This window comes from Spermophilus citellus, assembly GCF_964194105.1.
Source record: "Spermophilus citellus genome assembly, chromosome: 7".
NCBI lineage: Eukaryota > Metazoa > Chordata > Mammalia > Rodentia > Sciuridae > Spermophilus > Spermophilus citellus.
In genome coordinates, this window is record NC_138188.1 from 51758971 (window position 1) to 51831059 (window position 72089).

The window sequence follows — 72089 nt, forward strand, 5'->3', positions numbered from 1 at the left end:
GTCCGCCTTGCTTCTCCCCAGCTGTCTCTCCTCCCAAGCTCAGTCTCTAAATCTAGATCTCAATTTCTTTCCCCCACCCCGCGCGGCCCCGAGGCGCCACCTCCCCTCCCGCAACCCGCACCCCCTCCCCGGGGGTCCCGAAGGCCGCTGCTGCCGCCGCCGCAGCCGCCACCGCCTCCCGCGGAGCACCATAGAGCAGACTCTTCATCGCGAGAATGAGCTGCCGAATTAAATGAAACAGCTGATAAGATGAGTGACAATTTAAAATCCAAGTGATCCGAGAACACGCACTGAGCCCTGATCCGCTGAATTCAAACTCCTGGTCACCTGCTTCCCGCAGACAAACAGCTATGACTCGGCATTAATTCATCCGGCTGAAACAACTGGTCAGCCCTTCTCATCATACGAAGGTAAATGCCTACCGAGCCTTCATAAGTAGTGGCCACAGGTTTGAAACGGGGCTTGGGAGAGAAGGACACACCCGTTGAATTGGTCGCCCGGCAAAGGGAAACGACGTCATCAGACTGCTTCGGAGGAGATAAATTCGTTGAAACCAGCAGACAGGTGTGTGATCCCAAAGCCTTCCCTCTCCACACATCGGGAAAACCTTAAGGGCCCCTCCCAGCTCTCCCGTAAGGGCCCCTCCCAGCTCTCCCGTGAGTGCTACAGCCAGCCCGAGGGAATCAGAGGTGGTGCGGGTCCCCCGGAGCGGAACTACCGCTCCCACCAGGGCTGACTGCTGAGGTCTCTTGCACCAGCTACGGGGAAGTGGATACCGGAGGGCAATTAAAATCCGCTGAGGATTCTCAGCCCCAAGCTCTACAAACTTAGGGTCTGAGGGAATGGCAAACTGGAAGAGTGTGCCCAGTCGTTCATGAAAACAGGGCTCCCGGGAGCAGCAGACCTGGCGTGTAGCCAGTATTGTGGTGAGTGGCACCCGTGAGAGGGGCCTGGCTAGAGGAAAAGTGGGAAGTGACTAGACACAAGAGGAGGCCCTAGACACTCAGGATTGGAGACTCGCCCAGTCTGGGAGGAGCTGCTGCACAGTGATTGGTTCCCGCGTATTGACAGGAGAAACTTGACCTGGTGGGCACAGTGCCACCTACTGGAAGAGAAGTTAATCAAACTCTAAGACGGAATTTATTAGGTTTTTTTTTTCTTTTTTTTCTTTTTCTTTTCTCTTTTTTTTGATTTGGGTTTTTCTTTCATTTTCACTTTTTTCTTTCTTGTTGTTTTACTAATTTTTTTTTACAAAATATTTTTTTAATTTTTTTTCTACTAATTTTAATTTAAATTTTTTTAATTATTATTATTATTTTATTTTATTTTTTTTAAACTTTTTTCTTTTTTAGTTCCTATTTTTTTCTTCTTTAGTCTTTTCATTTTTCTTATCCCCCCTTTCCTTGAATTCTACTTGCCTACTCTCATTCTCTTTAGAGACTTCTTCCCTTCCCTTCAAATACCTTTCCTCCCAAGCATCAAATTAATTTATAGGAGTAAACAGTAACTCAGCAGTCAAACAGAACAAGAAGTAACATGAGCAGCTTCAAAAAACAAGGAAGAAAAGGAGTACAAACAATGCAGGACAGCCTAAATATTCAGGAGGACCTAGAGTCATCAGAAAAATGGTCATATAAAGAACTAAAGGAACACCTTAGACAGATGGAATGGAACCTTAAAGAGGATACAAGACAGCAAATTCAAGCTGCGAAAGAACACATTGAGAATGAATTTCATAAACAGATAAAAGAAGAAGTTAAGCATCTTTATCAGGAGATAGAGATTATAAAAAATAATCAAACAATAATTCTAGAAATGAAGGAAACGATAAACCAAATTAAAAACTCAATCGAGAGTATCACTAACAGAGTGGAGCAAGTAGAAACCAGAACGTCAGATAATGAAGACAAAATATACCATCTTGAAAAGAGTCTAGCCAGCTCAGAAAGGCTGGTAAAAAATCACGAGAAAAACATCCAAGAGTTATGGGATAACATGAAGAAACCAAACTTACGAGTCATCGGGATAGAAGAAGGTACAGAGATTCAAACCAAGGGAATGAGAAACCTGCTGAATGAAATAATTACAGAAAACTTTCCAGAAATAAAAAAGGAAACAGATATACAAATTGAAGATGCATACAGGACACCGAGCACACAAAATCACAGTAGACCAACGCCAAGACACATTGTTATGAAGATATCCAATATGCAGAACAAAGAGAAAATATTAAAAGCTACAAGAGAAAAGAGGCAGATTACATTTAGGGGTAAACCAATACGGTTAACAACGGATTTTTCATCACAGACACTGAAAGCAAGAAGGTCATGGAACAATGTATTTCAAACACTGAAAGACAATAGATGCCAACCAAGAATTCTGTATCCAGCAAAATTAAGCTTCAGGTATGACAACGAAATAAAAATCTTTCATGATAAACAAAAGTTAAAAGAATTTGCAGCCAGAAAACCCACATTGCAAAGCATTTTGAGCAAAACACTACAAGAAGAAGAAATGAAAAACAATAACCAAAACCATCAGTGGGAAGTGCCTCAGTAAAGACAGAGGGCGAGGGGAAAGACAATCATGGAGAAACAAACTAAAATTTTTTTAAAAAAAGGATAAACAATCAAACATGGATGGAAGTTCAAACCACATATCAATAGTAACTCTGAATGTTAATGGCTTAAACTCTCCAATAAAGCGACATAGGCTGGTATCATGGATTAAAAAAAACAAATCCAACAATATGCTGCCTCCAGGAGACACATCTGATTGGAAAAGACATACACAGGCTGAAGGTGAAAGGATGGGAAAAAATATACCATGCACACGGTCCTCGCAAGCAAGCAGGGGTGGCCATCCTCATGTCGAATAAAATCGACTTCAAGAATAAGTTAATCAAAAGGGATAAAGAAGGTCATTATATACTGTTAAAAGGAACCATTCACCAACAAGATATAACAATTATCAATATTTATGCACCAAATAATGGTGCTGCGACATTCATAAAACAAATTCTCCTCAAATTCAAGAATCAAATAGACCACAACACAATAATTATGGGAGACTTCAATACACCTCTCTCACCATTGGACAGATCCTCCAAACAAAAGTTGAATAAGGAAACTATAGAACTCAATACCACAATCAATAACCTAGACTTAACTGACTTATATAGAATATATCAACCATCATCAAATGGCTATACTTTTTTCTCAGCAGCACATGGATCCTTCTCAAAAATAGACCATATATTATGCCATAGGGCAACCCTCAGTAAATATAAAGGGGTAGAGATAATACCATGCATTTTATCTGATCATAATGGAATGAAACTGGAAATCAATGATAAAAGAAGGAAGGAAAAATCCTACATCACATGGAAAATGAACAATATATTAGTGAATGATCAATGGGTTACAGAAGACATAAAGGAGGAAATCAAAAAATTCTTAGAGATAAATGAAAATACAGACACAACATATCGGAATCTATGGGACACAATGAAAGCAGTTTTAAGAGGAAAATTCATCGCCTGGTGGTCATTCCTCAAAAAAAGAAGAAACCAACAAATAAATGAGTTCACACTCCAACTCAAAGCCCTAGAAAAGGAAGAGCAAAACAACAGCAAATGTAGCAGAAGGCAAGAAATAATTAAAATCAGAGCGGAAATCAATGAAATTGAAACAAAAGAAACTATTGAAAAAATTAACAAAACTAAAAGTTGGTTCTTCGAAAAAATAAATAAGATCGACAGACCTTTAGCCATGCTAACGAAGAGAAGAAGAGAGAGAACTCAAATTACTAACATACGGGATGAAAAAGGCAATATCACAACAGATGCTACAGAAATACAGAAGACAATTAGAAATTATTTTAAAAACCTATATTCCAATAAAATAGAGGATAGTGAAGACATCGATAAATTCCTTAAGTCATATGATTTGCCCAGACTGAGTCAGGAGGATACACACAATTTGAACAGACCAATATCAATGGATGAAATAGAAGAAGCCATCAAAATACTACCAACCAAGAAAAGCCCAGGACCGGATGGGTATACAGCGGAGTTCTACAAAACCTTTAAAGAAGAATTAATACCAATACTTTTCAAGTTATTTCAGGAAATAGAAAAAGAGGGAGCTCTGCCAAATTCATTCTATGAGGCCAACATCACCCTGATCCCGAAACCAGACAAAGACACTTCAAAGAAAGAAAACTACAGACCAATATCTCTAATGAACCTAGATGCAAAAATCCTCAATAAAATTCTGGCGAATCGAATACAAAAACACATCAAAAAAATAGTGCACCATGATCAAGTAGGATTCATCCCTGGGATGCAAGGATGGTTCAATATACGGAAATCAATAAATGTTATTCACCACATCAATAGACTTAAAGATAAGAACCATATGATCATCTCGATAGATGCAGAGAAAGCATTCGACAAAGTACAGCATGCCTTTATGTTCAAAACATTAGAAAAACTAGGGATAACAGGAACTTACCTTGACATTGTAAAAGCTATCTATGCTAAGCCTCAGGCTAGCATCATTCTGAATGGACAAAAGTTGAAGGCATTCCCTCTAAAATCCGGAACAAGACAGGGATGCCCTCTATCTCCACTTCTATTCAATATAGTTCTCGAAACACTGGCCAGAGCAATTAGACAGACGAAAGAAATTAAAGGCATAAAAATTGGAAAAGAAGAACTTAAATTATCACTATTTGCAGATGACATGATTCTATACCTAGCAGACCCAAAAGGGTCTACAAAGAAACTACTAGAACTAATAAATGAATTCAGCAAAGTGGCAGGATATAAAATCAACACGCATAAATCAAAGGCATTTCTGTATATCAGCAACAAAACTTCTGAAATGGAAATGAGGAAAAACACTCCATTCACAATATCCTCAAAAAAAATAAAATACTTGGGAATCAACCTAACAAAAGAGGTGAAAGATTTATACAATGAAAACTACAGAACCCTAAAGAGAGAAGTAGAAGAAGATCTTAGGAGATGGAAAAATATACCCTGTTCATGGATAGGCAGAACTAACATCATCAAAATGGCGATATTACCAAAAGTTCTCTATAGATTTAATGCAATGCCAATCAAAATCCCAACGGCATTTCTTGTAGAAATAGATAAAGCAATCATGAAATTCATATGGAAAAACAAAAGACCCAGAATAGCAAAAGCAATTCTAAGCAGAAAGTGTGAATCAGGCGGTATAGCGATACCAGATTTCAAACTATATTACAGAGCAATAGTGACAAAAACAGCATGGTACTGGTACCAAAACAGGTGGGTGGACCAATGGTACAGAATAGAGGACACAGAGACTAATCCACAAAGTTACAACTATCTTATATTTGATAAAGGGGCTATAAGCATGCAATGGAGGAAGGATAGCATCTTCAACAAATGGTGTTGGGAAAACTGGAAATCCATATGCAACAAAATGAAACTGAATCCCTTTCTCTCGCCATGCACAAAAGTTAACTCAAAATGGATCAAGGAGCTTGATATCAAATCAGAAACTCTGCGTCTGATAGAAGAAAAAGTTGGCTCCGATCTACATATTGTGGGGTCGGGCTCCAAATTCCTTAATAGGACACCCATAGCACAAGAGTTAACAACTAGAATCAACAAATGGGACTTAATTAAACTTAAAAGTTTTTTTCTCAGCAAAAGAAACAATAAGAGAGGTAAATAGGGAGCCTACATCCTGGGAACAAATTTTTACGCCTCACACTTCAGATAGAGCCCTAATATCCAGAGTATACAAAGAACTCAAAAACTTAGACAATAAGATAACAAATAACCCAATCAACAAATGGGCCAAGGACCTGAACAGACACTTCTCAGAGGAGGATATACAATCAATCAACAAGTACATGAAAAAATGCTCTCCATCTCTAGCAGTCAGAGAAATGCAAATCAAAACCACCCTAAGGTACCATCTCACTCCAGTAAGATTGGCAGCCACTATGAAGTCAAACAACAACAAGTGCTGGCGAGGATGTGGAGAAAAGGGTACACTTGTACATTGCTGGTGGGACTGCAAATTGGTGCGGCCAATTTGGAAAGCAGTTTGGAGATTCCTGGGAAAGCTAGGAATGGAACCACCATTTGACCCTGCTATTGCCCTTCTCGGACTATTCCCTGAAGACCTTAAAAGAGCATGGTACAGGGATACTGCCACATCGATGTTCATAGCAGCACAATTCACAATAGCTAGACTGTGGAACCAACCCAGATGCCCTTCAATAGATGAATGGATAAAAAAATGTGGCATCTATACACAATGGAGTACTATGCAGCAATAAAAAATGACAAAATCATAGAATTTTCAGGGAAATGGATGGCACTAGAGCAGATTATGCTTAGTGAAGCTAGCCAATCCCTAAAAAACAAATACCAAATGTCTTCTTTGATATAATGAGAGCAACTATGAACAGAGCAGGGAGGAAGAGTAGGAAGAAAAGATTAACATTAAACAGAGACATGAGATGGGAGGGAAAGGGAGAGAAAAGGGAAATTGCATGGAAATGAAGGGAGACCCTCATTGCTATACAAAATTACATATAAGAGGTTGTGAGGTGAATGGGAAAATAAACAAAGAGAGAAATGAATTACAGTAGATGGGGTAGAGAGAGAAGTTGGGAGGGGAGGGGAGGGGGGATAGTAGGGGATAGGAAAGGTAGCAGAAGACAACAATTACTAATAGGGCATTATGTAAAATTGTGGATGTGTAACCGACGTGATTCTGCAATCTGCATTTGGGGTAAAATTGTGGGTTCATAACCCACTTCAATCTAATGTATGAAATATGATATGTCAAGAGCTTTGTAATGTTGTGAACAACCAATAAAAAAATTTAAAAAAAAAGAAATTAATGGCTTCCCGGTGTTTGAAGACCCATAGTTTGGAGCCCTTATACTCGTAATTTTGCCATAGAAAGTGGTGTGAGCATGATCAATCAACACCCGCAGAGATGGATAACAGAGCATGTTGACAGACCTGGGGAGTCACTCCCCTGTTCCCAGATGCACTTCTCCACTCTACTCGTCCCAGCACTTCTGTGGCCTTGATAATGGAATTTCAAGCCAAAGCAAATTGTATGTAAATTAGGTGGAACCGACCACATTGTTCAAAGGTGGTGCTATGATTTCATAAAGAATAAGTGCTCTTTTATTTTTCAGAGCCCTGTTTGTTTGAGGAGGATATCAACATATTGTGACTCATGAGGGAAATACTGATAGGAAATTGGGTGATGTAGTGGTTTTCTTAGGATGAAAATATCTTTTTTTGTCAGAACCCTTCTGGAGCTTTTGAATTGTGAAATTTTCTCAGTAATTACCGTTAGATATTGTGTTCATGTAAGGTCCGACTGAAAGATTTCTCTTTGAATCTTTAACTCTGAAGAGCTAATGCTTTATTCTCTTAACACTGAAAATAACATGAAAATTTTATAAAACATATTTGAAGAGGTAGCATGAGAGTATTTGTGTGAGTGTGTGTAGAATGCCAAGATCATTTTTTTATGTCATTGTGAGAACTTATTGAAGCACATACACTTCTGTGTGGTCACTTATATTTAACAAATGGGTGTGATTCTATCTGGATTCAGGTCCTTCCATGGTAGGACCTGAGCTACCGTAGTTCAGTACAATGTAGACCAATGTTGGTAGATTTCTCTAGCCTTCCAGTTTTGTATAATCTTAAAGCTTCCCAATTATACTAGTGGAAAGTCAGTGAAAAATGCAAATGGATGAGAGGTTGTCAGGCAGTCATGTACACTGGCTGGAATAATCACGTGGGTGGTCCTGTAATCACTGAGCATACGGAAGCTGACAGGACAATACTTGCCTTCCACCCAAGAGGTACCTGGCCGTGTGCTTCCAATACAGGTGAGATGCCTCCCCCAGCTGGCCTCTCAGTCTCTCCAGACTCCTTGTGGCCTGCTGACTTGAGAAAGCTGGAGTGCTAGTGAAGACTGAGCTAGGTATTCCCTCAATCAGCCTGGTCAACTGGCCTCTCAGCAGGGAGCAAACACTAGCCAGAGCCTCCCACTGAAAGTGGTTTGAGTCTGCCTGCCTTACGTTGTCTGGACGTCATCCGAGAAGTCACCAGGCTGATCTCTCTGCAAAGCCCTGATTAATTGGGGAGCCAGGTGCAGGACCTGCAGAGCTGCATACCTGGCTCATTTTTCAGAGTTCCTGACCTGTTAGTGGAGTGTCTTATGTCTAAAGGGACAAAGGGAAGAAATATCATTGAGGGCCAGAGAAGGTTCTTGCAGTCTGTCCACTTGGCTAGGCTCCCAATTTTTCTACTTCTTTATTTGACTTTTTCCCCCTGAAAGGACCCATATTAGCTTCTTATGGTTACCAGAACAAAGCACTACAACCTGGGTAACTCAAAACAACAGAAATTTATCTCTTTGTTGTTTGGGAGGCTGCATGCCAGGTGTTGCAGGGCCCTGCTTCCTCCAAGCCTCTCTGAGGGGTGCTTCCTTGCCCCTTGCAGCTGCCAGTTCTCCTGGTGTTCTTTGACTGTGTCCTTATGACTTCGACCTCTGTCTCTGTCTTTACCTGGCCCATACGTCTCTGTGTCTATTCAACTTGATCTCTTATGGACAAAAAAGTCAGGCTGGATTAGGACCCTGCAGAACAAACCCATCTTAACTCGGTTATATCTGCAATTAAATATGGCCCCATTCATAGGTACCATGGGCTCAGGGTTCAACACATCTTTATTTGTGGGGGAGAGGGGTTCAATCCATTAAAGGACCAAAGAAGACAAATCACTTCTTCTGACACTATTCATGGCTTCCAGGTCTTTGGGGAAATGGGAGTTGGAATAGTTGTCCTGAGTGAGAGGAAGAGGACGGAGCAGTTGGAGGAGACTGAGGTGGTCATTCCAGGGGTAGGGAGGGTGGCTCCAGGGTCTTTACCGCTTTGTTTTCTAGATTGCTCCACTCATCCAGGTTGGAGCCTGGTGCACAGCAAGTTCTCAGGGTATCTGCTGAAGGAGTCCCACGTGGATTTGAGGCTGGGACCTGACTGTTGCCTTAGGGCCACAGCTGAGGAGTGGAGTTCCCTGTTCCTTACTGTCTGAGCTTGAGTGTCATCATACAAGTTGAAGACAGTTTAGCAGACTCAGAAAGGTGTACTGGATTCGAGACTGTGATACAATGGGAAGAACCGGAGCCTTTTCTCTATGACAACCTCCTCGGGAGAAACCACATCTCTTCCTGCCAGTGTCTGAAAAAGCTCACCCACCTCCGTGCGTCCTGCCTTCCTCAAGGCAGTCATGGCAGGCAGGTGGACAGTGACTGGACAGTGACTTGTTAGGGGGCTGTCACTTCCTTTTAAGAAATTTATCCACCTTAGGAAGAGATTTATCATGAAATGGAGGCAGTGACTCCAGGTGCAGAAGCAGTGTTGCCCTTAGAGGTAAAGGTGTGCATCTTCCCTGCGTCCTGGGGACCAAATGGCTTAAGTCCGTCTTTACAACTTTTGCCACCAGTGACAGAAATTTGACCCGTAGGTTGTCAATATTCATTTCTACCAATATTGTTAAGTTCAGTAACTCAACACCCAATGCTGCAGTGAATAGAACATTTATATTCTTGTACCACATGCGTTTTGGTGCTATTATGTGACCTTCCTTTGAAATGCTTGGATTTCTTTTGGGAGTGAGAGAAGCAGAATCTTTTGGCACTACTCATTCTTGATAATTATTTAATAACTTTTGACTTGCAGAAAAAAATCTATTCAAATTATTCCAGGAGCACAAATGTACTCACTCTATCACTTCTGCATTCTTGCTGTTCCTTTGTCTAGCTTGTTTTCATCCTTTTTAACAGAAATCAAAGTCTTTTTTTGACAATCTGTTTACAAATGATAGCACTTTATTTTCCAGATAGCATTATTAGGAAAATATTACAAATATTTCATATTTTAAAAGGAAATACTAGTTCATTCCACAAAATCGGGAAATTCTCCATAAGATGAAAGATACCATTGATGATAAAATACTCTGCATATAACTGCCAAATAGGTTCAATTATGAGGACCACGCTCTACTATCATAATAGATTTTATTTGGCAGTTGAGAAAAATGCTATTCATCACCCAGAGTGATCGGCTTTTAGAAATTTCAGTTTGGTTTGTTTCTACTGAGGAATGACTTGTGCGTGAAACTCATCCCAGAATAGAGCCTAATGTGCCCTGAATGGCTTGAATGTAAGTGGCTCATTACTGGCTAAGTGATAATTAATTCATTTTCATCATTCATCAGTTCGTTTCAACTTTGGTTAGGCAAATTAACCACCTGAGGTGCACCTGTTTGAATGCATGTGCATATAAACTAACTATAGGAAAAATCTATCCAGTTTCTTCAACACACAAGGACAAGCACAGGGGACTGCGTCGTGGCCAGTGCTTGGTGGACAGTGATTGGAGAAATGAAGAGTGGGTCCCGTCTTCACTATTCCTCATTTTGGGAAAAGCACATATCTCTACCACATATTTTCCTCCTTTACTTTCATGCTGTCAAATGGCTCTGGCATTACAACAGCTTTGCTAGAATAGTCTTCCCATGAGGGTCTGTTGTGTATTTCATGTGGATCTTGTTTTCAAGTATTTCACTTAATGACCAGAAACTTTGCTCCTATAGAAAATCAAACTTCAAAGTTCCAGGCTGTAGCATCTAGGATCCTCTGTGATCTGGTCTCTGGTTCTGCATCTCCAAGGTCAGAACAGAGCAGTCAGTGGTCCTGGACTATTCCAGAAGAATATTAAAAAGAGCCTCAGAATAGCTATTGCAGCTAGATGCAGAGGATGGACCTCTACCCCAAGATGTGTTCAGATGTTAATGGCAAGCATACACCCAAGAGAAAGACTCAGCACTAACTTCCTAAATTACTTGAGAGAGCAGGAAAAGAAGACTGGCCTGGAGGTTTTTTGTTTTGTTTTGTTTTTTAAATACATACTTTAGTTGTAGGTGGACACAATACCTTCATTTTATTTATTTGTCCGTGGTGTTGAGGATCGAACCCAGGGCCTCGCACATGCTAGGTGAGCGCTCTATTGCTGAGCCCCAGCCCCAGCCCTGCCTGGAGTTTTGATGGCAGTTAAGAGATGAGCCCAAAGAAGTGCTCCTTCACGACTTCCCCTTCCTGGTGGCACCAAAGGAAGGACACCCGGGCTTTCTCATCAGCGTGAGCATGGAGAAGGGTGCAGGGGGACAAGGGAATGGTGGAACTTAGAAAGTCCCCATAGTCACATATCATAAATAGCAACAGACATTAATAAAGACATCATGGGAAAAAAATCAGATTTTTATTTTCAGGGAAAAATGGAAGCTCTAGTCTTATATTTTTTAATGGTCTATTTCATGATGCATGGAAGTCATTTCCTTGACAGTTCAAGTCTAACGGTTTTAATTGGCCCTGGGTCACAACTCACCTTCTTCCCTTTCTTTTCTGCTTTTCCTTTCTTGGAACCCACCCTGAGGCCAGTGGATGCCTGGGCTCAGCCCTCCAGCTGTGCATGGCCACGCATTCCCAGCCCTTGTCCTGGAGCCTTCTGTCCTCTTGTTGTGAAGGTGCTGCATCCATTCTTTTTTTTTTTTTTTTTTTGTTTTGGAGAATTTTAATGTTTTTAATTTATCATTGTAAAACTTCAGGACAATTTTATAACATTTTTGTTCATAGCTGTTACATGTAGAGCAATCTGTCTTTTAAGTAGGAGTAAATTACTCTTAAAAAAAAAAAAAAAGAAAAAAGATTCCTAGACAGTTTTCCCTTTATGTCCTGTGCAAAGGCTTGAAAGTTTTTCAGGTTAGAGTCCCATAGAACACCGCTTCCTCTCTGGTAGCACTTGTCTTGTCCAGCTAGTCTCTGAAAGTGCCTGTGGCCTAGAATCCAAGTGAATGACTTTTACATCTTCCATGTTATCTTTCGCATAGGATTTCAGGTCCAAGAGGGCAGGTTCTTTTGTTCTATCTTTCTTTTTATTTTATAACAGAGCCTAGCACAGAGTAGGTGCTTATTAGGTAGTTTTTGGTAAATAAATAATAGAAAAGTATTTGTTAAATTAATGAGAGCTAATTTTAAAAAGGCAATCTGATTTAAACATCATATTTTAAGTTTCTCCTTAATGCAATGCCCAAATAAAAGATGAATGCATATTTTATTGAGAGTTTACCATTTCAACAGGTTGATTGGCAGTTAAACTAATTTAGAGTGGAATCAATCCTGGAACAGGCATACACAAAGGAACATTCTTTGAGGAATATTCTTTGGCTGGAATATTCTTCTGACAAGTGCCTGTTGTATATTTCATGTGGATGTTGTCTTCAAGGGACATTCTTTGTAATGGACAATCTAGCATTTTCAGAAATTAGGAGCAACTAATTAAAACAGGGAGTATCAAATAACCAGCGGATCACTGTGGAGGTACCTGACACATGTAGACCTTTTGCTTTTGCCCTGTTTCTGGTTTTCAGAGCTTTGTGCTAAATCTGTTCTTCTCTTTTCACAGATGCAGCAAAATTAGCAGGTGGTGAAAGGCTGTCTTCATCGGGCTGTGCATCCACTGTCCTTAGCTGAACTTGTGGACGAAGCATTGACTAGAGGTCAGCCTAAGACAGGTCAGCCTAAGAGTGAAGCCAGTTACTCATTCTTGTCAACATATTAGGTGGCTCAGGCTGAGTGAGGGAGGTCTCAAGAGAAAAGATAAACTAAGAAACTTCCAGAGACAAAGTTTTTGCCCCAATTCTCAAGGTCTTGCTCTTTTCCAAGTGAATGTAAATCACACAGTCTGCAAATATCTGCAGTATCTGAACTCAGATATGCACTCCGTAAGTGGAATGTCAAAATTTAGCATCAGAAAGTTTTAGCTAAACCAACTTTTAACTGATGGTTAAAAGAATTTAAAAGGCAGGGGGGGAGCTCCTTGATTTTCTGTTTCTCTGAGTCTGTTCGTATTTAAGAACTTGTTCTCATTCTTGGATTATAGATGCTTCTGGAGAAGGGACCAGGGGAAGAGAAGGATAGGTGATTAGAAGGGGATGATCACTAGCTACGAGAGACCTAATCAGTGGGTCACTGAGCAGCCTGGGGCAGGTCTCCCAACTCTGGAGTCCAGGTTGGCCTGGTGATCTGAAGGGTGGAAAGTGACACACTGGGTGTACGTCAGAGACCAGGCACCAAAGGCCTTAGTGCTTCTACCTGTGCCCTCTGGGGTGCTTCCCTGAAGCTTCCATCTAAGAAGCCAGCCTAGTTGCGAGGCCCCTGCAGGACTGAGACACTCAGCCAACAGCCAGCACCCACCCTCTGACATTGCAGAGAGGCCATCTTGGCCTTGGGGTTCCCCTGAATGCAGCTGAGTGGGCATCTCAAGAAAGACCTCAGAGGAAGCCAGCTAATTCACAGACACACAAGGGATGATAAACTGTGCTGAGAAGCCTAAGGTTTAGATGACTTATTAGGTGGCTACAGGTGACTGATGCACATCTCGATGGTGAGTTTTACGTTTACTTAGCCTATTGCAAGTCTTCACCATTCCTTCCACTTTGTAACTAAACAATACAACAGCATCTGTAATTGTTGTATCTCTGAAGCGTCATTAATTTGTTCATTTGTTTCTCAGTGTGATGACGCTAGAGTATTGTGTCTGTGTTAGGAAGTAGTGAGACCTCAGAGGCAGGCAGGCCCACACATGACAAGAGCTTTCCAAATCAGTCTGGGCTGTGCATGAAAAAATGAAATAATTAAATAGAATTGAATAGAAATCAGCATAGTGCTTATTAAATGTAAGTTACTCAAATGTGCAAAGTTACTGATCCATTTTGTAAGTGTTTCTGTGGCAATAGGCCCTTATTTTAAAGACTGTGAGAGCCACTGGGTTAGTAATGAAGAGTTGTATATGCTACCCTAAAAATGCTTGGTTTTTCACCCATGTCTGAGCTGAACTTAAGATTGTAGGCATGGTCAGATTGTATTAGTGCTATGAGGTGATGATCTATTTGATGGTTTGATGAAGTGATTAGGGAGAGAAGTCTAGGTAGGAACTGGAACAGGCAGAGACACTTTCTTTTAATAAATTTTGCTAGATTGGAGAAAAAGGAGTAGACTTGACAAACATTTAACAATTTAAAGCAGAAAAACTCTCAAGTCAGAGTGGGGGGGAGGGAGGAGAGTTTGAGCAGCGGATGCCAGCAGGTCCTGATGGATTTTACGAGGGAGGTTAAGGTTAAAGGAGGCATCAAGGATGACCTGTAGATGTCTCCTTTTGAGTGGCATGATCATCACTAGGAATAAATAATGTAGAATGAGAACAGCTTTGTTCTAGGGACTCTGTTGATCTGGTTTTGGGAGTGACAATACTGTGCCCCCTGCAGACATTCAGCAGTCAGCCTGTCTGATGGATGGGTGAAGCTGGAGGAGCATGAGCCATCCCTGGCAGGTAGACAGGTGGAGATGCTAGAGACTGTGCAGAGAGAACCAGGCTGCAGGACGGAGCCCTCACGGCCTAACAAAAACCTCTAGTGGCACCGTAAACTCAACCCTCAGTGGTGGTAGAGGAAGAGGCTGGAATTCATGGGATCCCCAAGTCGGAAGAAAGCCTGTTCTCAAGGAGGCTGGACTAAGTAGTGTCAAATGAACAAGAGGTCTACACTTGGGAGGAGCACATGCAGCAGCAGGTGAGCACTGTTTCTCTAGGAATTAACCTGAAGGCCCAGGAGCCTGGTGGAGATGGAGCTCCGTGTAGGGCAGTTGGATCTAGAGCTGAATTCCAGCTCGAGCACTTAGGATATTTGTGAATTTAGGGACTTATTTAACATCTTTGCAAGTCTTAGTTTTTCCATGTGAAATATAGAAGTTGGGGAGTTTCTGTGTGGGTCAAATGCTGTCAGGCCCAGGATCCTGGGAAAACATCTTTCCCCCAGAGTTAGCTCTCCTCAATCTTTGCATATGGCCCAGATACATTAGAGTATCTTTTCAGGGTTTACCAGCATAGGGACCACAGAATTATAGTTATATAATTATAACTATACTTATATATTTGAAACTTAATTTTACTGTTTATAAAAAAGGAAGTTGATTCATAGAAGCAAGTGGATTGATTACATGTTTTATCATGAAAAAATTTCAGACATATTTCAAACATAATCATCTCCCATAATTAATCATCAAGAGTTTGCATACTTGCTGTATTGATTTCTTTTTGCAAACTATTTGAAAGCACACATATTATGCACAACCCAAGATGCATCCCTAAAAATATGGGTGTATTGCTACATAACTAAGATGCATTATCATCCCAAATAACACCCAGTGAATATTCATGTCTCCAATGATAACAGCTTCATGTATACTTAGTACTATTCATGTTTTAAAAATTTTGTAAATAAATTCATTTAAATTAGTGCATAAAGTAACAGTTTATTATTTTCAAATGTATGTATAATTTTAACAGTATTAGAAAAATAGCATCATCCATTAAGGTTCACTTCTGCTTTAAAAATTAGAAGACATTTGTGTGAGTTAATTTTGTTCACATAAAAACTCCTGCCAAAGCTGATGATGACAGCTTAAACTAGGAACATCCATGCTAATGCAAAAATAGCCATTGTTCCCATAAGGGGAGGCTTCAAAATATTATCAGCAGGCTATCTTTTCTTGTACTCTTTGCAAAAATTTCTGTTTCATTTGAATTAAAAGCCATTAACATTGAATTCAGTGATAGCAGAGGGAGCAGGAAGAAAGGAGGAGGAAGATGTGTATATCTTCTCTTTTTAGTGAAGTTACTGGAGGGCATTGGCTTTCTTCATAAATTAGACACACAAATAACAAGGGCTTATTGTTGAAATTGTTTTTATGCAAGTGTAACAAACCACTCAATTCAAAAATGTCTTTATCCTTGAAACTGACCTTATCCTAGTCATGGATTGCTGGCATTAATATTCAAGCTTCCTAATTCTTCTTTGAAAGGCTGTCACTGGAGAATTGCATGTAGAATATATAATGATTTATTTAGTCTCACAGTCCCTTGTATCTATCTGGAAACCAAAGAAGAGAGAAAGAAAATAAGCTGATTCTTCCCTAGTAATGGTGACAATTGCTTATGGATGGATTTTAAATGGTTGATAGTAGAAAATTAAAACTAACAGAGGTATGTGGTATAGTTTAGAAATATTTTGCTATTTGTACCGTCTACCCATATTTGAAGCATCTGTATTTTAAGTGCTTCAAGGTAGGATGCTCAGAGCTTTGAGCTATTTCTATGAAATTAGATTCACCCATCCAACCCCGAAACCTCAGAATTCATTCATTCTCCACAGTGAATTTCAGTGAGTTTATCTCAGGAAACCAGTCACAAACTGGAGAGTGTTGTGAAATAAAAGGATAATAATAATGCAGGACTTGAAGGTCATTTATCCTATAAGTCTAATGAAACAAAGCAAATAACCCCACATCTACATATTTAAATATTTAAAAATTAGTCAAAGGACTGATTTTTAAAAAAAAAACAGGAAGAAAAGAAATTCTTTAACTTTAGAAATTTATCAGTTAAATTCCAACTCATTTGTCCTGAAAGTTCGTGGTAATCTAGGAGGTAGGTGGATCTGTCCTCGGGCGTGGGTGGGACAAGTAAGCTTGGTAAGAAAGGAAGGCCAGACACAATCCCCTGTATCCCAGCATCAATTTGGTGCCTGGGAAATGGGTATGAACTTGGTACCTTAAGCTGTTAACCACAACAGTGTCCACGAGAAGCTAGTGCTACCCCAAGACAGGCCTGTCTCTGAGACAGAGAGAAGATTTGGGCAGGAAAAGGCCAGAAGGCTGATTTGCTTCTCCCTTAGGATGCTCAGGCTCGCCTCAGACCTGTCCAGTCCTGAACTCATCTCTGCATTTGCTCCTCCATAGTTTTTCTCTACCCCAACTGCACAGACGAAGAAGCTGCCACTCTCCCGCCCCCTCAGGCCCCCACCCTGCCCCTACAGCCCATTTCTGGGATGTGAAATGAGCCTGGGTACAGGCTCCACCTTCGAATTGCACCCACAATCCAGCTGTCTCATTATCTGCAGCACCCTCACATGTCCAGGCCCCTCTTCTCTCCTCTGGTTTGTTGCTGTAGGTGCCTAATTCCTGCACGTCTCACCCTGGTCTCTCTGCAGTCTGGTCTTACACAACAGCCATGATGAATGTTCAGTCTGTTCAGTTTTTGTTTTTGTTTTTCAGAAATGGGGATGGAACTGAGGGGGGGCTCTACCTGTGAGCTACATCCTCAGCCATTTTTATTTTGAGACAAGGCCTCGCTAGTTTGCTGAGGCTGCCCTCGAACTTGTGATCCTCCTGCCCCAGCCTCCCGAGTGGCTGGGATTACAGGGTGCACCTCTGCACCCTGCTTGAAATACCCCAAAGGCTCCCCTCCCGCTCTTTCTGGGCAGTGATGCCTGTACTGCAGCCTACGGGAGACACCCAAGTTGGCTGCTGCCCCTCTCCTGCATGCTTCTCCCCACCTACCTCCTGGCTGTTCCCTGAACTGCTCACTGCTTCTCCAGGGTATTCGCACTCGCTGGTCTCTACCTAGAACCACTTTCCCTGACTACACACGTGGCTAGCGCTCTCTCCTTCCATCCTTTGCTCCATCTTACCTACTTAGGGTGCACTCCTGGCCTCCTCATTTCAAATCTACATGGCGGCATTCCTGTCCCTTCCTCAGCTTCTCTGCCTCAGCAGCAGCACTGCCACCAACACCTGAGTATGTTTCACTTATTTATCTGCTTTTCATTATCTGTCTCCTCACTGGAGTATCAGCTCCCCGAGGGAGAGGAAGTTTGGGCAGCTGTGTGTCTTATTGCTCCATCCCTTGTGTGGGAGAGATCCTGGGACACAGGAGGGGGAGAGTAAGTGTGGGAGAAAGGACATGAATGAGCAGGGCACTAAAGAGCTGTTTAGTACAATTCTGTGTTATGTGTGTTGTGAAGACGTGCCACCATGCCATCAGATGACCCCTGGGTGACACAGTCCTTCAGCTCCACCCTCCAGTTCAGTTCATGCCTCCTTCTGAAAGACCTAAGCAACCTCATTCTACTTGGGACCCCATTTTGCTCTGAAACTTAGCCTCTGACCTACTGCAGTCCTAAAGTCAGGAAAATACCACAGAAAAACTCTGTGGAAACAGTTCTCTGAAAAGCCACAGATGGTGATCACGTAAAACAGGCCAAGATATCGAAATATCTGAAATTCCAGATGGCCCCCACCTAGGTGTGGTGACCAATATCTAAACTAGAAGCCCTGCAGCTTGGCACGTACCCCGCTTGTGACATCCTCATGGTTTAAACCAATCAATTTTAAGTGCGTCAACCCCTTGAACTAACCAATAATCCTTTCCAGATACGCTAATCATGTTTTAGAGTTGTTGTTTGATTTTCCTGCAGTATGTGATGATTTGCTAAGAGATGCTATGATATATGTGGGGGTCCCTGCCTTCTCCAAAGAATGTATAAAACTGCTGCAAACCCTGAGCCTCTTAGCGCCACCAGTTGCTGTGTGCTCGTGGAGGACCGAGCTAGCTTGCAATAAACACCTCTTTGTTGCTTACATCGATCTTGGTCTCTGGTGGTCTTTTGGGGGTCCCAAATTCGAGCATAACACTTCCTCTACCTCACACCCACCTTCCCACCCTCACCCCTTTGTGGCTCTCGGGCTTCAGCACCACAGACATGGCGGCCACACACAGGCTGTGCCACCAGCCCCAGAGCTTCGTGAGGTCAAGTCCCTAACATTTCATAAGAACAGGTTGTGTGTGTGTGTGTGTGTGTGTATGTGTGTGTGTGTGTGTATAGAGTATGTATGTATACACACTTTATATGCACCCTATGTTTTTATATATGTTGAATGTACATTTATGTATCATATGTGTCTTATACATACATATACTTTATATATCCATTATATATCTGACATATATATTTATACATATACTAATAGCTCTACTCTGCTGGTGAAATACTGATTGACATAGGTAGCTATTAAGAAACAAATTTGCTGCTGTCATGGTGGCACATATCTATAATCCCAGCAGTTTGGGAGGCACAGGCAGGAGGATTGTGAATTCAAAGCCAGCCTCAGCAAAAGTGAGGCATTAAGCAACTCAGTGAGACCCTGTCTCTAAATAAAATACAAAACAGATCTGGGGATGTGTCTCAGTGGGCGAGTGCCCCTGAGTTGAGTCCCCAGTACACCCCTCCTTCCCCAAAGAAACAAATTTGCTAGGTCATAGGATAGATTAAAAGTCTGATCTTCCTTCCATGAAATGTTAGAAGCATTTCCCCAGGGATCTGTAAAGTGTGGCTTGGTTCCATTTGCTTGTACCTTAGTGACCTTGGGCAGGTATTGGAGTGTGTGTGTGTGTGCTGGGAAGGTGCCTGCAGAGGGAACCAAGGAAGGCAACGGAGAGTAGTATGAGAACAGCTGCCGTCCTCCGCACAGCTGGCCTCAGTTAACAGGACCACTGTGAATCGATTTACATTTTAAATACTCCTTTTGTAATGCCAGAAATCAAAAACATAATTTCAACATGATAAAATCTTATTTTTTTCTTCTGCCATGAAAGGTTATTTGTGAACAAAAGCAATTTTCCTCAATGTGTGCCTTCTTCCTCTTGGCAGATGTTGGACAGATGTTTGTACTATTGACACATGGGGACGTTCAGGGAAAACACCCTCCTAATTACTCAAAGCAGCCAAAAAAAATGTGTTATATAACTCAGTGATGGAATTTTAAGAACATCTTGCGGCTTAAAACACACATATTAAGACCCTGTGATCATCTGCTGTTCCTTTGAGCCATCCGTCTCCTAGGAGTGAACTCCTTAGACCTTTCTGCTCACAGGGGCCAGAAAGAGAATTTAATCTCTTTTAATTTTGAGACAAGGCCTTGCTAATTTGCTGATGCTGCCCTCAAACTTGCGATCCTCCTGCCCCAGCCTCCAGAGTGGCTGGGATTACAGGGTTCTGGAAGATATGGTCTTCTTTAAATTCCCTAATTCTTCTTTAGCATAAGAATTTCTATCAAATCACCCATAAAGACGTCAATAACAAAATATCAAAATTCCCACCAGTTCCTCTTGGGGGAAGTGTGTGGGGAGGGGTGGCTAGAGCAGCAGAGCCTCCCCTGCCTGTAACATCACTGCTGCCAGGACATGCTTCACAGTGGAAGAGTGACGGTAGCTGGCCCTACTCTCAATGGTAGGACTCGACTCTCCTGAGGATGTTGGATCCATCAACGAAGGAGAGCAAATTCTTGTGTGATTTATAATTTGCTTTGCAAGATCTGGATACACCCAGTCTCTCAGTGGAGGGTTAACAGCTATCTCCTCCTTGAAAGCTGAGCCCCTGCAACAAAGCTCAGGGCTCCCTGGGGAGCTCCTCCTCTGTCCTCTGTGGCAGCCAACGCCTGGGCACAGCTGGGGAAGAGCAGGGATTCAAGTGGCTCTGAGGCTCTGTAGTGAGATGCGGATTCAGGTTCCCACTTATATTGCAAAGGGCTTCTATTATGCCCTTGGAATCCGGGAACACACTCCAGCCTCCTCAGTTGGAGACCAGGGCTCATGCAAGCTATGGAACAGCTTTGCAGAACAATTTGCAAAAGGTCTGCCCTGCTCTCATTCCTAGTAAACAGATCTTGGAACAGGTCCTTTTATTTCTTATTAATTCTTTTTCTTTTGAAAACAACATCAAAGCTCACTAAAGTTGAGAAACACCTACTTTTCACAGCAGTTTTGGTCTGTGGTCTGAGATTTTGCCTTCTGTTCTGCTGACATTTCTGCCAGCAGGGCTGCACTCTGCACAGCCTTCCCAAGTGGCCAGAACAGGACCTCACATTGCAACCTCTTTGTCCAGTTCTCTTGAGCAGAAGAGAAGTGCATTTCCCAGCCCGGAGTCTGAGACCACTTCTTCCCAGCTCCATCCCACCAGAGGTGGCATCCTGGGGAGCTGTGAGCAGGCTTAGGAGGAGTCAGATGTCATGCACACTGAACATGCAATTTTTAAGCAGCCCTGGCCCATGCTGGGTCCTAGACACAGTAGCAATCTCAGTGGGCATCTGCTATCAACCAGCTCATTCAATCCACCCTCCTCACAGCACCACAAACACAAACATACCCTGACAAAAAGTTCTGTGCCACCTTCCTATACCTAACTTTCTCCTTTCGGTGTCTCACACTGGAGAGAGACATAGACCCAAGTATGGTCATCGGCAGACCTGGGTCTATGTCTCTCAGTGGTAGACAGCAGGATCTCAGAGCTTGGCTGAGCTGGATCTGGAGGGGCCCTTCACTTATAGATTGTGTCATCTCAGCAAATGGCTTAATCTCTCTGGGTATCAATTTTCTCGTATGCAGAATTGGGATATAAATAATATATTTACCATATAGTGTTGGTGGCAGTGTTGAGTGAGCTAATATACATGCCTGCTTCTATATTAAGTGTTTGCAATTATGTCCTGAAATATTCGAAATGCTTCAGCGTACCAAGGTATTTTTCTTGTTAAAGGGCAATTCTGATTTATTGATTTATAAAAGTTGAATGTATGTTCAGGCTCCTTAACTGTCTGTTCCCTTCTCTCTGTGCAGCACAGAATAAGGCCCTGCTGCCGACTCAGGGCACTTGGGGATCTTTGCCCACAGGAGTGAGGTGTCTCCTGACGCTGTCCCCTCATGTTGCAGTACACGCAGAGCAGCGCTCACTGTGAGCCGACCCTGGGTCCCTGGGTAGAAATGCCCTCCATCCCCTTACAAAGGTAACCTTTGCCTTTAGGAATATGATGATGGTCGATGCCACACGAATCAGCCAAAGGAGGGCCACGGGGAGGAGACATGGGGGACAGAAGGGCGAGGGGGGGGGGGACAGCATCTGTGTTGTCATACCTCGTGGAGAGAGGAGAATTTTAGCTCTTTCTTGTGGCCTTTGGTGTTATACATAAGCACAGTGTGAATTTCTGTCCCCCAATATTGTTTTGCAGTTTCGTGTGTTATCTCATGGCTTCCAGCTCCTGGGGGGCAAGGACTCCTCTCTCTGGTAGCTCTCCTTCATTATGGAGTTGGCAGCGATTTTTTGCCCACTTTTTCTGTGCATTGATCATTCTCATGCCCCGGGATGTCCTCGGAGACATCAGGTTTCAGCCCTACCTTTGCTTAGGCACTCTCATTATCCCTATGTCCCTCACTGTCACCATGAGGAAGCTGCTGCTGTGCTTCTCCTCTTATTGGACTTGTTTCTTGAACCCACATCTTCTCCTTCTAGTGAAGCCAGAATTAGACAGGCAGACAGGCAAGGGGTCAGATCCAGAGAATGGAGGCATTGAAATGTTCATTGCTTCAGAGCCCTTCCTCCACCCTGATCAAGATAACCTGCCCTGCTCCAATCCCATGAGAGGGTAACCTGTCTCAGGAATTGCCCCTCCCTACAGGGAGTTGTTAATTATGCCCCCTTCCTGCCCAGATCACACCAACTGGGCTCCTCTAGCCCATCTGCTTCTCACCTCTTGGCCATCCCACTGAGCATCTCCTGGGCCTAGTCACCTATGCAGGAAGCAGAGAGATAAGGCGAAGAGGGCAGGAGAACAAAGAAGGCCTAGGACATGTAAAAAGGCAAAACACTTGGTACCCCTTGGTTGGTGGGATACCAGGATACCAGCTATGTTCCCCTTCTCCCTCCTGGGAGGAAACTGTGTTACCCCTTTTTAAATAAACCCTGCTTTATATGCTTGCCTCGGTGATTTCTCTAATGTTATGTTTCAACATGTGAGGAAGCAGCACTTGTCACAGGTAACCAGTGATATCAGTGGTATCACTTGGTCACGTGGAGCATGTGGTCAGCCAGACCCAGGAGAGAGGACACAAGAGTCAGTTTTTGAGGCTCCTCATGTGTCCAGAGCCCTTATTACCTGTACTCATACCTATACCTAGGGTCATTTTATTATATCCATTTTATTAATAAGAAAAGTGAGGTCTGAAGAGATTTTAAAAATCTGCCTAACTCACATAGCAACCATGAAATAGAACTGAGAAAGGCATCGGCAAGCTGTGTGAGTGTGTGTGTCTCCGTGTCTCTGACTGTAAGTCTGCCAAATGCAACTCTGCCAACACACAGAAACGTGAAATGCAGACTGGGCTGGCATCATTTATCACTAATTCATTTCATCTTCACAGAGACAAATTTTAGAAAATTAACCTGAGACTGAGTATAAATTCTTCTTTCGCTCATTTAATCTTCCCCCCTTTCTAATTTTGCTGCCAAATTAATTTTTTTACTCTTTTTAAATGCTAATACTAGATTTTGAAAATGTCATTTTCTGTAATTAGGCTATCAGATTGAATATCAAAAGATGGTCATCAATGAAGAGACATAACAGATATAAAAATTAAATGTGACTATATAAACCACATAAATGTTGATTTGGAAACTTAGGATATTTTTTCATGGATATCATACAAACAGAACAGGACCACTGGGATTTATAACTGTTAGCTGAGAAATTAGACAACTTATCTCAGAGTTGCCAACTATATTAGAGAATCTACATCTTCAATCCTTTGTGGAATTATTCGACAAAATTGGGCCTGAAGTCTGGGCCATGACTTAGATGACCTTGGGTGGTTTCCTGCACCCTGACACGTTAAAACGTCCTCGTCTAAACACAGAGCACTAGTAACAGGTGGATGTCTAGTTTCTCTGTAGCTGAGATGGATTGGATGACTGTGCTCCTTTACATCCCCACATTGAAGCCCTAACCTGCACGGTGGCGGTGTTCAGAGGTAAGGCTTTCATGACAGAATTACGTTCAGATGAGGTCATGAGGGTTGGTCTCTCATGATGAAATTGATGTCTTTACATGAAAAGAGAGTCCAGAGTTACTTCTCTCTCATGCTACCATGTAAGGACAGAGAGAAGGTGGCCTTCTGAAAGCCTGGAAAGAGCCAGAATAACCCGACCTTAACCTTGAACTTCCCAGCCTCCCAAGCTGTGAGAAACCAGTGTCTGTTGGTTAAGTCAAACAGGCTATGATATTTTGTTACAGCAGCTTAACTGGACTAAGACAATAACCCATGTGTTACCAAAGTGCACAGGGAACGTCCCGGAGAAAACACTTCCTGCTGGAGTATGCCAAGAGAGGCACACTAGAACCCAGAGCCAACTCCTTTCTGCTCAAGTTCCATGAGTGCCCTCTACGGACAAGGCTGAACACTGTGTCAGCCAGCACAAGAGAAATATTTGCAAGGCCCCATTCTGTTAACACAGAGCCTGCAGGAAGGCTGGATTTGCAGCTGAGCTATAATATATCAACAAACAATGCTGTGTCACAATCAGAAATACCCGTAACAAGGAAATCATGAAATCCCAACAGCTCATCCAGTGTGCCTGGCACCGTGCACCCTGGAGAGACCAAGCATAGTAATCTCTGATAGGGTGACACATGCCATAGGCACAACTTTGGTACCTGGCATCCAAAGGGCAATTTAAAATCTGTCCTCAGAGAACTTTACCTATGGCTGAAGAAGCAAGAGAACCACACGAGGAGCAATCAGCAACAAACAGCACGCACTGTCCGGTTTAAATTGGTTGTACACTTTTTACCAAGAGGCTATCAGATTTTTTTTTTTCCTATTGTTTTTACATTCTTATTGGCCCCAGATTCTCTACAGGCGTTTGATCTACCTCTGTTTAAGCATTTATTCCATTCCATAACACATTAGTGTATTGCCCTACAAGCTTTAAAAACCATAAATAAATACTATTTTAAAATCATATAAAATGGCCCACATGCACAAATTCTGAATTTCTTGTTGCCTGAAGATCACTACTCTATAGCACGCCCAGGAGTTTTCTTTTTGGGTAAATGCTGAGAGCCATAGCCGTCTGAATGATGAATGGCATTTTTGCCAAAACGGAATGGTTGAGAGGTGACACCAGCAAGCCATTGAGATGATAATGGTTATGTTAAGCTGTGTATATTAGACCCCTGCTGTCGGCCTCAGCCTCCTACTTTGGAGTTCTCGCGGGGATTCCCGGAGAGTTCCCATTGGTTGGGGAAGTGCCGAAGGCGGGATTTCCGGTTGGTGTGTGGTGTGTCTGGAGAGAAGACCTCGTTTGTGGCATTCCCGGAGTGTGGAGAATAAAGGAGTTCCTGTTTTGAACCTACAAGGCTGTGTGGCGGCTCTGTTATTTTGTGCCCAGCCAGACTGCGGCAGGTAAATGAATATTCTTTTTTTCCATCACAGTAACCTCTTACTGGCTACAGATTTGACTTGTGTTTCTCCTCCTTCCTCTTAAGAAATCCATCCTGATAAGGAAGAGAACATGGTGGCTGAGGCCCTCTCTGCCATCTGCTCCTTTGTGGGCTTGGCCAGTGTTAGGGTTGTGTCTGGACCCTCCCCCAGAGTCCCATGTGTTGAAGGCTTGGTCCCTGGCTTGGGGCTCTTGGGAGGTGGGTAACACTTTTAAGAGATGGGGCTTGTGGGAGGTCTTGGGTTGTTGCAGGCAAGCCCTTGAAGGGAACTATGGGACGCCAGTTTCTTCCTTTTTCTCTCTTTTCCTGCCATGAGGACCAAGGCTTTGATCTACCACAGGCTCCCGCCAGGCTGTGATGCCACTAGACCAAGCACTGGCACTAACTGGTCATAGACTGAGGCTGCCAAAAATATGAGCAAATAAGCCTCTTTCTTCCCAAGGTGAGCACCCAGCATTGACTACAGTTGTAGAAAACCGGTTGGAACTCCCTGAGTACCTGTCCTAGGTTCTTCAATTTCTTCACCTGGGAAAGGAGATGAAAAAGACACCTGCTACCTGCCGCAGTCTGTCTGGGCACAAATCACGAGCCACTCAAGCAGGAACAAACTTGATTTCCAAACTCCACCAGCACACTCCCTGGGAACTCTCCCAAATGCCACCCACGCGGCTCCTCCAGGAACACACCACACACCAACCAGAACTCCCACCACCGGAACTTCACCAACCAATGGGGACTCTTCAGGAATCCCTGCGAGAGAGAGCTCAACCCGAACTCAACGGGAACTCTGCGAGAACTCAAAAGTCATCATCTTAATGGCTCGCTGGGGTCACCTCTCAACCACTACTTTTGGCAAAAATGCCATGCATCATCCCGACTCGGCTGTGGCCCTCAACATCTACCAAATTCTGTGAGGGTTCAACATTACATAGCCTAGGTGCACACCTGTGTGTGTCTGTAGCCTCAGCATGTCATTGGCCCTGGAGACACCAGGCCTTGCTCACAAGGTCAGCTGGGAAGGGAAAGCACAGAAACCCATGTTTGTTTTCTAGATGGTGACATCCATGGTTTGGTAATAAAGCAAGGGCACATGTGATGTGTGCTTATGGTGCCTCCCTGGATTCCAGATGCTGTTAGCCAGTGCCTGGTGAACAACCGCACGGTAAAAATCTATGAAATACGGCTCTTCTGTTGGACACTTGGAAGGTTAGCTTCACAAAGGTCTCCAGGGAGGGAGTTATTTCCCTTCAGAACTTTAAGGCATTTCACCATCGTCTTCTGGTGGTTATTGTTTTTGAGAAGTCCAAGGTCACTTTAATTCTTTTGCTTTGTACATAATCTGCTTAATTTTTCCTTTCTAGAAGGTTTTGGGATCTTTTTTTGCCTCTGTGTTTTGAGTTATGATGACGTCCCCTCTGTGGCACTTTCCCCTTGTTCTGGACACTCGGTGAGTACTTTCAAACAGAAGACAAGGTGCTGATCTTTAAATCTGGGGACATTTTCTTAGTTTCTTGTTTCTATTTCTCTGTGTGGACCTCCTGACTGGAGTCAGGTTTTATGGATCGCTCTTTCCCTTTCTTTCCTCTCTGGATGTATTTTGCATGCCTTGGCACTTTGCTGCATCAGTTCTGGGGAGTTTCCTCTACCTCCCACCTTCTTTGGAAGTTTTTGTTTGTACTCTGTTTTTTAATTTTGGAGAATGCCTGTTGTTGTATACCAGTTGTTCCTTTGTTGAACATCTTTCTCTTCCTATAAAATGTCTCTCTTCTGCATGTGGCTTTGGTCTCTGTTCTCGTTTGAATGTGACCAAGGGGTTGGAACTCCAAGGCCAGGATGAAGGTACCGACAGGGGACCCATGAGTGGGACTAGTGCAGAACTTGATAGAGGGAGGTCTGGCCTTCTGTCCCGCCTTCTATACCAAGAGGACACAGCATTTCCCACCTCTGGAGGCTGCAGCATCAAGGTGACGTGAAGGAAGGGAAAGGCACACTCACAAAGCCACCCACCTGCTGGGGCCTTGTCAGGCTTCTGCCCCCAGAGCTGTGAGAAAGTAAATTTCTGTTCTTTATAAACTGTCCAGGTTCAAAGATTTCGTTGCAACGGTGCAGAGCAGACTCAGACACCCCGTGCACTTCACCTGTGAGTTTCTCCTCAAAAGGCTTGATAGTCTCATGTTTCATTAAGAAGCCCTAAAACGTTGATTTTAAATTCAAACCATCTATTTTCTTTTTCCTTTTGGGAAGGTTTTAAGGTTTTTCCCTCTAATTTGAGTTATCATGATAAGGATCATGGTGATGTCTTGGACTTGGCCTTTTTTCTTTTTGTTGGTTAAACGTGTTCAATTTTAGAGGATGTAGGTTAAGTTAGCTATGGTGTTTTACTGAGGCAAAGAAAATTGATTGACACCTTCCTCTCAGAGTATAGGTCTATGACATTCCAGGAGTTGAATGAAATCGGGAGCTGAGAATCTCAGACTTCAATATCTACACTTTTATTTCCTTTGAGGTCTGATTTCCTCATTTGAGCCTTATTGTTTTTTATCATATATGTATTTTTCAGCCATCATATCATGCAATTGACTAAAATAAATATGGAACTTCAGGGCATTATGTATACTTTATGTTGATCAGATCATTTACAGTTTAAACTTCTCCTACATTGAGCTCGGACTATTCAACTTAATTTGACAAGTATTTATGGTGCCTTCAACATATGTCAAGCTGTATGTGAACTTTTAATTCAGCAAGACCCATACATGTTGTAAAATGTACCAGGATTTTGTTTTATGTAGGCATGATTTAGGGAAAGACCTAGAGACTATGCACTTGAAAGAAGAGTTTGTTACTTACAGTTCCGCAGGAGGGAGCATGCCATGCCTCACAGGGCCACATGGGGGAGTATCAGAGAGAGTCAGCAAGCCGAAGGAGAGAGGGACAGAAGAGGGACAGAAGGAGCGAAGGACAGTCAGAGCCTCAACTGAGATTTTTGTGGCAAAGAAAAGGGAGGCCAGGTGGAAAGTTAAGTTGGAATAGCGTGGATGTTTTCAGTGACCCATGGGCTATGAGGATGGTGCCAAGTGGTTTGTTGCTTGACTTTGTGTTGATTTGGGAGAGTGATAGTTACTTGACTTTAGTGGCCTGAACATGGGAAGTGGATGAGGACATAGGGTTGAGATTGGTTGGTTTTCATATTAAAGGTATGCACAGGTAAGCCATTTCCTGTCTCTAGGAGTTACCAGCCCTGTGAAGGGCAATCTCTTCTAGGTCAGCAAGGCTGCACATGCCAGAGAACCAAGAATACAAAAGAAGAAAAGGCAGTAAACATACACCCCTAGAGGAACTCTCAGCTAGCAAGGGAGAATCAACTATCAGCCAATGATTTAAAAGAAGTGTTATGATGGAGTTTCATTCATCCATGAAAATGAAATCCTGTTATTTGTGGTAACATAGATGGAACTGGAGATCACTATGTTAAAAGTCCAGGCACAGAGAGGCAAGCACCCCAGTGTGTGGAAGATGTGAGGCAGAGCTCACACCGACTAGTGGTGACCATTCTACCATGTATTTTGAAGCAACATGATACATGATACCGGCGGGCAGTTTTATCTATCAAATAAATTGATAAATTTGGAAGAAGAAGTGTGATAGTAATGTAGGTACAAGGTAAGGGAAGTGCACAGGGGAGGGAAATGGTGGGTTGGGAGAGCAAGAAGGTGGGGAGAGGCGGCAGCTCAGGAGCAAGGTCGAAGAGAAGCTGGATTTTGGAGGGTGGAATGAGAAGTGGAAGATGGCCCAAGAGGAGAGCCGAGCGGATCAAAGGCACCCAGGCTTGTGGGGAAGAGCGTTGTGTTGGAGAAACTGTAGGATCCCTGTGCTTTGAAAGGAAAGCACAAAATAAGGAGTGTTAAATTGTGAGGAGATTTTAAAAGGTGAACTTTGAAACATTGATAACCCATATTCATTGGAATGTTTGTTTAAACATATTGTGTTATTTCAAAGTCATCAACTTACCTGTGAGAAAAAAGCACAGTTGTAGATTAGAAGCCAGCAAACCCGGACAGCACAGAGAGAACTATGCAGGTATTCACAGGTTGAATTCTTGCTTAAAGCTAAAAAGTAAAAGTTTATTAGAAGATCTCTTTTTTCTAATAGAATTTTAGGAAAACTATGAATATTTTTCGTGCATATGTATGTGTGTGTATAAAATGACAATCTAGACTTAAGTAATACTTTTATATAATGTTTGATAGGATTGTTAGCATTGTTAAAGGACATGCAGCTTATTCATAATTTTCCCCATTCTATTAGGATACTGGCATTATTTTCCTTCTTTTTCATTGTCCACAGAGAGGGAAATTTTTTTTTCTTCTTTTCAACAATTTTAAAATATTCTTGGCATTACTGGAATCTTCAAGGAACCATAAAATTATGGTCTTGTTAATTAAATCACTTTGCCAATCTACTAACTTTTCCGCTAAATCTGACATGAGGTTGCCTGCCCTATGTGCTAACCCTGACGTAGGGAAGCACAGGGTGCAGCCAGTCTTCAGCCTGGGAGCCGTGATGACCATCCATGGCACCAGGTGACCTCAGAGAACAGAATGAGAAGCACAAAAGGCAACCAGAGCAATTTATCCTTAGTTCACAAGGATGTGGCATTTGGTTTCTCTTTTGCTTTCAGAAGAAAAGTGAGTTTGATAAAATTAACAATTAGCACATAGAAAATGCTTAGTGCAGAGAATACTTTTCAATTTCAATAGGTAAGTGGGTTCCTTCTGGGACCTGGGTCAAAGGTTCAGAATTTGGTAGGTGTTAGGGTAGTACACAGGGGTTCATGGTGAACATCTCTTTCCTTGGTTCCTCTCAGACAGCTGTGGCTTTGGGGTTGGTGATAATCCTTGGGCTTCTTTGGAAGGAAAAACGTGGAGAAGGAGTGTGAGCCCATCACTCCATCTGTTTTAGAAATGTCATTAGACCCATTTCCACAGCATCCACTCCAGTTCCATTTAGGCAAGCCCATTGCGTGGTACTTCCTGTAGAGCCAAGTGCTAGGTGGAGCCTTGCTTCCCCAAGGATCTATCATCACCTATGGACTGAGGAAGCCACACAATTGACTCTGAGATGTGAGAGATCAGAAAGACTGTGGCTGAACAGAAACGACTATGTAGGTCATTCTACATAGAACACGACAGTGCTGCGGTCTGAGTATCTGTGTTTTCACTCCATTTTCTGCACCCACTCCAAGTCATAATTTCCTATTATAATTCATATTTCCCCTAAGGCTGACTTTTAAGCTTTTATGATGTGCTTTTTAAGCAGCTTTTAAAGCTGTGGTTGACATACAATCGGCACACATACTTAAAGTGTACAATCTGATAAATTTTAAAATATATGTATACCTTTAAGATCATTACCACAATCAGGAAAAGAAGCACACTAACCATCTCTAGAAGCTTCTTCACAGCCTCTGTAGTCCTTCCTTTCTGCCTCTCTGCTCACTCATCTCCCCAAACAAGTGTTTTCTGTAACTATGGATTGTCTTCAATTTTTAAGGAATCATATGCAAAGAAATCTCCTGTACATATTCTTTAAAAATATCTGGCTTCTCTCATTATGTATAATTACTTTGAGATTTTATGTAGTTAGCAGGTATCAATGGCTTACTCATCTTCCCTGCTGAGTAGTATTCTTTTGTATGAATGTATATCTCAATTTACTTACCCATTCTCCTGCTGATATATATCTAGATTGGTTTTTGTTTTTGCCTATGACAATCAAAATTTCTTTGAAAATTCATACATTCATATACAAGTCTATGTGGACTTGAGTAAATGCATAGGAGTGGAATGGCCAAACATCACAGTAGGTATTAAATGCTACTCTTCAAGAAACTACCAAATGTTTTCCAATGTGTTTGTAGTATTTTACATTTCTACCAGCAGTGTATGAGAACTTGAGTTCCTCCATGTCCTGTAAAACACTTGGTATAGTCACATTTCACTTGTAACCATTTTGAAGATGTTTAATAGTAGTTTATTATGACTCTAATTTGAATTTCTCTAATGACTAATTATGTTGAGTGTATTTCCACTCATTTAATTTCCATTTGTTTATATTCTCTGGTAAAGCGTCTATGCATTTTTAAAAAATTATGAGTTTGTACAGTTCTTTTTGTACTCTAGATATAAGAACTTTATCAGATATGTGGTTTGTGAATATTTTTTATGCAACCTTTGGTTTGTCTTTATTAATTTGTTCTTTTGTGGATTTTTCTTTAGTAATTGGATCTAAGAAACCTTTGACTAACCTAACTTCACAAAAGATTTCTGTGCTCTTCAAGAAGTTTTGTTTTTAGATTTTACATTTAGACATATATTTAATTTTGAGTTAACTTTGTTATGTAGTGAGACATATGAGTGAAAGTTCATTGTTGCTTTTGCATTCAGATATCTAGTTTTGCCAGAATTATTTTATGAAGAGGTATTCTTTCCTCCAATGAATTGAATTTACTCTTTGTTGAAAGAAAATAAATTGAATGTTAATGTATATGTTTATTTATTGACTCTGTATTAAGTTCCATTAATAAACCTGAGGACATGGCAGTGGAAATGATTCAAAGAGAAAATAAGAAAAAAAAACGAATAAAAAAGACATAATCCCATCAACATTGAACAAATGATATAGAGAGACATTTATCAAAACAATAAATGCAAATGGTCAGCAAGTACATGAAAAATTGTTCAACAATCTTAGCAATCAGGAAAATGCAAATCAAAACAATATTGAGATTACATCTTACTCCAATTAGAATGGTAATCATCAAGAATATGGATAAAAATAAATCCTAGTGAGCATGTGGGGGAGAATAAATCAGTACAACCACTTTGGAAAGCAGTATGGAATTCCTCAAAAGACTGGGAATGGAACTTCCATATGACCACCAGCTCTCCCATTCCTCTTTGTTTATCCAAAAGAACTAAAATCAGAATACTATAGTGATACATGGATACTATTGTTTATAGCAGCACAATTCACAATAGCCAAATTATGGAATCAGCCCAGGTGCCATTGGTAGGCAAATAGATAAAACAATGTGGCATATATGCATAATGGAATTCTACTCCACCATAAAGAAGAAATAAATTATGTCATTTGTTAGTAAATGCATGGAATTGGATAACATCATGCTAAGTGACATAAACCAGATACAGAAAGTCAAGGGTCACATGTCTTATCACATATGCAGAAGCTAGGGAGAAATAATACATGTTTTTAAAAAGGAGTACCTCATAAAAATAGAAAGGAAAACAGTGGAGTTTGATGAAAGGGATCAAGAAAGAGAGAGAAGAGATGGAAAGGGAAGGAACTGAGGAATGAAAATGAACAAATTACACTATGTGCAAGTATGAATAGATCACAGTGAGTTTCACTTTCATAGGACTGAGGATGTATCTCAGTGGTAGAGTGTTTACGTAGCATACGTGGGGCCCTGAGCTCAATCCCCAGTACTGAAAATGAAAATAAAAAAAGAATTCTACTTTTATGTATGACTATAGTGTACCAATTAAAAAGTAAATTCATAGTATGAAATCCAATAGAGTAGAGGTAGTGAATCAGGACGAAGGATGATGGGAAGAAAAGGGTAGCAATGGGAATTAAAATGGAGCAAATTATGTTTTATGCATTCAAGAATATATCAAAATGAACCCCAGAATTATGTAAAACCATAATGCACTAATTAAAGCACAAATAAAAATAAATAAATAAAAAAGATCCTTTGGGCTTCTGAACAATTTCAAGCAGCCAAACAGATATGTAATTAGAATCTCCTGAATAAATAAAGAAAAGAGGACAAGAGACAAAATATTTGGAGAAACAAGAAAGAATTTTGTCCAAATTTCATGAAAATTACAAACCTACAAAACATTAATTATACCAAGAACCAGGAAGATCTCTGAGTAAATGGAGAAAAACCATCAGTAAAAGTCAACCCAAGATGGCAGGGATCTCAGAACAGCCATGATAAACATGGTCCCAGGCACAGCACAGAACATACATGAGGGTCTCAAAGAAGAAACAGAAATTATTAAAAAAAATAGAGGATATAAAGAATAAGTAAATGGGAATTTTAAAACAGAAAAATACAATGATCAAGTGTAGGGCATGATGTGGCATGTGGGGCATGTTGCCTCAGAAAGGAGGAAACCTAGCTTGCTGACTTGCTGCCCACTTCCTGGTCTTGGGGCTGCACATGGCTAGGATGGTGCCTGGCTATCAGCCAGGAGGAGGTGCTATAAGTGGTGACAGAAAAAACAGACCACCTCCAGGATAGGTCTAGGACTCTTCCCACCTCGTGGACAGCTGTGCCTTCCCTTACAGACCATGGGATGGGTGTACACGTGAACTCGCTCCACCCCTCTGACCTTTATTCTGATTGGCTCCTGAGCAGTATATAAGCTGTGTGTACTTCCTCAAAAAATGAGATCCTGCTTTGACTGGTCTCCTTGGCATGTCTGATTGTCCTCCAGTGAGGGAGGGCTGGGCAGTCAGTGGACCTTTGCCTTTCTTGGCTTGTCCTAGTTGGGGCATGCTTTCCCCAACTCTCCCGCAGGTCAGGAGGAAACGGGGTGCGGGGGAAGCTAAAAACCCCCGAAAATCAAGGTCAAAAGCCCAGCAGAAGATCATAGTGAAGAAAACAGAGGGAAGAGTTTATGAATGGCAAGAGAGACAATGACATTGAAACAACAGAGAGAAGAGAATTGAACAAAAATCCATCAGCTTCAAAAGAGAAAAGCCAAAGAAATGCTCAAGGACCCCTGAACAGTGACAGAAGTTCTCATATTCATGCCAACAGATTTTCAGAAGGAAGAAGGGGCAGGGACTTAAAAAGTATTCAAAGAAATAATGACTGAAAACTTTATGTTTGTTAAAAGATAAGCCCACCAGTAGCTGAGTGAATCCCAAACAGGATAAGCTTAAAGAAACCTATGCCAAGACACATCACAATTAAATATATGAGGTCTAAAGACAAAGGAACATTGGAAAGGTAAAAGAGAACACGGTACCTTACCCCTAAAGGGAAAACAGCTCAAGTGAAAGCAGGTTTTTAAAATCAAAACCTATGGAGGACAGAGGAACTGCCCAATTTCAGTATTTTTCAATATTTAAGGAAAATAAAAGTCAACCCAGAAGCCTGTGTCTAATGAGGATGTTCTTCAGAAAGAAGGGGAAGTCAAGACATCCTCAGATGAAAGGAAAACAAGACAATCTGTCACTACAATACCTGACCTAAAAGAACGACCACAGGAAGTCCTTTCAGCAGAAGGGAACTGATGAGAAGGACTCTTGGAACTTCAAGCACCATTAGACATCCACGGTCCCATCTCAAACCGAGCAGGCATCTGTTTCATGCCAGGGTGTTCACTGATGGAGGCAGCAATTGGAGTCTTGTGATTAAACAGATGACATCAACTGACATACAAAGTTGTCATTCTGTAGTTGTGCTGAAAACAGATGGGGAGGGGATTGAGGGGACCTGTGTTGAGGCAGGTCAGTTATGAGGCTGTTACTGTAATACAGGTACTGAATCAAAGAACATGGCACACAAAAACAGGGCACCTTCTCCTCTCGAGTTTCCCAGAATATGTGTGGTGGTTCAGACAAAAGTTATAGCACTACCCACTGTCATTCTAAATGCATGTAGAGGAAATGTTTAAGACAATTATATGATGTGTGAGGGAGGGTAAATGGACCTCAAGTGAAGTAAGGGTTTAACGGTCTACTTTTACTAGTAAAAAGACAACTTTAGTTCTCTGCAACAAGTTTCTGACATAAAATGTAATAATGTTAAACAACACATGGAAATGGACTCAAAACACCATACATAAATAAAAGCAGAATTCTAAAGGGATTCAAGTAACCCAGAGGACAGTGCTACATTAGTCAGCTTTTTGTTCCTGTGTCCAAGATACCTGACAAGAATAACTTAAAGGAGGAAAAGTGTATCTGGGGCTCACAATTTCAGAGATTCTGTCCATGGTTGGCCAATTCCATTGCCCTGGGCCTGAGGCAGAAGGGTATGACAGAGGAGAACAGCTTACCTCATGGCAGCCAGAATGGAGAGAACGGAAAGAGAGAGAGAGAGGGAGGAGGGGACATGGGACTAGATAAACCGTCCCAGGCATGTCCCCAGTGATCTACTTCCTCCAGTTAGGTCCCACCTTCCAGTAGTCTAGTCAGCCATCAAAGGATTGATCCACCAAATGGATTAATCTACTGATGGGGTCAGATCCCTGTTCATTGTCTAAAATTGTCACCTTTGGCTGCACTGGGGACCAGGCTTCCAACACATGAGCTTTTGGGGACATTCCAGTTCCGAACCATAATAAGCATGCAAAAGATAAGAGATAAAAACAAATGGTAAGTGGAGAACAAATACAAGAGAAAAATACAACGGCAGACTTCAGTCATATTAATGACTACACTAAATGTCAAGGGTGTAAATATATCAATTAAAAGACAAATTGGCAGAGTGGATTGGAAAAGATGACCCAACCATGATGCTGTCTACAAAACTCACTTCAACTATAACAATAAAGCCAGATTGAAGGGTGGAGAATGGTAAAAGCACACAAAAATTAATTCGAGCAAAGTAGGAGCAGTTTTATTAATTTTGTATCAAGTGACATCAGGGCAAAGAATATTACCAGATAAAAGGACATTAACCAGTGATAAAACCATTCACTAAGAAGATAAGTGGTCTTTATTTTTTAAACTTTATTTATTTATTTATTTATGGCAGTGCTCGGGATTGAACCCAGGACCTCATTCATGATAGGCAAATGCTCTACCACTGTGCTACCTCCCCAGTGCACCAAGATGAGTAGTCTAACGTGTAACAAAGAATTGCAAAATACGTAAAACAAATACTGACAGAACAGCCAACAATTATTATGATGGCCTTCAATACTCCTCTCTCCATAGTCGATAAAACAATGAAACAGAAAACCAGCAAGTACAATAATGTCATCATCCAGCAGAAGCTAATCAACATTCATAGAATTATCCACAGGAGAATACTTATATTTCAAGTGCCCATGGAACATATATTGGGACATTAAAAAAAAGCCCCGAGAAATTTAAAATAATTGAAATAGTTCAGAATGTGTTCTTTGATCAAAAGCCAGAATCAATAACAGAATGGTAGCAAAAAAAAAAAAAAAATCTCTAAACATTTGGAAATGAAACAATACCCTTCTTCTTTTTTAAACAATACCCTTCTTAGTACTCCATGGGTCAGATGGGAGGTCTTAATGGAGAAAACCCAGCATTGAATTGAATGAAAATGAAAACACAACATATTCAAGTTTGAGAGGTACAATTAAAGCAGTATTGATGGGGAGATTTAATATGTTCATCAATGAAGAGAACAGAAAAGAGGAAAAAAATTCAATAACTTATTTCCCACTTTAAGAACACAGTAAAAAAAAGAGCAAAATAAATTCAAAGCAAGCAGAACTCAGTGAAATTGAAAGCAGAAAAAAAATGATGGAGAATAGCAATGAAACAAAAAGATAATTTTCTGAAAAGATCAGTAAAATTGGCAAAGCTCTGGCAGGACGAGCAGAAAGAGAAAAGGGGGATCCCAGTCACCAATATCTGGAAGGAAACAGGGTCTGACCCTGCAGACACCCGAGGAAACAAAGAGAGATCACAGACAGTTCTCCACACAAAGACCCAACAACTTTGACAAAATAGTCTGATCTCTATAAAATTAAAACCACCACAGCTCACCCAGTACAAACATAACATTTGAATAGCCCTACAACTTTTAAGAAAATTGAATTTATAATTTAACAACTTCCCGTAAGCCTGGGATGAAGCTCAGTGGGAGAGCACTTGCCTCCTGTGGGCGAGGCCCTGGCTCCATCCCCAGTGCCCCAAGCAAACAGAAAAACCACAGCAGAATTCCACAGAACTCCCCAGGCCACAGTCTCCTGGCTAACATCACATCAGTGGTGGAAGATCTGGTGATTCCCTCCTGAAGCCAGGAACAGAAGGGCGGGAGGGCCGCCCTTCTCTCTATTCAACACGGATCTCAAAGAAAGAATAAGGGAGGAAGAAACCCTTCTGATTTGTGAGATGACACAGTCGTCTGTGTATCGAATCCTCAGGAATCTGAAGAAGAACACTGCCACAGCTAATAGGGGAGATCAGCAAGGCCACAGCTGACAAAACAAGCCTGCAGAATTCCACTGGGTTTCTGTCACATAACAAGGAACACATGAAGTACGCAATTAAAATTAGCATTGGCCATCACTGAGAGGGAGAAGCTGTTAACAAGAGGAAAGAGCAACTCAGTGGAAGGGTGGAGGGGAGATGGTGCTGGGCAGAGGGACTTTAAGAAGAGAGAGAGGAGGAGGAGGGGAAAAAGAGGAAGGAGAAGGAAAGGAAGAGGGAGAGAGAGAAGGAGAAGGAGAAAACTGACATCTTTCTTCTACCTTATACAAAAATAAACTTTAGGAGGACCACAGGGTTAACAGTAAAATGTAAAACTCTAAAACTCTAAGGAAAAGATAACCTAGGGAAAGTCTTCCCAGATTTAAGGATAAATGTTTTTAGACTTAAAACAAAATATGATAACAAATCATAATAACCCACTAAAGAAAAAAATTAAAATTGTATTTCATCAAAATTGTGTAACTCTATAAAATAATCCTGATAAGAACTGGGTGCAGTGGTGCATGCCTGTAATCCTGTGGCTCAGGAGACTGAGGCAGGAGGATGGCGAGTCCAAAGCCAGCCTCAGCAAAGGCGAGGTGCTAAGCAACTCAGTGAGACCCTGTCTCTAAATAAAATACAAAATAGGGCTGGGGATGTGTCTCAGTGGTGGAGTGCCCCTGAGTTCAATCCCCAGTATCACCAACCTCCCCCCTAAAAAAATCCTGATAAGCAACTAGATGAGAAACCATAGACTGGGAGAAGATATTTGAAAATGCCTATCGAACAAATGACACTTCCTAACAATATAAGGAATTCCAAAATTAGCTATGAAATGGGATTAATTCAACTAGAAATAGACAAAAGTAGGAACAAACATTTCATTGATGAGTATATATATCAGCAAATCAGCACATGAAATTGTGCTCAACATCATTAACCAATGAGATACCCTGGCAAATCTATCAGAATGCCTCAAAGGAAAAATAATAGTATCAGCAAGTGCTGGTGAGGATGTAGAGAAAATGGATCCCTCATACATCAGGGGAGGAAATGTTTAATGATACAACCACTCCAGAAACATTTCTCAAAAACCTAAACTTAGAACTATCATGCAAACCAGCAATTACACTCATAAGCATTTATCACAGAGAAATTATGAGTTATGTTTATTCCAAAACCTACACATGAATATTTATAGACCCAAAGTAGAAATAACCCAGATGTCATTCAACATCTTAATGGTTAAAGAAACCATCATAGACAATAGTGGAATATTGATCAACAATAAAATGAATGACTATTAACACATGTAATAATCTAGATGAATTTCTAGGAAATTCTGCTGAATGAGAAAAGCCAATCCAAGAAGTCTGCATCGTGTATAACTGCATTGATATAACATTTTGGAGATAAAATTAAAGAAATGGAGAACAAATTAGTGGTTGACAGTGTTTAGGAGGGGTTGTTGGTTGGGGAAGAAGTGAGTAGTGAGGGCTCTAAAGTTCAGCCGATCAGACCTTCTGTATCTGGGTAGGACCACAGTATACCACAGCTTGTGGCCTGCAAAGATGGTTTCACCAGGTACTTCCATTGTGGACACCTAGGCCCAGGGTTTAGAGGGTATCTCTGTATTATTTTTGTTTGTGATTCTATGATTATTTCAGAATACAAAATGTAATTTAAATACTATGATTAAAATATGAGAAAATAGCAAATTTATCTTATGTTCTATGTCTACACATAAATGTGCAGTCTATGTACTTCTGTATGTGCATATAGAATATAAGTTAGTACATATGTATTCATTGTCATATATTCGTGTTTCTGTGAAAAAGTCTAAGTACAGCTCTGCACCACACAGTGTGTCAGCCCAACCAACCTCCTGTGCTGCCAGTCATAACGGCACAGCACGTTCAAGTAAGAACAGAGCACAGTACTTGATAATGATTGTCAACTACCCTTTAAGGTGGGAATACCAAAATTGTCTACAGACATTGCCAAACGGAGACAGTTTTCTTGCATAGAGGAAAAGTCCCTGTTTTATATATTTACCATATTTTATTTTTTTCATTATTTCAGAGTTTACTCCTTCTACTTTCTTTTTTTTTTTTCTCAAAACATGGGTAATTATTGCTCAACATAATGTACACATATTTCAGTTCATGGTGAATGATTCAGGGAACAGACCTTTTCCCAGACCCAGAAGACCAAGGAAATTCGCTAACCTGAGCAGAGAGAAAACCCCCTTTCTTGATGCTGTCTTATGTCTAAATAGTAGTTTTTCAATTGTAAAATAAAATTTATTGGAATTAATCTCTTAAGATCAATGGAGCTTTCTCTTCCCCCTTCCTCATTTTAATTTGTGTTCACATTAGTTTTGGAGCTGTATCGAGGAATGCAATACTTATATATTTTTTCCTGAATGTGTATTTTTCTTTTTTTTTTTATCTTCTCTTTTTTTTTTTTTATTGGTTGTTCACAACATTACAAAGCTCTTGACATAACATACTTCATACATTGGACTGAAGTGGGTTATGAACTCCCAATATTACCCCAAATGCAGATTGCAGAGTCACATCGTTTACACTTCCACAATTTTACATAATGTCCTATTGGTCATTGTTGTATTCTGCTACCTTTCCTATCCCCTACTATCCCCCCTCCCCTCCCCTCCCAACTTCTCTCTCTACCCCATCTACTGTAATTCATTTCTCTCCTTGTTTATTTTCCCATTCCCTCACAACCTCTTGTATGTAGTTTTGTATAGCAATGAGGGTCTCCCTTCATTTCCATGCAATTTCCCTTTTCTCAACCTTTCCCTCCCATCTCATGTCTCTGTTTAATGTTAATCTTTTCTTCCTACTCTTCCTCTCTGCTCTGTTCATAGTTGCTCTCATTATATCAAAGAAGACATTTGGTATTTGTTTTTTAGGGCTTGGCTAGCTTCACTAAGCATAATCTGCTCTAGTGCCATCCCTACTCCTTCTACTTTCAAAAATAGTTTGCAGTGAAAGTGTCTGCTGTGTTCTGTTGGCAACTGCCTCACCCTTCTTCCCTTTGTTGTCTCTGCTGACTGCTCTGGGATGATGGGGAGGGACACTCCCACACCATGCAGGTTTGTGTGTATACACTCTGTGATTTGGGCACGAAGACAAAATTGCCCAGCAATGTGCTTCTCAGAACATGTTCTATCATTAACATTGCTATAGTTAACTGTTTGGATATTTAGGGAAAAAAAAAACAGGTATTTTTTTTTTTCCATGCTGTTGAAGATCTTCCACCAGGACTTAGGATATCCAGGGCATGTAGAAATTTTGTTTTTCCAATTCATGGACTTTATCAGTATGTTGCAATTCTTGTGTGTGTTAGCAAGTCATCTGCCAAGTCATTGAGCACTCACAACTCAGTTTTATGCTCTGTCACTCCACATCTTTTATATTGCATACATTCCATATTTTATATTCTACACTTTTTATATTATTTAGTGTATAAGCTTTTCTTCCTTCTGGAAAAATAACCATTGCATAAGAAAAAGATGCTAATTAAAATGTAGTTAATTTTCAATGTTAGGGTACACAGACAAGTGTTGATAAGGCAGAAAGTCAAGAGTTCATAAAATATTTTTGTATTTTTTTAAATTTGAAAAAATCATCAAAGTATTGGGATACAACCTTTTTTTGAGAAAATTAATGCTGCAAAAAAAGAAATACATTAAAGGAATTTAAATTACATGTGAAATAATTTTAATAGATGAACATGTAGTAGAACACAGAACATGGAATAGAATAGAACATGTAGTAGAATGAGGATTTCTGCCAATGCAAAGCAAATAGATTTGCAAAGTTTTTAAATTATAAATGTCAAATTTGTTTTGCAATAGACATTATATTTTATTACTTTTCCACATTTTTTATTGATGCACTGCAGTTGTACATAATGCTGGAATTTGTCATTACATATTTGTACATGCACACAATATAACAATATAATTTGGCCCAAATCCCCTGCCAGCATGTTCTCCCTCTAAGGTTTCATTTAACACAACTAAGTGAGCCAGTGGTACCAAGGCCATAAAGACCACAACACAGGGAAGGCCTTGTCTGAGACATGATTTCTGTACAGATGCTTAGCATTTTCTCACTTTTTCTTTATCCTTTGTGTAGTTATTTGTTTATTTATTTATTTGAGAGGTTATAGTTTTGAGTACAGATCAAAAAATTTCTTTCAGTTGTAGGCGATCATGATTTTATACACATCTGCTATCAGAAGCCCTTTGTCTCCCCTCCCAATTCATAATGAATAGTATTTTAATACTTTGCAGCAGGAAGTAGTATTGATGTATTACTAAAAAACACTGGCAAAAACACTCTATATTTTTCAGCCATTTAAGATGGAATAATGCAGATGCTTTAAAAAACATCTTAAACGATAAAGGAAAATGTTATGTATTCTTACATTTTCTTTTACTCTTTAAGTGCATTTAGTACTTTATCCTTTTTTAAGCATGTATGGATTCCAATTTCATTGAGTTTGGTTACTATAAATATCCCATTTGGAAAACAATTTTTTCAGACTGCTTTTTCTTGCTTCAAAGTTTTGTGCAATTTTCATTTCAAATTGTGTCTACTTTGCTCACCTTACAGGAAAGCATATGGTGCCACCGCATTGTTGCATGAGTTCTTGTAGCTTACTGTAGTATTGCCGAGTGCGGGCCTGTGCCCTGAGGGTTTGTGCTGTGTCCACGTACCATGCTGCACCCAGGCATGAATGAGGGGAGCTTTCCATTCAACCCGTCGGAACTTTGTGTGACTTAAAATTCTCATGTAAATTTTGGAAAACCATGAGAGTAATTTCTGGAACTTTCTATTTCCTTCAGGATACAGTTAAATGGTGAGCTACTCAGGATTCCAGAGTAAAGTTCCTGCCTATAATCAGCTTTTGACAGATTTCATAAGTGGGGATTCCCTTTGCCTTAAAGTTAAGTCAGCTAACATTTTATTTATCAGGAAAGGATTACAGTCTTTAAGGAGAGTTAGAGAAAGAAGGGTGTAATGATACAGACTACAGCATTAATTTTATATCAGTTGCTTAAGTCTGAGAAACCTTGGCTGAGACTTTTTTTTTTTTAATAATTTGTCCCACAGAAACATAGAGCTCCTACAGGAGCTGTGGTTACTTGTGTGCCTCTCTTACACCCCCATGTAAAAGGGTAGGAAAACCACTGGTTCTGTAGTCGGTGAAACACAAAAGATACCCTTGGTCTAACTCTGAACGCAGAGTTCTCGTGCTCAGTCCAGAAGGGACAACTTCACTCTTTGCAAGGCAGGAAGGTTCAGGTCTTTCTTGCCCAATGAGAGCTGTGCAGACCTGCAAAACATTTAGGATTGTTGTTATGTCACGCAGCTAGAAGACAGTCTGGTTTTCATTACTTTCCCTTTACAAGTAGTCAAATGTGTTATGTATACCTACAAATTATCTTAAGCTAAATTTATTCGTGCTTACCCAGGGAATTTATCAGTTCTTGGGAAAACCTTGATTGTGGATTAGTCTGTTATTTCCACTTGGAAACGTGATTTCCCCCTCCTACACTGGGCTGTACAGTAAAGTGCACAATGGCTCACTGTTACATCAAGCCATGATCACCTATGGGTAATAATGTCTCAGTGCTGTATTCTATTGCATGGTAGCACAGCTTTTTGTGTTTGGCATCATTTTTTATTCCTCTATTTAAAAATTCCCAGTGCCATTAAGTTCTAAATATGTCTTTGTAAAAAGCTGAATTTATTTATTCATTTTCAATTTGAGAATACATGTCTTTGACCAAGTTTGTTTCACCTATATTGATAGTGATTTATTTTTGGTGTTCTTTCATGCTGATGTGGGTTCTTTACTTCTTTCAGCTACCTTCTTTGGGTTGCATTGCTATCCTCACTTTCTTCTACTGGTTTCAGTTCTGAATCTGAATTTGAATCATCATTTTAAAATAATGGCAGAAATGCCATTTTGGATTGGATAGTTCCTCAAGTGAGGGCTGGACTGTGTGTTTTAAGAGGACAGTAGCCCATTCCTTCCCTTTCAGGTGGGACAACCAAAATTGTCTACAGACATTGCCAAATGGAGACAGTTTTCCTGCATAGAGTAGAAGTCAACCCCACTGGGAACCACTGTTAGAAAGATTTCCTGGATACAGCTGCTACATGGACGTTACTGATGTTTAATGTCAAGATGCACCGATATGCTGCCCAGAGATGAGTAGGGTCTTCAAACTATGTCAGAACCCCTTCAACTTCCCATCTGGTGAAGCACTTTCTTCTGAAATGGTTATTTCTGTGGCATGCAATCTCTTAGTGTGTGTATCTGAAAACACGTTGCTTTTATCCTTGCTCTCAAGTGAACATGAGTTGGGAGCTAGAAGGCAATGCTGCATTGGGTTCAGCGTGGAGTGCTGTTCCCAGAGCCAGCCGAGGGTCTGGTGGTCATTAGTGGGAAGGGATCTGAATTCTCCAACATCTTCACTGTTTTCTCATGGTTTTGATGTTCTGTCACTTTATCATGATATGACTAGTTTCCATGTGGATTTGTTTTTAAATTTTCCTCCTCAGGATTGAACAGGAGTTTTTAATCTGGGTATTCATGTTTTTCTTCAACTCTGGAAAATTCTTCCACATGATCTCTTCAAGTGTTGCTTTTCTCTCATTTTTTGGAATTCTTCCTGGAACAGTATTAGAAATAAGTTGGACCTTCTCATCATCTGTTTCTCAACTTTCACATTTTCTACTCATTTATCTGGCTATGCTACATTCTCAGAGATTTCTTTATTCCTATCTATGAATTTCCTCCTTAGCCTGTTCAATATAATTGCTTAAATTTGGGGAGTTTTTGAATGTTAATGCAATCCATTGTTTAACTTTAGAATTTGCATTTTCTTTTTCATATCTGACTCCTCTTGTTTCATATATTTATGTTTTTTTCCCTTAAATTTTGGTTACATGACCTTCAGCACTGAATATGTTTAAACTTGTTTTTAAATATCTCCTGTAGATTTGTCTGAAGGGGTTGGTATCTGACTCTTCCCATGTCTGCAGCTGGGGGAGGCAGCTGATTTCTTTTGTGAATGCTGAAGCTTGCATTACCACCTGGTGATCACTGGGAGCTATTTTTCTGTTGCTGGACTGAGTGGCCCACCTGGTGAGAGTGTGCTTCCAGGTTTTAGGTGAATGACTTGGCTTCATGCCCCCCCCCCCCCCCCACTGAGTATGCTTGCAAACTCAGACAAGGTGTCCACAAGCTTTTTTTTTTTTTCTGTTTTCCTCAGGTCACAGTGATTCCTCCAATGACTGGTGGAGGTCACACGCCCTTGGGCTCATATCCCAAGGCCACAGGCAGTCTCATCTTTCTGAATGGACAAGATAACTCTTGCAGATTTTCCTCTCTACTTGGGGAGCTCAGTTCCATCTCCACACACTAGGACAGTGACCATCACAAACATCTTGACAAAATTGTCCAAATTCCAGCTATTCAGACATGTCCAGTTCAGACCCTGGTAGAATATTTCAGTTCTTACTCAATAATTTCTTTAAGTTTTATATTCTAGCACCAGAGATCTCTCATTTTTACTTTTAAGCTTCTCCTTGAATTTAAATGTGATTGGCTACATTTTATCAGCAAAATATTAATATAGACATTTTTAAAGAAGAGAAGTTGCTCACACCCACAGGATTGCCACAGTGACTAGAAATCATTTGATTTTCTAGACTATCAGTTTTATAGGCCACTCCTTTTACTACTATCCCTTCAGTTATTTTTACATCATTCTTTCTTGATCACAGAGGGAACTCTGCTTACCTCTCAGTTTTGTTTTTCTCTAATAAGCCTCTGCTGTTTCATAGTGATGGATTCTTTCAAATTCTGCTGAGAATGCCAAAGACATTTTAAAATGCACTTGTGATTCATATAGTAAATACTTTTCATAAGAACTCTGCCCTGCCCTCACCCAGGCCCCCTTAGGATAGAGTTCTCTCCTCCTGCAGGAGAGTGTTCATTGGCTCTGTGCTGGGCCCTTTCCCGACAGACCCTCTAGAACCCTCAGCATGCCTGGTAGGGCTCACCCGTGTGGACCCTGCCAGCAAGCTGGAGAACCTTCCAGCTCAGGGTGACTGGGAGGCAGGAGGACAGTGAGGTGGCAGTATTTACTTCCTGGATCCATTGCCAGCTCCTGGCTTGCCCTGTGATGGACCCTCTCACCTTGCTACCCTCTCTGGATTCCCAGGACCATTCTTGCTCTGTCCTTTGCAGATATCATTCAGAAGGGCTCCCCGCAGAGGTGATGCCATCTTCCCCTGGCTTCCTAACCCTGCCAGGCTTGGGTAAGCAATGCCTTTATTGAATTATTATTATTTTTAAAAAGATTTTTTAGTGGTAGATGGACACAATATCTTTATTTTATTTATTTTTATGTGGTGCTGAGGATCGAACCCAGTGCCCCACATATGTGAGGCAAGTGCTCTGCCACTGAGCTACAACCTCAGCTCCTTTATTAAATTGTTTTTGTATAAAGTTTGATTATTTATTAGTTGTTTCTTCCTATTATTTAGTGAATCTTGAATAAATAAAAAATTCTCTTTGGATTTTATTTTTCCTCCTTCTTAGACCAGCCAAAGGGTGTTGGGGTGTCTGTGATTGTATCTGTTATAATGTGTGGGCCTGTTCTGTTTTTCAGGTTGCTAGCTTGAATTTATTGCATTCATTTTATTTTAATTTATTAGATTCAAGTGGGGATTTTTTTTGCTGTCCTATTGCCTGGTTCTTCAAAACTTTTCTCGGCAACACCCAACACCAGTTGTGAAGCACGTGTTTGGTTAGCCATGTGTCATCTTATGTCAGAAGGGAACAGAAGGGCATCGTGGGGAGACTTGGATTCAGAAAGTGTTCTTCTCATATCTACACATCATGAACACAGCCACTCAGAAAGCTACTGCCTCTGACTGCGAGATCAGAACCAGGAGAAGGCCGGAAGCTGAAACAGGCAGAGGACAAAAGGACTTGCTGACAGGTTCTTCTTCTGCCGTTCTGAGTAGGTCTACCAAGCCAGACCTTCTGGGGCTGATTGATTGGAAACCACCAACCCTTGAAAAAAACAGGAAGAGAACCACCCACTTATGACATTGGTGAGTGAGGAAAAGGAGGTAGACCTGGAGGGAGATGTCACTGGAGGAAAGAGCAGCCTGGCGAGGTCTCCTTCCCCAAACTCCTAGCAGGGAAATAGGCTCCAGCTTGCACCTCCAGCAGCAGATAAAACTCTAATGGAAAACCTGCAACTTTGCATGTCTGGAGATCCAGAAGAGGGTTCAGCAGGCCACTGCAGCCACTGAAAACCGATGGGGGACACGAGAAAAGGGAAAAGTACTTATAGATCAGGGGAGCACAGATTCTGCGTACGAACTCTGCCCAAATCTCCAAAGCAGGAGGAAGGACTGTAGAGGAGAGGGCAGGGGAATGGGTGGGGCAGGGTAGCAGGGAGGACAGACCTGAGAGAGCCTGCCCCTCCCCAGGAAAGAAGGTTGTGGGGACCCCCCACAGACCTCGCAGTGACTCTACCAAAGAACTGTGCTGAGGTTTGAGGCATTGTCCAAGCAAGGGAAGCTGTATTTTGCAGTTAGTGTTCAAACTAACTGGTTGCATTAAAGAGTAGTATTAATAAAATAAATAAGAGAAAAAAGCCCATCAGCAGCTCCTCATTAAACTCCACCGCAGCCCAGGGCAAGGCTTCCCTATGCGGGGAGGCTTCCTGCCCTCTGTTCTGCTCCTTCTCCTCTCTGTCTTCCTCTCTGATTCTTGACAGGGTTTCTTGGACTCACCTTCCACAGTTCAGATAGATCCCCATGTCTCTTCCCGCCTCGTGCCATGCTCAGTTCTGACTGGCAAATAGCAAAAACCCACTGAAAGAAAAGTCCCTGGATCTACAAAGGGAAGACCTCTCTCCTGAAGCTCCACGCGCTCAGCTTGTGCCCCTCTCTGCACGAGGTCCAATGTTGCAATCCTGAGCAGAGGCCTCCACCCTGAGTCCACATGACCACTTGGCCCACACAGTGACATGACTCATGCTCTTGAGACCAGTTTCCAGGAAAAATAAAATAATAAAAAACAAGGGAAAGCCCTTCATGTCCTGGCCGGCTTTGATCTTTGGAGATTCTGGGTCTGGCAGATGGTGCTGGCAGCAGTGGCTGGTGAGATGTGCACGGGGCGGGGGTGGGGCTGGCGGCCTAAGGGAGAGGACAAGGAGTTACAGGTCCCCGAAGCAGGACTCCAGGCTGTGCGCCTTCCAAGAGGGCAGGCACAGTGCACCTCAAATCAATAATTGGTGATGCTTGGGTCAGCACTTAGTAAAAATAGCTAACCTATTTTCAATGTGGGGATACTACCAGGAGACTTATTAAACCCAAACTACTTTATTTTCCATCTTTAAAAGAAGAGTGGGATGGACCAAGGTAATTTTGACCACCATGGGTCAAAATTAGGGTATGAGGGCTGGGGATGTGGCTCTATCAATAACACGCTTGCCTGGCATGCACAGGGCGCTGGGTTCGATCCTCAGCACCCAATAAAAATAAAATAAAGATGTTGTGTCCACCGAATACTGAAAAATAAATATTAAAAAATTCTCTCTCTCTCTCTTCTCTCTCTTTCTTTAAAAAAATTAGGATATGAGTTCCTTTATTTTTAAAATTCAAATACTGTGATTTGATTGATTGACTTAATTTCTAATGATGGTAACAGATCCATAGTGAGATATATTATGATTAAATGAATACTTCCTTTTTATTCTATCTAGAATCTCTGAAAAATACTTTTGTGAATTTTACCAGATAGATAGATAAATAGAAAAACTCAAATACTTTTGGGGAGAGGTGTTTACATGCAGGAAAATAAGGTAAGAAGTATTTCAAAATTTAATGATTGTTTTCAGAAATAAGATTTGTGAGTCATTTTTCTTTAATTTAAAAAACATGTTAAGTATTTTACAATTAATTAGTATTGACTTAAGAATAGAAAATTTTAACTTTGTAAAAGTGATTCTAAGTGCACAAGGGAAAATATTTGTGTAAATGCAAACTGTAGGTAGAAGTGATTTAAATTATATGAGCATCTCAGTATAGATGAGAAAAGTTCAGAAGTGAAAATCAGACCAAGTTAGAGAGAGTGCTGGGACATAGGTAAACCTGAGTTACAGTAGAGAAGTAGTGAGAAATCAAGGTCATCAGAAGAGACAATGAAGGAAAGCTGGAGGCAGACTTTGAAACACACCTGTGCGCACCTGCAGTGGAGATGCGGGTGAAAACTGCTTCTGCGACAGAGAGCGCAGGGGTTGAAGAAAGGCACTCTGTTCTTCCCACTGGTGATGTGCGTGTTCAGGAAGCTCTCAGTGGCCGACAGGATGATCAAAATGGGAACATGAGTCAAGAAGGACAATCGTGATTTGGTTTTATAAAGATCATCCAGATGTGTATTTTATCTTTTCTCTGTGAAGGACTCAGGGCAGGAAGGAGGGGCTCCAAATAAGGATAGAGTGGGAACCTCCGCAAACTGACCTGCAAGGAACAGGCTGTCATTTGATCAAGGCTTGTAGCCATCATAAGACCCTGTATCCCACTCCTCAGCATTTATCCAAAAGAGCCCAAACCAGCATACTACAGTGACACAGGAACATCCATGTTTACAGCAGTGCCACTCACAGCAGCCAAGTAGTGGAACCAGCCCAGGTTCCTGTCACTGATAGATCAAGAAATTGTGGTATATACACACAATGGAGTGCTACTCAGCCCTAAAGAAGACTAAAATTATGGCATTTGCCAGTTCATAGATGGAACTGGAGAACATCATGCTCAAGTGAAATAAGTCAGAAAGTCAAAGGTCAAATGCTTTCTCTTATATGGAACCTAGAGCAAAGTTAAGGAGGAAAAGGGAGGAGGGAATCCCATGGAAATAGAGGGGAGATCAGTGGAGCAGAGGAAGGGGGTCAAGAGGAAGTAAGGAAGGATGAAAAAGGGAGGAGCAGTTAATAAAACTGAGCAAAGTAAGTCAAGTACATATTTGAATATTATATAGTGAATTCATATTTATTTATATCTATAAAGCACCAATTGAAAAACAATAAATAGAAAGAAAACCAGTAGAGTAGGGTACGGTAGGGGAACAGAAGGAAGGAGGAAGGAAGGGAAAGTGGAAGGACTGGGGTCTGAGATGGAGTGAGTTCTCTTCCATGTGTGTATGATTGTGATAGAATGAGACCCACTATTATGTATAACTGTAATGCACTAATAAAAATATTGAAAAGAGAAATACAAAATATTTATTAGTTATTTTTAGTTAAGCAAGAAAATTAAAATAATATAGAGAGCTTCATATTTAAGTAAGTTGATTAAAATTACATGAGATTATGTCTTTTATCCCATTGTTAAAATCTCCTTTCTCAAGAAAGAAAAAAAGTCTCTTTATCTTATAAAATGATATACATAACAGATGGTTGTTTATTTTTAATGTGTTCTCAGCAAAAAGAAAATCTAAAAGTGATTCGTAATCCTGAATTCACAACTAAGTCAGATCCAAGAGTCAGAACTGGAGCTTCTGAGCATTGTCTTTGTGCACGTCCCTTAGGAGGACGTCAATTTGAGCAGGAGGACACGTACCACCAACAAGAACAGCACCAGGCACCGTGTGACCATGTAACCCAGAGCACAGTGTCAGGGGAGTCCTCTGGGTGGAGGTGAGACCACCCTGGCACCTTCATAAGTGAGATTTTAAGTGACAATCATGGAGATCAGGGTGTACTGAGCAGAGCCATCAGGAGACTGAATTCAGAACACCCAGGACAGGCCCAGGTCACAGGTGGAGTAGGTGTTCGTGTTGAACTAGGAAGGAAACTATGGCGAGATGGACAGGCTTGGTCCAGTTTGAGAAAAGCCATGCACCCAGGGGGATGTTTAGTTGTTGTCTGTTAAGGAATGATAATCATTCAGCTATTTTAAAGAGAGGTGGAAGACCATTTGAAGTTAATATTGTGAAATTGTTCTTGTCTTTGGTGTTCTTCTGTTTCAACTCCATATCTAGGTTTGCATTTATAATTCACATTCTGTCCAAGACTTGGCGGTGTTCTTGGTCTGACTTTGTGTTTGTCTTCAGTTTGGGATATTGTCAGCCATTCAAACATCATTTGCCATTTTCTCTACACATCCTGTCTACACCTCTTAGAGACATGGCTTTGAGCATGTCACTGTGTGCTTCATGTCTTTGACAGTATCTGGCCTTGCTCTACTCTAGGCTTGGCTGGACCTTGCCATCCAGAAGTCATGGCCTTGCCCAAGGGTCCCACATGCAGAGCTCAGCCCAATTCAAAGCCTCCTGTCCTTGGTCTGCTCTGATGTGGCTGGTGTCACCAACTTCTGTGTTTTCTTTAGTTCCTGGGATGGCTCTCCATGGACCACTGGGTTGTTATATATCCACTGTCCTGAAGCTAAGTAGTACACCAGGAAGGAAGGCACATTTGAGGGTCTGAGCGTGGCCCTGTCTGCATCACTGCAGGTACCTGGTGCACTCAGGGCTTAGGGTCTTTGAGTCTTTCTACCTTGAAAGTTCTTCCCCAAGTATCAAGCAACTATTCCTTACCTCTGCTGAGTCTTTGTTCAAATTTCAGTCAGTGGGAACGCTGGTAGACATCTTATTTAAAATTGCAGTTATTGTATATGTCGATCTCTTGGTTTGGCAAGTAGTCTAAACGTGAACCCTGAACTTCATGAGGTGCATGCAGCGCTGTGGTCAGGAGAATTTTCTCCGCCCCTCATGCTAATGGAGACACACATCCTTGTTATCTTCTGTTGACGATAGCTGGAGTTTCCTGGCCTCTCCTTTATGGAGGACATGGCCTTTAAGGTGGCATATTAACTTAGTAGTGTGGCAGACCGAGACCTTGAACAAAATAAATTTATTTTCTCACGGTTCTGAAGACTGGAAGTCCACCATCAAGGTACAGGTGGTTTGGCTTCTCCTCCGACCTCTCACTTTTCCCCATGAGGTCTCTCCTCTGGGTGAGCGTGGATGTCTTTTCCTGTGCCTTTTTTCTTCTTGTAAAGACATCATCGGTCAAGCTGGAGTAAGGCCCACCCCAAGGGCCTCGTTTTCACCTCTTTATAGGCCCTATTTCCAAATGTATGCACACTCAGAAGGACTGACATTAGGGCCTCAATGTTTGTATCTGTGGGTATGTGCTGCAACCTATAAAGGGGAGGGGAGTCTCAACTCTGTCTTGACTCTGTTTTCCAACCCTGTCTTGGGTGAATACTTCACCTTGTTTCTTGCTAGGGCCTGAGCTTAAAAAACTCAAACCCATGTTAGTACCAACCCAGCCCCAGACACCACACTGCAGCTCACTGCTTGCCACTCTGGTTTGCAGACAGCTCTTCATTTTAGGCTTCTGGGGAATTTTTCCCTTACATTCCTATGATTTTCCCCTGTGTATTTATAAGGATATTCATTATATATATTTTTTTTCTCACAATTCTAGGTGTTTTATGAGAAAAGTGATTATAAAAAATTCCATCTACCTCATTGCTGAAAATGGAAATGAAAATTAGTGCGTTAAAATATTAATTGATGGTAATTCAAAGCAAGAAAGCAAGAATAGAAAGATGGAAATTCGGTGATGCAGCAGTCAGAGACTAGTGCAATGAACATTTTCTCTATAACAGTTTTAATGAAGAAATGAAGCTGAAACAGGAGTAGTGTGGGGCGGGCACCTGAGGGGAGGGAGACAGCCTATGACCAGAGAAAGCCACTGTGGCAGAGTGAAGACATTTTGGACAAGCTTACAGGATTAAGAACTGATTAAGATCTCCTACAATAACCTGCTTGGATGGGTCTGTCTACATATATAAACATTAACTAAAATCATATTTAATGTTTTATAGGAAAACCCAACAAGTTACAGTATAAGAAAATGTGGTACATCCCAGGGCAACTCCCAGGGCAGCAGGAACTAGGTTAGGGAAAGCAAGGAGCCCTGACCTGTGAGGAGAGGACGGTGCCTGAGTGGAGCCAAAGCTTGTAGTGCATGTTTTCAGGAACACAATTTCATGTCCATGCTGACAGCTTTGCTATTCATCCCATTTTTACCAGGTGATTTCATGCCTTAAGTCACCAAGGGGATGCGGATAACTTAGGGGTATTTGTTTCCCAAGTGCTGACTGCACGAGGGGATTTAGATTATGTGACAGATATTTAAGGGAAGGTTTTACAATTCCAGAGTTGCAAAGTGAAGTGGAAGCAATCTTATTTTCTAAAAAAAAAAAAAAATGTAGCACCTGTTGGACCACTTATTTAAAAATAGAAGCTGCTTTCATGAAACTATAAATAAATAAACACTGTCGTAGCATGTCACTGAAAGCTCAGGAAACACTAGAAGTCAAGAGGGAGGTGGATTTCCCCTTGACTTTTCCTTCCTATGCTGATCAACAGGGACTTAAATGTTAGCATGTGACATGTGAATACACTGCTAAAGCCATTAAAAAGCCATTAATTACAAAAGTATCATGATGTTGGAGGACCACATATCTCTCTTTACACACTTTTTTGGGATACCGTCAATTTCCTCTCTTTTTTTCGGATTCAGGTTATAAGTAACTCCCATAATATTTGGGACTTCAGATTTTGACTCTATTGGAGGAACTTGGACAAACATTGTCCTCACTGAGGACAACCAGAAGATGGAATCAACCTTACATGCATACTCAAGCCTGACCTGTCTGAAGTTGTTTGCTGTAGTGATTCTCAGAAACCCCGCCTGGCCCTAGGTCTTCAGAGATGACAGTGTCATGAGGAGAGCCCACCACTCTGCACACCACGGGACTTCCAAGCATGCGCCAGTTCTGGGTGGATCGAGAGGCTGAGCTCAAAGCCTAAGGGACAACGAAGCCAGCAGGAGTTCCTTCCATCCATGGCTTGGCTTAGAGCCAACACAAGGCACAAGTAGAGACTTGTGAGGCCCAAGAGTTTGAGACAGTGAGGTTCAGGGAGTGTCTTGGAAGTGGTCACAGAGAAGGGGGCTATTTCCCCACCAGGTACTGGTTGATTGGTAAACTGCCCAGAGCAAGAGATCTCAATGTACAGTGAAGGTCAAGCAAGGATCTCAGCAGTCTTACTTCTTCATTGTGGAGACGAAAGTTAACATGAAGGATGTCCTAGAAAGGGAGGCCCTGGCACTACCCTGTGCTGGAGATTCTCCACACTTAATATCTGAAACGGATCAACGTAGATGGCATCAAGTCAGAGACCACCAGCCTGCATTCTGCTGAAGAGGAGACGGGTGGCCTCTGCAGGATCATCACCCAGAGCCTCTCAGAGTTGACATTCACAGAGACGAGAATTCATAGACCATCACCAGCCGCACCAGGAAACCTTTCCAAGGGGGAAACATGGAGGGATGAGCCTCCCGGCTGAAGCAGACTGTTCCTGAAGACCAACCAAGAATTACCTGCAGGTGCTGTGTTCAGGACCACCCAGGGAGACGGGCTCTACAATCTACAATCAGAAATTGCAGAACTAGAGGGATAGGGCCAAGGCCGGTGTTCACCAGGGTTCATAGCAAGGGAGATGGGAGCATAGAAGAATGGGCAATAGGAACCATCGTGAATGACACACGGCCCGGCAACATGTCCTATGTATGTAACTGAATTTAAGAGGAAGATGGAGAAGATAGCAGAAGCCACGTTCAAAGACTCCAAGCTGGAGCCTCGTGAAGACCTGGAACCTAACAGGGATAAATTAGAAATATGAGCAAATATAAAATCACCATGACAGTAAAAAACCACCATGATAAGAGAATAAAATATGCAGAACAGAGCAGCTGAGACAAAAAAAATATCTCAACCTTTGCAATATCAGTGGTAAAATGAATGACTGACTTTTCAAGAGGCTCCACAGAAGTAAGGCAAGGGGGAGAGTCAGAGGCTTGCAGTGTTGAAAGAAAGTGAGGGCTGACCCGGAATCCTTCACTTGGTGAAAACCTTCAAAAGTACAGGTGAATCAAACATATTTGCAGACAAAGATCCTGAGAATAATTTACCAGGAAGCCCTCACTCTAGGACATACTAACGGGAATTGTTCAAGGAGAAGGAGGGAAACCACCCCAGATGGAAGCAGAGATGTGGAGGAGGGACAGAGAGCTTAGACATGGTAATGTGTGTGTCACTTAATAAAGAGACAATACTGATTTCCCAGGAAGCTTGGGAAGTTTTTAATTAAAGCAGTCCTCTTTAGAAGTTTATCTTTCCTTTCCAACTTTGAGGTAATGGTCCTTCTCCCTTGCTTTAAAAAGTTTTCCACGTTGAGGTGAGTTTTGTGCAGGGGTTATATTCCATTCTGCTACATATGGATCTCCATTTCTCCCAGCACCATTTGTCCAAGAGGCTCTCTTTTCTCCAATGTATGTTTATGGCACTTTTGTCTAGCATGAGGTAACTGTATTAGACCAGAAACCCTACGCCTGCTAGAAGAAATCACAGGCACAACTCTCCAACATATTGGCTCAGGAACTGACTCCCTTAATAAGACTCCTAAATTGCAAGAAGTACAATCAACAATGGATAAATGGGATGGCATCAAACTAAAAAGTTTCTTCACAGTGAAGGAAACAATTAATAGCATGAAGAGGGAGCCTACAGAATGGGAGAAAATCTTTGCCACCTGCACCTCAGATAGAGCATTAATCTTCAGTATATAAAAAGAACTCAAAAAAACTTAACAACCCAAACCAAGTAGCCCAATCAACAAATGGGCAAAGGAACTGAACAGATAATTCACAGAAGAAATATGAATGGTCAACAAATATATGAAAAAATGTTCAATATCTTTAGCAATTAGAGAAGTGCAAATCAAAACTACTCTAAAACTTCATCTCACTCCAGTAGAAATGGCAATTATCAAGAATACAAGTAATAATAAATGTTGACGAGATGTGGGGGAAAAGGTACATTCATACATTGCTGGTGGGACTATAAATTGGTGCAACCACTATGGAAAGCAGTATGGAGATTCCTCAGAAAACTTGGAATGGAACCAACATTTGGCCCAACTTTCCCACTCCTCAGTGCATACCCAAAAGGATTTGAAATCAGCATACTACAGTGACAGAGCCACAATCAATGTTTATAGCAGCTCAACTCACCATAGCTAAGCTATGAAACCAACCTAGGTGTCCTTCAACAGATGAATGGATAAAGAAATTGTAGTATATATACACAATGGAGTATTACTGAGCTATAAAGAAGAATGACTTCATGACTTTTGCCAGTAAATAGATGGGTTTGGAAACTCTAATGCTAAATGAAATAAGTCAGTCCCCAAAAGCCAAATGTCAAATGCTTTCTCTGATATGTGGAAGCAAACCCATAATAAGGTGGGGGAGGGGTAAGGGGAAGGATAGAAGCATAGTAGATTAGACAATGGGGAATAGGGGAGTGGGGAATAGGGGATAGGAAAAATCTAATAAATCTGACATAGTTTTCTCACATACATATATGAAAACAACATGGTGAATCTCACCACCATGTACATCCATAAGAATGGGATTCTAACTAGAATAAGATATACTCCATGCTTGCATGATCGTATCAAATGGATTCTGCTGCCATATATAACTAAAGAGAACCAATACATTTTTAAAGGAGTTTTCCATTTCTAGCAGTTGAAGGCTGGGTTCTCACATGAGCCTACTTTGTTTTGGCTAACAGGTGTGGTGCCTGCAGTGTCCTGCCCCTTCCCAGTCCCCATGAACATTGGGAGGACCCTTGGTCAGGCCCACATCTGCGAGGCTGCTGTGGTACAGAGTGGACCTTGTCTTAATGATGGTACCTGCTTTGTCCTTCTGTCCTGGTTTTATTTTTAGTGTTGAGATTGCTCTTCCCAAATGCCACAGCTCCCAAGGTAAGTTCAGAGAACTCTTCTCTTTCTGCCCTTGCATTTCTGCTTGTTTTATCCATACCTCAGGATAAAATTTGCTAACACCTTTATCATGTATGAACCCAAGTGCTTCCAGACTTGTAAATTTGAATGACAAGTTTCAGAAATACTTCCCATGTAGGAAAGAGAGTATTTTATTGGATTTGTAGCCAGAGCAACCCCAGGATTTCTGAATTAGACACTGATACTGAATTTAAGACACAGTCTTAGTGTTTTATCAATCTTAAATATTTATCATCTATCTACCTATCAATCATCTATCTACCTGTCTGCCTATTTACCTATCTACCTATCAATCATCTGTCTATGTATCTATCATATATCTTCAGCCATAACCTCTGAGCTAGTTCAGCAGGTTTGGACATACCTAATAAATACACAGAGTCTGCTTGAAACATTAGGATTGCATTGCTATCCTGACTAACGACATATTACCGTTTTAAACAGGTGTTCTTTAAATATTTATTTGACATTTATTTAGTGTGGACAGGAACAGACATAACTTCTAAATTAATGATCTACCTACCTATTTATTTATATTCAAACTATGCAATTTATCTTGGGTACTGAACACAATACTTTACTTCTTAGAGTCCTGCTGCTCATGGCTGGTGCAGTGTTAGTTGCTCTCAATCATGAAGGTAGAAGATTCTTGGAATAATTACAGACTTGTTCAAAATACCTTAAAAAAGTCCTTGTACTCACTTTCATGGTGGAAAAAACCTCCCCTCCTTCTCTATGGCCATAGTTCTCTCTGTTTACTTTTGAAAGTTCCTGAACCAGCTGCCTTTCTGGAAGGGACGTGAAATGTTTCAAACTTAATGATAAAACCTGCCACTCACTCCGGGTCGTTGCTCAGGGCACGTGGTTCTGGTGCAGACCTAGTGCTGACCCCACTGCTGGGGCTGGCTGGCCATCAGCTGGCTGGGCATAGTGGAGGAGGCTTGCAGCCGCCGCCATGTGCACACAGCAAACTTGTGGAGTGACTTGGAGCCACTCAAGCTAGAGAGGCAGGTGCCAAGGAGGGGTGTTTTGAAGCCAGCATCCACTGGAGGGCACTGTCCACTTCAGTGGGAGTATAATCAAGTGAAGTTTCAGCAGTTTCCTAAGGAAAGCCTAGTCATCTGGCGCCAGTGTCAAAGTCATGGCATTAACACTTTAGCTTCCCTACCGGTGTGGTCTCAGGTGGCTTCCAAGGGCTCGCCACTCAGCTGTGGCTTTCAGTTTGACCTTCTTGCCATTGCGACTAGAACTCTCACTCATCTCTTGGAACATATTCTGGAAGCTTTGTTTTCTGTGATCTCGAGTGCTTTGTCATTTAGCATCTCCATGAATATTTTAAATCCTATGAGAAGTGACTTGGAGTGCAACTCCATGTAAGTAAGTTAGGCTTGCCTAGAGTGGCATTGCAGGGCTGGGGTGCTCCTGCTCATGTCCCCAGCACAAGGCTGTCCCTTCTGAACAAGCGAAGCTCAACAAGCCTCTGAGCTGCATTTCAAGGTCAAATACCCGAAACAAGTGGAAAAAGTGGAACGTGTACAGATTTATGATCTATAAGGGGCTTTTCCATGGTGGAACCAATCTGGCCCTATGAATGGATGCAGGGGGTGGAATATGGGTGTTGGTTGGTTTCCCCTTAAGTATCTAAGATAAATTACATTTTTCCAAACAGATTAATTTGTGTATTTGCTCATCTAGTTCACGTAGGAAATGTACCTCCTTCCTAGGGGTGGATGTACTCTGAGTGTATGTCTGAGCACACTCAAAATAGCCACTTGAGCTGTGCTGACTTTAGGATCCATTGTGTTGCCTTTCTGCATTGTGCAACATTTTAGTACTTCTTGGAATTCAGTGAAAATATGTGGTACTATCCCTGTGACTGCCTTTTTCTAATGCCAGGTCATTCCCTTGACCACAGGGATGGCAGCAGAACCAGATATAGAGGAATAAGTTTCAGTGCACTGCAAAGAAAGTTAATATGTTTAAAGATTATCTACATACATGCCTATCAAAGGTATAGCATTTTGTAAAATGGGATTGTCATTGTTTATTTCTTCCTCCCTTTTATCTGTTTTTGAACAGTTGAAGCCCTGGGGATGTAGCTCAGTGGTAGAACGCTTGCTTGCCTAGCATGCAGGAGGCCTGGGTTCCACCCCCAGTCCTGTAAAAATAAAACAAATAAATAAAGACTAATTTGAAATAGTTAATATTTGAGGAGTTGGAAATCCATATGCAATAAAATGAAACTATAACCCTATCTCTCACCATGCACAAAACTCAACTCAAAATGGATCAAGGACTTAGGAATAAAATCAGAGACCCTACATCTAATAGAAGAAAAAGTAATCTCCATCATGTGGGATTAGGCCCCAACTTCATTAATAAGACTCCAGTAGCTCAAGAATTAAAATAAAGAATCAATAAATGGGATGGACTCAAACTAAATAGTTTCTTCTCAGCAAAAGAAACAATCTGTGAGTGAATAGAGAACCTACATCTTGGGAGCAAATCTTTACTCCTCACACATCAGATAGAGCACTAATCTCTAGGTTATATAAAGAATCAAAAAACTAAACACCAAAAAAAAAAAACCAAATAACCCAGTCAATAAATGGGTCAGGGACATGAACAGAGACTTCTCAGAAGAGGATATACAATCAATCAACAAATATATGAAAAATGTTCATCATCGCTAGCAATTAGAGAAATGCAAATCAAAACCACTCTAAGATTTCATCTCACTCCAGTCAGAATGGCAGCTATTATGAAGACAAACAACAATAAGTGTGGGTGAGGATGTGGGGGAAAAGGCACACTCATACATTGCTGGTGGGACTGCAAATTGGTGCAGCCAATATGGAAAACAGTATAGAGATTTCTTGGAAAATTGGGAGTGGAACCACCATTTGACCCAGCTATCCCTCTCCTCGGTCTATACCCAAAGGACTTAAAAACAGCATACTACAGGGACACAGCCACATCAATGTTTATAAACAGCACAAATCACAATAGCTAAACTGTGGAATCAACCTAGATGCCCTTTAATAGACAAATGGATAAAAAAAATGTGGCATATATATACAATGAAATATTACTCAGCAATAAAAGAGAATAAAATCATGGCATTTGAAGATAAATGGATGGAGTTAGAGAAGATAATGCTAAGTGAAGTTAACCAATCTCAAAAAACCAAATGCTGAATATTTTCTCTGTTGTAAGGAGACTGATTCATAGTGGGGTAGGGAGGGGGAGCATGGAAGAAACAGAGGAACTCTAGATAGGGCAGAGGAGTAGGAGGGGTAGGGAGGGGGCATGGTTAGAAATGATGGTGGAATGTGATGGACATAGTTATCCAAAGTGTTGTATGAAGACACAAATTGGTGTGAATATACTTTGTATATAACCAGATATATAAAAAATTGTGCTCTATATGTGTAATAATGCATTCTGCTCTCATATATAAATAAAAAAAATAATTAAAAATAAATTTTAAAAAGATGTTTCAGGTCCATAGCATGTAAAATGAAAGTAAAACATTTTCAATATATCTATATCATGGAGAAATACTTGGTCAAGAAACACAACATAATTCGTAGAACAGTCTATAAGTAAAGTGTACCAAGACTGCACATCACAGATTGTACTATGAATCTGGTATTACTGACAGAAATTGACTAACCTTTTTAATTGAATAAAGTTTTATTTTGCTGACTAATTTGTTGATAACATATTATAAATGAATAAAATAGTAAATAAAGCCAATAAAGAAAATATTTCCATCCTTCCCATATATCCCAAAGTTGATATATAAAATTAAAATTAAAAGTATATTAAGAACTGAAAAATTATTATACTTATTTCCCCCAAAATGTAAGATGTAAAAAATAGATTATTTAGTATATATAAACACAGTGGATGGAGGTTTGAATAGTTAGAAAACTCCTGTCAGGAAAATGGTTTTGGGTAAAAATAACTTTAGGAAGAAAGGTCTATTCCTGTGACTATAACATTAACATTTCTAAATTTAACATAAAATTTATTCACCTATATGTAAATGATGTACAAAACTATTTGGAAACATGTCCTTCCTGTCCAACATATTTCTAAGTACTTATACTGTGATGAATGCATATATATATTTATGTGTGTGTAAATACCACCTGAACACAGAGATATCACACAGTGAAGTCACATGACAGCCACAATTCTTTAAAGGCTCATGGCAATGCAGTACCTACCACTCTGTCTCATCATAATTGCTCTGGTTGAGCTTCTTCATGCATCTTCAGGCAGCTGGGGTGACCAGGTGGCTCTGCTGGGGTCAGGTGGGCTCACAGCATCTTCAGGATGGACTGGTGCTGGTGTGGTGTGGTCTTGGATGGACTGGCTGGGTCCATGCAGTCTTGTTCCAAGTGCTTCACAGCACTGCCAGGCTGACCTGGCTGTGTTCATAGAGCAAGGGATGGGGCAGACGCACAGGTGCTTTCTTCTTAAGTCCTGTGGGTGCCCCCACAGCTGATATCCCTCTGATGAAAGCGGGTCATGTCGATGAATTCAAAATGAAGAGGTCCGAAATATACTCCACCAATTTGGAGCAAAGTCATATGGATCAAGACAGAGGTGAAAAAGATATTAATGTCATCAATCTATTCTAACTTTGGAGTTTAGATTTTTAAATAAGACATTAATGGGACTAAGAATTTTGATGGGCTAGAACTCAAACAATTAAAACAAGTGGTCTTGAAATTTCTGTGACTTTAGAGAGAGAGAGAGAGAGAGAGAGAGAGAGAGAGAGAGAGATAAAGGAACTTAGTTTTGCCATGACAGACATTTTAATACCAATTTTTTAAAATTATAAATAAGTAAGATGCAATTATTGAAGATGGAAATGTCAATATACTAAAAGGATTTAAAGTGAAGACAAATGATAAAATAACGCAATGCGAGTGACAGCTGACATTTCCGTGACATCACTGTTCCCTCTCGGCTTGTAACATGACTTGTATTTCTCCTCTTCCCAACTTCAGACCCCAGAGAAACACTAACGGTCCTCAAGTTGCACCAGGCCAAGGAAAACAAATGAATGAGCTAAAACTGGAGGAGTGCACTTCCAGGTCCAGAGCAGGAGACTGGGGAGGAGGCCAAGGGTTGGAAATGCATCCTGGCAGTAGCAGTGACAGGGTGCTGCAGGGACATTTTAGGTCCACCTCAAACACACTGAAGAAGGAGAGAAGGAAGAGAACATAACAGGTGCACAATCTCCACCATCACATTGCAGAGGTGGGATGTAATGAGGGAGCTGAATCAAGTCAGGAGAGACTTCATCTCTCAGGACAGCTGAGCCCAAGACCCACCCTCCTCCACAGGTCATTTCCCAATATTTGTCCTTTGTCCAGTGGTGCTGGGATTACACCTGCCAGTTCTTATAGCCACTCTTTTGTAGTACTTTGGACACCTCATAGGCTGCAGTTGCTTCCCCCTGGAAAAGCATGATTTCTTTAATGCTAACTTGAGAAAGAAGAAGGCTAAGAGGACTTAAAGAGGAAGCATGCAAAATTTATCTGAAATATGATTTCATTTATGAAAAACACTCTTAAAGAAGGGCAGCAAAAACCACAAAACAAAAAACAAATTGCTATTAAAAACAAAGGAGAAGACTCCTATAAATTGTAAACATGTAGAATTATTTGAAAAGCTCAGTTCAGACTGCTGGAACACTTGACACTCAAACTGTCTCCATGAGAAACAGTTTCTAATTAATTGGTCTGAATCATTTATGCTTGACATTGTTCTTAGGTTGAAGCTGCTATTTCAGGAAAGAGGGAAAGTTCAAGGATGGAGAGATAACAGTATAAATCTGAATTTGCCAGCACATGCTTTTAAAGTTCAATGCTCTAATCATAAAAACTACCTCCCAAAGCTGGGTAAACAATCCATTCTATTATCATGGTCCTTACAGTGTTTGAGGTCAAGGTCACTCTGAAGGTTGATGTGAACTCTCCTCCAATAGAAACTTCAGAGATCAGAGTTTTTGAAATTCACTGTAGAAAGAAATAATTTTTAGAACCAATAATTTTAAGTTCAATTGAAAAACAATGTAACCCTGTTGGATTTAAAAATTTAAAAGCCATTCATCATGAGATAATCAAATGGACCATATTTTTTTCTTCTTGTGGTGCTGGGAATTGAACCCAGAGACTCGTGAATACAAGGCAAGCACTCTACCAACCCAGCCCCTCAAATGGAGCATGTTTACCACCTGGCATTATTAACAATAATACTAATAAATTGGTATAATGCCTTCAAAGCATTTTTAGGTACATTCTGTAGGTTTATTATTAAACTAACACTGTGAAGTAGACATGACTATTATTATTTTGTTTATCATCATTATTGTTGCAACCATCTACTTTATAATTAAAAGTACTGAAACTTCAGTTTAATCTTAAATGACAAAAAGTTGCAATATGAATCTAGCTTTGTTTCATGGACTAGTATTGATGACCTCTTCTATAGGCATTCAAGTACTTAATTTTCCTCATTTTAAAAAATGTGTTTAATGTTGGTACTACTTAATAAAGAAGAGAAGAAAGTCAAGACAATAAGTATAGAGTACTTAGGATAATGCATGGCTTATAGCAAAAGTTTGACAAATGTAAGTTATTACAGCCAAGATATATTTAACCAGAATACAGACTGCAATGGTTATATAATCAGAAATTTGATACACAAAAAAGTACAGAGACTGAGCTTATTTTAAAAACGAAGAAATTTCCAGTTTGCCTTGAATTAGCTAGTATTTACTCTGGTAACTTCTACATAAGCATTATTTTAAAGACCAACAGTAATGGAGGCTTGGAATCAGCAAACATCAATTTAATTTGATGTTTGATTGAAGATTCAGTTGTATTTAAACACACTGAGTGCATTTTAGGAAACTCGTGAGCCACTGAGTCTTGGAGCCCTAATAAATTGAAACTTCTTTTCCCTAAGGGCTTGAAGACAATCCACAGGAGAGTGTTTTCAGAGCCAACCAACTGGGCTCCAGAAAGCTCATGTCTGTGGGACTGGCTCACCCTCCTGTATACCTGGCACTGGGTTCAGTTTCTGAGAAAGTGGACCATGAGGACCGACGATGTCCAGGCTCTGCCACAAAGGTCAGAGCCTCAGTGGCCCCCCGGCCCCTTTCTTTCCTGATGATCTAAAGGGAACAGGACTGCTATAACTCTAGCTTCGGATATCACACTGCCCCTCAGCTTTGACGAACACCTGGGCCCTCCTGGATTTCCTGCAGATGAGACACGTCCTTCTCCTTACTCCGAGAAAGAGACCCCACAAGGAAAGAGTCCTGCTGGGATTTATAAGTTTCACATTTGTTCTGCAACCATAATCTCTGCAATTGTTTAGCCTGAGTCCTGGAGTTCAAGGAAATCACTATTTATCACTAGTCTTTTTTTGAACGATGTCTCTGGTTATTTCATGGGTGGCTGAAGTTTACTTAAGTCGTTTTTTGAGGAGCATCTGAGGAGCACTGTAAGCCCCAGCTCTTGCATGTTTAAAAATGCTTGCTGCCTTTCTCCTGCACTAGAATTCGGGTGGGTATAAAATACTGTCATGCTCTTTTCCTTGAGAATGCTGCAGGTGTCCCTCCTGTCTTTAGCGTCCTGTGGCACTTTGGGAGACCTGCCCATGTTTTACAGCTCATGAGTATCTTGATGCTTAGGCTTTCTGCCTGACTTTGAGATCCAGCGATTTTATTATTCTCAGTGTTGATTATCCCATCTCCATTTCCCCCTGGGATGTGCTGTGCTCTATTTATACATTTGTCTGTTACTCTTTTTAAAAAATTCTGGCAAATTTTCTTACATTTTATTTTAAAATAATTTTTTGGTGATGGCTGTTTGACCGTGTCTGCTCAGTCGCCTTCTCTGGTGTCCCTCATCTTCCTGCCTGGCTCTTCAGCTTCACTCCTGCTGTTCTCTGGGTGCCCTCCAGGTCCCCTGCAGTTTTTCCTGGGTGACTTTGCTCAGCCATCTTCACTTTCACTAATGGCTTCTCTACCTCAGTTCTTCCTGAGCTCTTGAAGTTCATATTCTACTCCTTTGGGTTATGCAGACCCATGATCCTGGGCTCTGCCTTCATTCACCGTGCTCTCTGGGAACGTGGCTCTGCTCAGCCTCGCCTGCCCTGGCTCCCAGCTGCTGCAGTGGTAGTGAGCACGGCCATAATTGCCCACGTGCCCTGGTGCCTCAACAGGAGAGGGCTGGTACCCCCGGGAGAGTCACCAGTCAGTCTGTGATCTGCATGCACAGGCACCTCCACCCATTCATTTTCCATAGTTACCATCTCTGAATTTGGACTCTGACTCACATTATTTTTATTTTGACCCCCTGAGGCATTTCTCAGGTTGATCAAAAATAGTTTTCTTTATGTTTCTTATTCCCTTTATTTCCTGGGATAGTGTCTTCTTTACTGTGTTTTTTTCAAAACCAGGGATATAGGCATGTGATTTTTTGAAAACATTTTAAAGGTAGTATCCAAAAGCACTGTGAAGCCGTACAAATTTGAATTAATTGCTCAGCATAATGACATTATTTCTATTATTAAACACATAAGTCTTCTGTGATAGGAAATGCTACAAAGCATACTTGTAAAACATAAGCCCCTACATAATCGCTCAAATCCACTTGTTCATTTGATAAAGGAGAAATATCTCTAGCAGGCTTTGAAGAGATTATGAAACTGAAACAAATTAAGAGTCTCATGTCATCTTTCCTAATATGGCCATCAGTGGGAGAATCTTCTCATTAATTAGCCTGGCTGGAATCAGACATCCAGTGTTTCTGAGGAGGCTCTTGGTTGGGGGCTTTCTTGTGATGGGTGGATGGTGATTTCCTGCACTTTTCTGACAGGCTGAAAAGCAACAGTCCATTTTTGTAGGTGAGGAAATAGTGGATTTTCTTCAACATCATTCTTGCCCATGATTCTATTAAAATGTTTTGGAAACAAATCTGTAAAGATAAAGGTAGAGAGGATCTTAGAGGTGAATATATGTCTTCAGAGGAATGAAATGCAAGTCCATAGCACACCTGGAAGCTGCCTTGGGGGTGAGACTCCGCCCTCTAGGTTCCCAAAGTTCAGGGTCATGGTTGGTTTGAATTCCTGCTCCTCTTTGTAGAAAGCTTACAGCTGCCTATTAAATGCTTTCTCCAACACTTGGAGGCCACAATTGTGAAACACATCATGTGCCGTAATCCAAAAACATACTGTAACTGTGTCCAGAGTGTTCTTTGGTTCAACCATAAACTTTTCTATACCAGTCTGGTGATCACTGGCCTAGTTTTAAACTGATTAAGAAATACATTTGCTGAGACTAAAATGAATAATTAAGCTTGTGTTTTAAAAAGACACTTTTATAGAAGGAGACTCAAATAGACAGGATTTTCACAGTGACCCTGGGCCCAGCAGTCTGACCTCCTCATGGATCTGAAACATTGTTTGGTGATTCTAGGTTTTGTCTTGTCAAGAATTTCACACTGTTTGAGTTAATTTTGCTGTTCTATGTTTTTCACATTTAATATGTTATCTTATATTTCAGAAAGGCAACTAATACAGTGTTTCTCCAATGTTCAGGTACCTCTTTATTCTAAAAAGACATTTTTTAGGTTACTCATTGGCTTAATAGTGCTCTCAATGAGATAGAGATGAAAAGTTGCTAAAAGAGTGCTTGGATATTTAATAACAGCAACAAAACCCCCAACTATTTATATGTAAGACCTGTAGATCTTAAGAACACTATATCTTTCCTACTTTTTGAATTTCATGTTCCCTGACCTTACTTCCACAAGATCTCATTTTCTTTCTTTACTTATTTTTTATAGTCTGCCCTACTTTATGGTGCATTCTTGTCCAGGAGCTCCTCAGAGCCTCAAGCCAGTTTAGCTTCACCACAAGACTGGTAGGAACAGTGCTTGTCATCTGTACCTCTATGGTCCTTAGAGTAGCATGGGTTTCAGACAGTACTTTATGAACGTGGATGTGCTTTTTTTTTTTTTATTGGTTGTTCACAACATTACAAAGCTCTTGACATATCATATTTCATACATTAGAATCAAGTGGGTTATGAACTCCCATTTTTACCCCAAATACAGATTGCAGAATCACATCGGTTACACATCACATTTTTACATAATGCCATATTAGTGACTGTTGTATTCTGCTACCTTTCCTATCCCCTACTATCCCCCCTCCCCTTCCCTCCCATCTTCTCTCTCTACCCCATCTACTGTAATTCATTTCCCTCCGTGTTTGTTATCCCATTCCCCTCATAACCTCTTATATGTAATTTTGTATAACAATGAGGGTCTCCCTCCATTTCCATGCAATTTCCCTTTTTTTCTCCCTTTCCCTCCCACCTCATGTCTCTGTTTAATGTTAATCTTTTCTTCCTGCTCTTCCTTCCTGTGTGGATGTGCTTTTGATCAACCACTCATAGCTCTTTTTTGGGTGGGAGGTACTGGGGATTGAACTCAGGGGCACTTGGCCATTGAGCCCCATCCCCAGCCCTACTTTGTATTTTATTAAGAGACAGGGTCTCACTGAGTTGCTTAGCAGCTTGCTTTTACTGAGGCTGGCTTTGAACTCATGATTCTCCTGCCTCAGCCTCCTGGGATTACAGGCATGTGCCACCCTGCCCAGCTGAATCACAGTTTTCTAAATGATGGAGACCTGCAATGGGCTCCTGGTCCTGATAGGTTTTTCTTGATTTATATTTATAAGGTATATAAATACATTATTTTATAATTTATAAAGTAATGTGTGCAGGAGATGGTCTGGAATGAACCAGGCCTTCTTTCCTCTCCTCCTTTCCTCTGCCAGTGGGTGGTGGAGATCTCCCAGTGCGTCACCCACTCTAAAGCAGCATGGTGGCCAACCACACCCCTCTGCTGCACTACAGGTATGATCTGGAGCTGCAGGTCTAGGATCTTGGCCTCTGTACCTAGGGTGCTACCCCATGCTTGATCATGGCTTGCTGCAGCTTCCTGCTGTCACCCACACAATGGGGCCGTTCCATTGCTGCAGAAGAGGGCCCCACTGTAGGGAATGCCTTGTGGTTACCCTTGATCTTTGACGATGTTGGGCTTCACTTGCTCTTTTATTGCAGTCTGTTTGATTTCGATTGAAGCAGCCTTTGCAGTGTAGAACCAGCCTCTACAGTCTGGCTTATCGGACTCGCTGAGTAGTAAGCACCAGGCTAAGCTGAGTTGCCTGACAACTGGCCAATCTCAGTCTAATTCTGTGTCAGAATGTAACTGTACCAAAAGCCTCGAGTTTAAATATAACTTGACCTTCAATTCAACTACCATGGAGATAATATGAAGTTATGAAAATTAAAAATTTACCACTCAGTTCTAAGGACAAATGACGAAGCACCATTTTTCTCAATTATTTTTTCTATTTGTGCTTCCTCCTCATCTAGGATACAGGAAGTGAGTCAAGGTGTTTACCACCTTGAGGCTCATCTGTGCTCAATAGGGAACTGAGAATAGGGAATATGGCATTGGTGCTGAGGTGCCCATCAGCTCTGCAGGCCTTTGAAAGACAGTAGGGTTGCCAGAGCACCGTCCCAGTGTCGGTGACAAAGTCTGTTAGTTTGACCCGTGGTGGACGATGGGTTCACATAAATGCCTTCATGTGCACGTAGGAGAAAGTTGAGCAACTTTGCTGATAACCATGTAGAGAAAAAGAGGACAGGACTCAAATACCCGTAAGAAAGAATGTCGACCACAAGCTGATGACACTAGCAGTTGGGGCATAAATAACCACAGGACAAACATCAATGCCACATTTTCTTGCCTGTGTTTCTTTAAGAATTAGATCATCATCCATTGTTTCAGCAGTCATCCCTGGATAAATCAGAGGAGAAGAAAAAAGCTTTCAGGGTTTTTTCTAAGCCATCTAAGATCACTGACACACCCCAGGCTGATGGAGGAGGTGGGTGCCAGCCCTCTGCATAATGCCTTATGTCAATAATCATCACTGGTAACCATGCTTCCTAAGACGTATGGGACTCAGGGACAATTATGGGAGTGGACATAGGCTTTAGACTTTTGATTACGTAATTACAGAGAGTTAAATGTATATGGTATTTAATTAGGCTGCTAGTTCATGGGAGGTATCAAGTATATTATGATTTAGTAAGTTTGAAAAATTACTTTTAGAGTTAAATGGGTGTCTTATTTGGGGGGGGTGTTCAGTGTTTTTTATATAGAAAAGGTCTAAGTGACAAAGAGAGAGTTTGTGAGCTAGGAGATGGTTTGCCTGTATGAAATAGACACCCAGTTTCTCTGGCTCAAATAAAGAGAAATTATTTTCTTTTTCATATGAACAGAAGTCTGGGGGAAGGAGGTTGGGGGATGGCTCACTAAGGGGCCTGTCTGAGCTCCTTCAGTCTTTCTGCCCAGCTGCTATGCTTAGGTGATGTTCAGCCTGAAATCCCCAGGCAGGCTCTGGGGCTGCAGTGCAGAGGTTCCACAGAGGATTCCCCCACAGGTGGTCATTTACATTTCATGGCCAGAGCTAAGTCACATTCTCCTAGGAAGCCTGTAGTCCATGGAAGTGAGATTCTAAACCAGAACAGCTTTATTCCAACCCAAATCAGGACTCCACAGGTCAGGAGGCGGTGGGCAGGTGGAGAGGGACATACCAGTTTTGTCACTTGGCATTCTCTGCCTTGTTTTCTCACTCAGTCTCTTCTGCCCCTCTTCTTAATGTCCTTCTAAGGGGACATACAGGATGGACAGGTTCTACTTCAGCTCTGATATGCAGTAGAATAAGTGAAATCCAGATACACAAAAAGATTTGGCTTAAGAGTATGTACTTCTATGGTTTTATTTTCAACAGAATTACAGAGAATTTGAAGTAAATGTTCAGGAAAATAGCAAGTAGTTAAAAATATTTATTTGCCTCCAAAGGTTTGTGAGCATTTCTTTGAGATGTTGTACTGTTAGCCATTTTAGAATCGTCTCTATTCTCTTTCTGAGTTTAAAAATTATCTTAGCATTTATCTTCATTTGCAGATTGAGAGGTTTAGTTATTAAGATCATCATAAAAAGGAGCAATTTTAGAACTTTGAGCAGGCCTTTTTAATGTGGGCCATTTGTCTCTTGGTATCAATTTTATCTGATTACTTGATTTCATATGCATACTGCAAGTGACAGATAGTTTTAATATCACCATGATTAATAGAATATTTTTGTAGGTTCTCCTGCAGAGAAGAATACCACAATGAAATATTGATAAAGTTCTTCCAAGAACAGCAAAATTGTTATTCTACTTAAGGAAGTCTTTAAAACTAAGATTGCATTTTGTCTGACTAAACAGATAAGGTATTTTACAGCTGAAGCATTAAATAGTTTATTGATTTTGTTCTGGGAAAATCAGGAGATTTTTGTGTTTACCAAAAGTCTTTCTGATGACCTTGGTCCTGTGAAATTAGGTCATAGGTGATTGTATAAGACAAGATTTGCCAATGACATCAAATTTGGAGATTAGAAACTTAGCAATTGATATTATAATCAAAACTTCTGCAGTCAATTGAAAAGAAAAGGCATGTCTGGAGTCCATTCAATAGAAACAGAGGGGGGCCCTTGACACAGGGGAGAAAACCTGGCAGGAAAGTCAATACCAGGTTGCACCTGATATCATTTCTTAATTGTTCTATACAGCTTTATCCTCATTCTCACAGAGAAAATAATAAGGCGAATCTGCTTAAAGAGTGGTTTAATAAATGTCCTAGAATTTTACATGCATATATTCAAACTGTTTATCAAGTGACAGCTATTGTCAGTCACACCACTGTACACATACCAGAGAAGACAGAAGTCAACAGAAATGACGAGTCCTCTAGGATTTTAAGTGCAACCAGGAAATGCAAGTACTGTGCAAATCAATGTATCAGTGACCAGTGGTATGAAATAAAAGCAAGCAGGGTAAAGAAAGGTTCTGTGGTCCAGCTCTGGGAATGGGAAGAGGAAGGTTAGTTGACCGGGCTGTCACCTCCAGTGGCTCCAGTTGACTGTGACTAACCTTATGTGCATGGATCAACTGATTGACATCTTCCATGTTTAGCCTAGGACATCACTGTTCTAATTGGCCTTGCTCTTCCAAAGAAACAATTTAACGGATCAGAGTGGGGCTTGGGGATGTAGCTTAGTGGTTGAGCACTTGCCTTGCATGCTTGGGGCTCCCATCCACCCCAGCTCTTCAAAACAATGTAACAAAGTAAAAAAAAAATGGTAATTTATCAAAGAAGATTAGGGTTCCTTAATTATCTTAGGTTTTATCTCTAAAATTACTTTGTGCAATTTTATCAAAAATTAAGTGACAATATGTATTAAAAACTTATAAACAGAAAAAGTCCTATTCAAATATATTTACCCCATTTCCCCCTGGGGGCAAAAAATGTTCTTTCACTCATCCATTCACATACTGGCTCCCTAAACACTCATTGACTTGGGTGGACATGATTCCTACCTTTGAAGATTCTTCAAGGGCAAAACAAGTGAACAAACAAGCAAACTGGCGTCTTTTATTGTAAGGGGAAAAGGAAGCATGAGGGTGAGCTGGCGAGAATAGGGATACTGCCTGTCATTTTCTGTCTTGGGACACCTACCACTGTTCCTCCCCTTCAGCCCACCCCAAAGCAAGAACATGGCCACCCAAGCAGAAGAGCTTGTTCACAGCTGGAGGAACTTTTCTTCTTTCAGATCCCAGGGGGACTGAGCCTGCAGGCATGGGGGTAGGAGTGGCAATTCACAGGGAGAGGAGGGACAGAGGGACACGGAAGCACCACCATGGTCCCTGCATTAGGGAAAGCATGCAGGAGAGGAGACAGGAAAGGTCAAACTTCCGTGAATAAAAGAAATGGACAGAACTGTGTATTAACTGTCACTTTTACAGTAAATTCTTGATCTTATCTTTCCTTTAACCTATGGAACATTTGCAAAGTCTCTTCTGTAATTTTTCTCTAAGTGTGTGTGTGTGTGTGTGTGTGTGTGTGCGCGCGCGCGCGCGCATGCACGCGCCCACGTGCACGCACATGTAGTTTAGTATAATTGTGAAAACTGTGACAAGTTTAAACTTTGTTTTCCATTTAAGAAGGCTTTCACCAACCTGAGAAACCCACCACCTAACAGGAATGATCACTTCCCCTCTTAGTATTTACTAAGATTGTTACACTTTATATACACGTTTTCTTTCTAAGTCACAAATCTAGAAAACAAAGTCTCAGTTACATAATGTCAACAACTAGAAAACACTTTCCAGAAAGACTCTGAGTAAACACACATTGACCTCATTGCCTCTACCCAGGTAACACCCACACAACACTGTCCCCTTCAGTGAAATACAGCAGATAGAATTTTTACATATATGCAAATAGCTACAATGAAATCCACCATTCTATATAAATAAAATACACCACCATTCTATATAAATAACATAAAAAATAAAACAACTCCCCCTCCACTGGAC